This window comes from Artemia franciscana, chromosome 2 (genome assembly GCF_032884065.1).
Source record: "Artemia franciscana chromosome 2, ASM3288406v1, whole genome shotgun sequence".
Classification (NCBI taxonomy): Eukaryota; Metazoa; Arthropoda; class Branchiopoda; order Anostraca; family Artemiidae; genus Artemia; species Artemia franciscana.
The window spans coordinates 11,156,923-11,229,011 of NC_088864.1; the positions used below are offsets into that span (position 1 = coordinate 11,156,923).

At 35.3% G+C, this 72,089-nt stretch overlaps 1 protein-coding gene and 1 long non-coding RNA gene across 2 annotated transcripts; one reads left to right on the forward strand and one right to left on the reverse strand.

The window, feature by feature from the left end:
- The first annotated feature begins 11,430 nt into the window (after positions 1-11,430).
- On the forward strand, positions 11,431-40,830 carry LOC136034210 (uncharacterized). The gene is made up of 3 exons (XR_010619145.1): positions 11,431-11,478; positions 35,612-35,914; positions 40,279-40,830. It is a non-coding gene; the product is annotated as an uncharacterized LOC136034210 (long non-coding RNA).
- Positions 40,831-47,576: 6,746 nt separating this feature from the next.
- LOC136034392 (uncharacterized) lies at positions 47,577-48,197 on the reverse strand. The gene has a single exon (XM_065715543.1). The coding sequence runs from the start codon at positions 48,195-48,197 to the stop codon at positions 47,577-47,579; it is 621 nt and encodes a 206-aa protein (XP_065571615.1).
- Positions 48,198-72,089: the final 23,892 nt, after the last annotated feature.

The following is a 72,089-nucleotide window of genomic DNA, read 5'->3' on the forward strand; positions in this document are numbered from 1 at the left end:
GAGAGCCAAAATCAAAACCTGCATTAATTCAAAAACGTTCAGAAATTAAAAAAAAAGTTTTTTTAACTGAAAGTAAGGAGCAATATTAAAACTTAAAACGAACAAAAATTACTCCGTATATGAAAGGGGTTGTTCCCTCCTCAACGCCCCGCTCTTTACGCTAAAGATTTTAACTGTTTAAAAAGTAGAGTTTAGAGAAATTCGAACTTTAGCGTAAAGAGCGGGGGGCTTAGGAGGGAATAGCCCCTTTCATATACGGAGTAATTTCTGTCCGTTTTGTTTTAATGTCACTCATTACTTTAAGTTAAAAAACTTGTTTTTTTTTTTAATTAATTCAATATACGGAAACACGAGTTGAAACAAGAGAGACGCAATGCAAGAATAGCTGGAAAATATATAAATTGGGCTATATATTTGCACATTCGGGGGGGGGGGTAAAGTATTGAGGATATGCATGGAAATGTGTTAGCTACAATTATTCCACATATTAGGAAGCAAGAATTGTTTCATTAGCATTAACATAACTTCACCTCTTGGGTGCAGTGGCTGTAAGACAGAAGTACCAAATCTAATAGGCAGGGTTCTCTCCTTGCAATTGACGCCACTGAGAAGCGGAAACCCCCTTCTGGGTCAAAATAATTTGTTTTCGTCGTTAATGACACTCCACTTGCATTTATATTGAAAAACTTGGAATTACTGAGAATTCATTCAAGGTCTGAGACCTATCTACCACGGCTGGGTGATAAAACGACATTAATCATTATGTGCTTAAGAAGCTGATTTGTTTATACTATGTCGCAGTGTCTCATAAACCGTCTAAAAGCTTTCCGTTTATTTTGACAGCAATCAACCCTAGGCAAAAATAGCCCTGATGTTTGTCAAGCATGAATAATCGATTGCAGAGGACCGGCAGGGGGTTGTGAAAACCAGGGTGAACGGGGTCTGTTAATGGAAAGGCTGAAACAGGATGATGGCTTGTCAAAGGGGCTTTATTACTGGCCAGAACTCTTTTGAACTTGAATAAGAAATAATAACACAAACGGTCAGGATGAAGGTTTTATTTGTGACTAAAATTACTATGCAAACACCAAACACTTTGCAGCTGTTAATTCTAAACTATGAAGCTTTTAGTTTGTCTCTCCTAGTCCCTTGTTCCGGTTTTGTGTTTTATCCTGGGCGTGTTCAAAATCTGTTTTATGCTGGCTTAGCATAGATGTGACACTGTTTAAAGATTCCAATTTGATTCATTATTACCTCCAATAGTACTTTTTTGTCACTTTTTTAGTTAAAGTAGCCAAACTATTAGTATTTATTTTTATTTTTCGTTTCAAGAAAGTGTATTGTCTGTATTTGTTCGCGTTTATTATCATCATGATTATTTCTAATAGATTATTATCAGACAACTCAATTATGACAACCTCAGACAACCTCAATTATCAGACAACCTCAATCATCAGACAACTAAAAGCAAAGACTGTCACACCATCAACTTAAAAAAAAAACAAAAACAAAGTGAAATCTTTTGTGGGGGTTGGCTAAAATTGCCCCCCCCCCCCACACACACACGTAAGCACAAATTTGACATACTTTTTAGCTAGTAGTAAATGAATGAATGACACCTTTATAAGATTAATATAAGAAAAAATAACAAATGCAGAAGTTTTTCAAAAAAAGTAAACAGCCATATTAAAACCTAAAGACATCAGAAATACAGCCATGTAATTGATTTTACCATAAAAGTAAAAACAAACTTACTATGAATGAATAAATGAAACCCAAAACAAACAAAATTTACAGTAAATAAATAAAGTGGCCATTAAAATTAATATTTTACTGATACGGAGATTTAGCTAGCGCCAATTTGAGCCGATCAGATTTTTCCTGTAACTTCTTTTCCAATCAGAAAATTTTATGCAAAATCTGCCTGGCTCAAATTGATGCTTGTTAAGTCTTGACATTAGAAAAATCTGATTGCACATAGGGTCTAAATGAAATCAGAAAGGAACAGAAACTAGAATCAACAACCATATCGAACATAAACATGAAATTTGCTGCAATGGATGATCAGACGAATTCTAAAAACGAAATTAAAGTGAAAAAGAAATTCAAGCTTTAAATTAACAGAGCTTACCAGAAAAAGGAATGGATTATAACCCCTCTAACTTCTCTAAGGACTGGAACCATTTTTCCTTGCTGAAATTAATATACATTGGTCTATTGCTTTTATTTTTCTAAATATCGAGAGCAAAAAAAGAATACCGCAATACCAAGATTATAGCAATGAGAATAAATTCTTAGAATAATTCTATTCATTTTTTTTTTACTTCAAAAGGACGCTTTTTTCGAAAAAAATTCCCTTGTTCTCTTTCATTCAAAATTATGAAAATTAATGTCTAATTAAAACTTGAAATTAACATTGATAATTTTTGAAGCGATCTGTTTGTTTATTAATGCAGTGCTATGAATTGACGAATTAAAAAATGAATTAGCAATCGATTTTCTATACATTTGAAAAAAAATGTTATCTATTACAAAAATAGTATGGATGCAATTTGCTGTGTAACATGCTCTTGCCATTAGATCGATTCTATAAAATATTAAGTAAAAAACTAAGTTTATTCTAATCAAACAGTTCGTGGTAACGAACTGTAGTAAGGAGCGACCCGGCTCAATAGTAACCAAAACTCTAAAAAATGGAATTTTGATACCAATAGCTACATCAAAAGAATCGCATTTTAATGCTGGTTTTAAATATATAAGTTTCATCAAGTTTAGTCTTACCCATCAAAAGTTACGAGCCTGAGAAAATTTGCGTTATCTTAGAAAATAGGGGGAAACGCCCCCTAAAAGTCATAGAATCTTAACGAAAATCACACCATCAGATTCAGCGTATCAGAGAACCCTACTGTAGAAGTTTCGAGCTCCTATCTACAAAAATGTGGAATTTTGCATTTTTTGCCAGAAGGCAGATCACGGATGCGTGTTTATTTGTTTTTTTGTTTTTTTGTTTTTTTTTTTTTTTTTTTTCCCAGGGGTGATCGTATCGACCCAGTTGTCCTAGAATGTTGCAAGAGGGCTCATTCTAACGGAAATGAAAAGTTCTAGTGCCCTTTTTAAGTGACCAAAAAAATTGGAGGGCACCTAGGCCCCCTCCCACGCTAATTATTTTCCCAAAGTCAACGGATCAAAATTCTGAGATACCCATTTTATTCAGCGTATTCGAAAAACCTTATAACTATGTCTTTGGGGACGACTTACTCCCCCACAGTCCCCGTGGGAGGGGCAACAAGTTACAAACTTTGACCTGTGCTTACATATAGTAATGGTTATTGGGAAGTATACAGGCGTTTTCAGGAGGATTTTTTTGGTTTGGGGGAGGGGTTGAGAAGAGGGGGATATGCTGGGGGAACTTTCCTTCGAGAATTTGTAATGGGAGAAGAAAATTTCCATGAAGGGAGAGCAGGATTTACTAGCATTATTTAAAAAAAAACAATTAAAAAATAAAAGTGAAAAAGCTTTTTCAGCTGGAAGTAAGGAACAGCAATAAAACTTAAAACAAACAGAAATTATTACCCATATGAGGGGCTCACCTCCTTCTAATACCTCGCTCTTTACGCTAAAGTATTTTCGGTAATTTCAACTACTTATTCTACGGCTTTTGTGATTCAGGGGGTCATTCTTAATGAATTGGGATAAAATTTAAGCTTTAGTGTAAAGAGCGAGGTACTGACAATGGGGCGAATCCCCTCATATATGTAATAAAAACATGAGAATACAAAAGTTCTTTACGTAAGCTAATTTATAAGTTACGTAAATCTTTTACCAATAAAAAGATTCGTACAAAATTAAAAGTTCTAGTTGCCTTTTTAATTAACCAAAAAATCGGGGGGCAACTAGGCTTCGTCCCCCGCTCTTTTTTTCTCAAAATCATTCGATCAAAATTATGAGAAAGCCATTGAGCCAAAAAAAAAAAATATGCAAATTTCGTTTTGATTATTCCTCTGCGGAGAGCCAAAATCAAAACATGCATTGATTCAAAAACGTTCAGAAATTAAATAAAAAAAACAAGTTTTTTCAACTGAAAGTAAGGAGTGACATCAAAACTTAAAACGCACAGAAATTACTTCGTATATGAAAGAGGCTGCTTCCTCATCAGCGCCCCGCTCTTTACGCTAAAGTTTTTTACTGTTTTAGAAAGAAGAATTGAGAGAAAGAGTCAAACTTTAGCGTAAAGAGCGGGGCGTTGATGAGGAAGCAGCCTCTTTCATATACGAAGTAATTTCTGTGCGTTTTAAGTTTTGATGTCACTCCTTACTTTCAGTTGAAAAAACTTGTTTTTTTTATTTATGAAAGTAAGGAGCAGCAGTAATACATAAAACCAACAAGAATTATTCCCTAAATAAGGTGGGATGCCAGGTACTAAATACCTCAATCTTCACGCTTGTGTTTTTTAGTACTTTCAAACAGTTCGTGGTAACGAACTGTAGTAAGGAGTGACCCGGCTCAATAGTAACCAAAACTCTAAAAAATGGAATTTTTATACCAATAGCTACATCAAAAAATTGAATTTTAATGCTGATTTTAAATATGTAAGTTTCATCAAGTTTAGTCTTACCCATCGAAAGTTACGAGCCTGAGAGAATTTGCCTTATTTTAGATAATAGGGGGAAACACCCCCTAAAAGTCATAGAATCTTAATAAAAATTACACCATCTGATTCAGCGTATCAGAAAACCCTATTGTAGAAGTTTCAAGCTGTTATCTACAAAAACGTGGAATTTTGTATTTTGTGCCAGAAGGCAGATCACGGATGCGTGTTATTTTTTTTTTTTTTTTTTTTTTTTTTTACCAGGGGTGATCGTATCAACCCTCTTGTCCTAGAATGTTGCAAGTGGGCTCATTCTAACGGAAATGAAAAGTTCTAGTGGTCTTTTTAAGTGACCAAAAAATTGGAGGGCACCTAGGCCCGCTCCCACGCTAATTATTTTTCCAAAGTCAACGAATAAAAATTCTGAGATAGCCATTTTATTCAGCGTAGTCGAAAAATCTTATAACTATGTCTTTGGGGACGACTTACTCCCCCACAGTCCCCGTGGGAGGGACCACAAGTTACAAACTTTGACCAGTGCTTACATATAGTAATGGTTATTGGGAAGTGTACAGACGTTTTCAGGGGGAGTTTTCGATTGGAGGGGGGAGAAGAGGGGGACAAAAGGTAGGCACATTAGCGTAAAGAGCATGGCGTTGGGGAGGGATCAGTTCCCTCATATAGGGATAAATACAGAAGAGAGAATAATGAGGACTTTTTTTTCCCAAGACAGTGAATGCCAAGACTGAACTTTTCGTTAAGAAGTAATGATGCCTAGGCTATTTTTAAAAAAAAGAGTTTTAGCCAAAAACTTTTATTGTAAGTTTGTTATTTTTTATCATTTTATTTTCTGAAGACGGCCCTTAGATATAGCGCCGAAATATTCAAATAAGTTTTGTTCATACACTTTCTTGGGAAAAAATAAGTCCTCATTATTCTCTGTTCTGTATTTGCATCATGGAAAGGCAGTGTGGTCTACGTCATTAATCATATAGGGAATAGCTTCTGTTTGTTCTGAGTTTTAATGCTGCTCCTTGCTTTCATTAGAAAAATTTAGTTTTTAATTTCTAATAATTTTGCAAATAATCCAGGAAATCCACTTCCCTTTCTATGGAAAATTCCTCCTACGAAAATTTATCTCTGGAATGTTCTTCCCACGTGAAACCTTCCCCCCGAGAAATTGCCCTCGGACGATGCCATCTCTGCTGCAAATTCACATAAGAAAGTGTCTTGCGGACAATCCTGCAGGAAAAAAAAAATACTCCTTGGCATACTTTCATAAGAAAAAAAAAATTATTCTCTGTTTGATTTCTAATCGTTTTTTAGGTCATTGCGGAATCTTCCCTATATAGAAAATTTTTTCCGGGAGAGCTCTCCCCATTGGACAGTTTTTCTCTTAGATAATCTCCCCACAGACATCTCTCCTAGGGATAATTCCCCATGGAGACTTTTTGGAAGTCCCCCAGGCTAAAATCACCCAGACAATTTCAACTCCACTGAAAACTTAATCATTCTTATATATTTAGAATCTCCATGAAACGCAATTTTTTTATGTATCTATTGTTATTAAAATTTTATATTTCAGAGTTCCGGTTATTATTGGGCAGAACAGCTCCCTACATGCTGTTTGTTACAATTAAATGTTTGATTATGTTACCAATTCCAGGAAGTCTCGGCATTTTCCGATGTTTGATATTACATAATATGTTGAAAATGCAATTTGATTTGACAACAATGCAAATGACGCTATGGTCTTCAGAGGGGCTAGGAGGGGGGGCGTAACTCTACTCTTATGTGTGGTAGTTTCTATTATTTTAAAGTTTGACTCATTCTACGACTTTATTTTTGCAAGTTTTAGGATAAATATGGCTCTTTAGTTCTTTTAAAATCAAATAAAAAAACTTTTTTTTTCAGCTTAAAGTAAGGAGAAGCATTAAAACATAAAGCGAATAAAAATTAATACGTATATGAAAGGGATTCTCCTCCACACCTTGCTCTGTACACTTAAGTTTTTTTTAGTACTTTAAAACGCTTCTTATTGTTCTAATGAAACACCTATTGTGTTTCAGGAGATGTTCTTAAGGAATTTGGACAAAATTTAAACTTTAGCGCGAAGAGCGAGGTGATGAGGAGGGGGCAATCGCTTTTATATGCGTAATAATTTCTGTTCGTTTTAAGTTCTAATGTTACTCCTTACTTTCAGTTGAAAAAAAACTTGTTTTCTTAATTTAGTTTCTGACCGTTTTTTAAATTAATGCTAGGAAATTTCGCCCCACATCTACCAATAAATCGCCCTCTCCACTATAGCATCCTCTCGACAATTCACTCCAGACGAAAATTTAGCCCTGATATTTACCCTTAACAACTCCATGTGGAAAATTGAGACGGAAAAGAGAAAGCAAGACATAAATATACATGTATATATATATATATATATATATATATATATATATATATATATATATATATATATATATATATATATATATATAAATATATATATATATATATATATGGATATATATATATGGATATATATATATATATATATATATATATATATATATATATATATATATATATATATATATATATATATATATATATATATATATGTATATATATAACGTTTAGGAATTCTGGAAAATTCACCCAGCTTATAATTTCCTCTGATGAGTTCACCCCTTCCAAACTCTCCCCATGGAAAATTCCCGCTTGGAAAACCCCCAGCAGAAAATTCGTCCCCCCATGCGAAAAATGTATACATGCTTCCCAATAACAAATACTATACGTAAACAAAGGGAAAATTTTTTAACCTGAAGACCTTTCTCCTATGGCCTTGGGGGGGGGAGGCATGTCATATGCAGAGCCGTATTTTTTGGGCCTTTCAATTAAGATACACAAAATTGATATCTAAAAATTTTGATCAGACAATTTTGGGAAAACATGGCGGGGGAGGGGGCCTAGTTGCCCTTCAAAATTCTTGGTCACTTAAAAAAGGCACTAGAGCTTTTAATTTCGGTTCGAGAGAGCCCTCTCACGATATTCTAGGGCCACTGGGTCAATATAATCACCCATAGGAAAAAAAACTAAAAAAATAGCAAAAAACCGGCATCCGTGTTCTTTCTTCTGGCGGAAAAGACAAAATTCCACATTTTTGCTGGTAGGAGCTTGAAACCTCTACAGTAGGATTTCCTAATACGCTGAATCTGATGGTATGATTTCCATTAAGATTCTATGACTTTTAGAGGTCTTTTCTCCTTTTTTCGAAAACCAGACAAATTTTCCAAAGCTCGTAGTATTTAATGGGTAAGACTAAGCTTAATGAAACTTGCATATTTGAAATCAGCATAATAGGCCGATTCCTTTCTATATATCTATTAATACCGAAATTCCGGTTTTTAGAGTTCCAGTTAGTATTGAGTCGGGTCATTCCTTACTCACAGTTCGTTACCACAAACTGTTTGAAAGACTTTGCTAGGAAACGTTTTTGGATAAATTTCTGTTTTTATTTGATATTAATCTATTATTGGCTTTACAAATATATTTAAAGATCTTTTAGTTTTCGGCTTAAAAACTAAATTTTTGTAAAGTGATTCAACCTCCCGACAAAAGCGTGTTCTGAAAATGTTTAATCAGCTGCGATTTTTTGGAATATTCTTTTAACATTGGTCCTCAGTTTTATAGATTACGAGCAAGCATTCAATTCTGTTGATAGAAGAACTAGTGAAGGACTTATCCTTGTATGGTATACCATACAAATATGTTAAAATAATTAGTGCTATGTACGAGAATAACACTGCTGCGATCAAGGCTGGGAAATGAGGATAGCAGCTGGTTTCCTTTTAAATCAGGAGTTAAGCAGGGTTGTGTTCTATCCCCTTTTATATGGATCATTTTAATGGAACTTGTCTTAAGGGCACAGGAAAGGCAATTGGAGACCACGGAATCAAAGGGGGGAGGGGCAATCTCCTGGACTTAGATTATGCTGATGATTTAAGCATATTAGGTGAAAATGTGAGCAAAAGAAGTTTTGCGAATTCAGGGTGCTACAATAGGTTTGAAAATTAATGTTAAGAAGACTAAGTCACTAAGGCTAGATACAAGTGAAGACGATAAAAGTAGAATACCCAAGGCTCAGGGTGTTTTTTCACAGTTAAAAAAAAGTTTCGAATAATAGGAAGATAAGTCAGAAAACTAAGATTAGAATATCAGAAGCTACAGTGATGACAGTGGTCAAATATGGTTCTGAAGCAGGGACACTCCGAAAAACGAAAGAAGATTTTCTAGATGTTTTCCAGTGAAATTGCCTACAGAATATTCTGGGTAACTGGCTAACTGACCGTATTTCAAACAGAAGGCTGTAGTAAAAGTGGGGTTCAATCCCACTTTCTGGGACTATAATGAGAGAAAGGTTGAGATGGCTAAGGCACGTTCTGCGGATGAAAGATGATAGATCACTGAAGATTTTTCTTTTTGGCCAACCGTCTAGGGCTAAACGGAAAGCAGGTCATCCGCGGTTGGGGTGGGAGGATGTCATAAAGAAAGATTTCAAGGAAATGGGAACTTCCTGGGAGGGAGTAAAGAAGGGGGCTTTGAATAGATTGGGATGGAGGAGGAGCGTGCATTTCTGTGTTGGCCCCAGGCAGCTCGGCTCCGCGGTGCGTTGTTGTTAGTAGTAGTAGTAGTTTTTACTACAAAACTTGCCGTGAAGATATGCTATTTTAAATACCTAGATTCATATTATTTGTTTTTATGCAATGATTCCTCCTCCCCCAAAGTCAAAACTTAAGGTCCATTTTGTATCGTAACATTCCCTGACAATCCAAAACTACCCCGAAGTCTTTCCTGACACATTGTTAAAATGTATTCTTATAATCTGGGCACATACAGTGTCTTTGACTTAAGATACTGCTTCGTCGTGAATTGACTCCAAGTTTCTTTGGAGCTAATAGTACAAAAAATTAGTTTGATCGATACACACATTTTTTGGCTAGATTACCCTATTCACTCCTCCTAAAAACAAAATTTAAAGTCCCTTTGGCCCCTCCTTTGAACAGTCCGAAAATTTCAACTCAATCTCCCGAATATCATTTCAATAATATGGATACGAGCATTTTCCTTCACTTTACCTCCGAGCCCTCCTCCGAGTCAAGAATCAAGATCCACTTGGCCCCTACACCCCCCAAAGTCTCAAATTGGTAATCCGAGCTATAGCTGAAATAGTGCCGATAGCCTATTATTTCGAGAACTTTGGTAGGCAAAGCGTCATTATTATTTTTTTTTTTTTATTGCTCGGGAATAGATTCCTGTCATAATAGGGCATACTTTATCGAAAGTTTTAGATGGAGTTGGGAAAAATATCATCATCACACCCCACTTCCCTCTTCCTCAAGCTAGAACCCAAAATTTTCTTCCCTCCCACCTCCTGCAACCATCTCTGAAAGTTTTAACTTGATTCCCCGTGCTGGTTCCAAGAAAATAAAGATATGTTGTTTTGATAACATAGTAACACACGCTATATTTCGAGTTACTTCGTTAATTAACTAAGAATAGATTCTTATCCCCATAGGGGTTCGTTGTGCAGATTTTTTAAGGTGGATTAGGGGTAAAAATTTGTTAGCCCCCTTCCTCCTAATTACACTTGAGGTACACTCGTCCGGCCCTTTAGCACCCCCGGGAGTTTCAACTTAACCCCTCAAGCCGTTCCGAAGATCGTGCAGACACACCACTTTGATAACCTGACAACACAGTGTTGTCACTTTTGATTTTCCTTTGATTTTCTTTTTGATTTTCCTTTGATTTTCTTTTTGATTTTCCTTTGATTTTCCTTTTTATTTTCTTTTGATTTTCCTTGTTAATGAGATGTGAATATATTTTTTTACATTTAACATTTAAAATGTTTGCTAAAAGTCTTTAAATAATGCTTGGTGTTTTTAAGCATTCACTCTATTGCTTTTTAATTATTGTATTTGATTTTTTATTCACTGTATTAAGCATTCAAAAAAAAAGGAAAAAATAAACAAGCCAATGAACATGCATCCGTGATCTTTCATCTGGCAAAAACTGCAAATGAGATGTGAATAGATTCAAAGTCCAAAGGGGGCTTACGTTGCAAAACTAAGGTAGACTAGAGATTTTCTTAGAGAGGATATTTTTCTATTGAAAGGGTATCTGGATTTTTTTACATTTAACATCTAAGATTTTTGCCCAAAGTCTTTGAATAATGCTTGCTGTGTTTAAGCATTTACTCAAGTGTTTTTTTATTATTTGATTTGATTTTTCATTCACTCCATTAAGCATTCACAAAAAAAGAAAAAACAAATAAACACACAGTCGTGATCTTTCTTCTGGCAAAAACCACAAAATTCCATATTCTTACAAAAAGGAGCTTGAAACCTTTGCAGAACGGTTTTCTGACCTACTGAATCTGATAGTCTGATTTTCATTAAGATCACTTGATGTTTTGGGGGCGTTTCCTCCTTTTTCAAAAATCGGACAAAATTTCTCAGGCTCTGAACTTTTGATGGGTAACATTAAACTTGATAGATTTTGTGTTTTTTGAAAAAGCATCGAAATTTAATTTTTTGGATGAATTTATTGTTATCGAGACTGTTTCTTAGAGTTTCGGTTACTATTGAGCCAAATTGCTCCTTACTTGCAATTCGTTACCACAAACTGTTAGATTTACGCAACAGACTATGTCATATGGTAGACTATAAAAGGGATAGAGGAAAAATAACACCTGCTTCCTGACGTCACAAATTGATGATTTATTTCCAGAATTTTTGTGTTTACAGTAAGATCTTTCGACCTGTGTGAATTTATCTACAAAGGCGACTGGAAAAACTGTTTAACGGTGTTTTACTAAATCTTTTCTAAGAAAAAAGGTTTTTAGTCTTTTTTTATCCCATTTGGTCAGACTTTTTATATTTTCTCCTTTTTTCTATTTTTCAAACGCCAATCCTTGAATATTTCCAGTCAATAAAAAAAAATCGTTGAACCCTTTAGGGAACCTGTCCACCAACTAAAATCAGATTTCGGCCCTTTTTGGGTGCCATTTTGGGGAAGCAAAATCAATCTTTTCACTTTTTTGTACATTGGGGTCTCAATGGCCTAAGGACTTAAAACTATGACTTTCAAGTGCATTGAAAAAATATTTTGGCCCTTTTTGGTGCCCCATCTTTAGGAAGCTCGACAGCCCGTGTCTTAAAACTAGATTAGTTTAAATATTCGAGTATCTTTGTCCCGTAGACTCACCGTTTTAAATTTCAAGCTTTTAAGGAAAGAATAAGTTTTGGACATTTTCTGGTCCTCTATTTCCCTCTTCCTCTCAACAAAATGTCTGCCTTTTGTGGCCTAGGAAAATTCTCCGAAATTTACGAGCAGATCAAACCCCCAAGATCTAATATGCTCCTCTTTTTCCACTATAAAACCTATTGGTAAACAACTAGCACTTTGCGTCCCATGTCCCAGGGGTCATGGGGATCTCGTCACTATTGTAGGTACATTTGTTGGACCTTTTGACTTCTTTGAACAAAATAACTATCTCAAAATGTTGATCTGATGTCAAATTAGGAAAGATTCGAGGAAAGAAGGAAAGACAAAAAGAAGAAGACAAGATGAGGTTCCAGTTTGACTCATTATTCCCCCAAGACTAAAAAAGCTTATTTCATTGCTTACTCAGTTTCAAGTGTCCAGACTCAAATTTATTTCTTTTGGTTATCCTTTTCCAGTAGGTTCATTGTGTGTTGCTGCCTGTGTTTATTTATTTTCCATTACCTTAGTTATACAACATATTTTACAGTTTTGAAACAGGAACCTTTCAAAATAGATGGACATTGAATTTGCAGAGTTGCATAGGCTATATTCTCTATTTCTCGAGTTCCCAGATTTAAACCTTTGAAAAATAAAAAAGATATGTTTTGCATGTGTCTTTTAAACGTGTGTCACAAGAAAAGGTGACAACGATGACACGATGAAAGACGACGAGATTGCACTGCTCAAAAGATAACAAGAAAAGATCCAACACTATACTTTTGTCATTTATAGCCAAGGCATACGTTTAGAATAAACTCAGGTACGAAACAGACTATGAAAGGTTAAAATTTAAGAAGGTACCATTATTTTAGATATCCAAGATCTGGCTATGCCAAGAAAGGTAAAATTTTGGTTGTTAGCATAAGGGTTAGCAGGGGGGGGGGATACGCTGACACCATATCAACAGTAATTTTCTCACTTCAGAAATCTTCATTTTTGGAATATGTTTTTAAAATAGTTAAGTACTGAAGGAGCTTTGATTCCCTAGCCTTCTTCTAAACGGCACTTCTGGTTACCAAGAGGTCAAAATCCTTCAAACAGTTAAAAAATGTTTAATATTCTACTTTCATATTACCTAGTGCATGGTGATATCCTTACTCTCCAAAATACTATACTTTTCATACCTCAGGCACGAAGACTCCTTGATGATTTTAGTTTGTTTTTTTTCCTTTTGCTTTAGAACAGACTAAGATCTAAACTTCTGTTTTCTGTCTTATTCAAGCAGTAATATTGTGGCACTTGAGCATTTTTAATTGAAATAGGCTCAAACAAAAAGTAATCTTACACCTAGATTTTGGCTGATTTCCAACTTAATCCTTAGGAAAGACATTTAAATAGTCCAAAACTTTCTACACTGTCGAGTTTTCTTTTCTATTTCGTTGGTTACTGGTCATTTGCCGAGGTCGTTGCAGAGGTTTCTACATTGTCTTTCCATATTAATCTTGAACCCCTTTAAAACCTTTGCCCTTGTAAGTATGGCTAACCCTAAGGATAGAACAAGTAATAGCTAAAGTAATAAATACTACAAAAGGTGAATTGCTCTAGAAAAAATATCGCATCAAATTTCCTTTAGTAGGGGATTGAAAAAGCTATTTCCTTCCGCCAGAACTCTACTAAGGAGAAACAATACTTATGCAATCCACTAATAAGGACCCATGATTGAACATAAAATCAATTGATAGACAAAGGGGTAGGAACAAAAGATATATGGAAAAGACATTCCCAATGTAGATGCATAGAGGGAATGTATATTAGAATGGTAATTTACGAGAATGACAAAGGGCGACAAAGAATGAGTACGATGGTTCCTTTTTATTGGTCCTTAGTGACTTTTCTACAATATGGGATTAAATAATTAAATTGGGGTGACTATTATGTACATTACAAAGAGGTCGATTAGCATAAAACTATCATTTTATATTAGTAATATATTAATATTTAGTAAATATAAGCAAACACATGGAATGGCTAGAATAAAGAGACAATATCTGGAAAAACCCGTATAAGAAAAATTTAAATATATGCAAAAATCAAGATGAAACACAATACATTTGCAGAAAGAATAAGATTTTGGTGAAAAAAGAAAATGCTGCTGCTTCCCTCAAATGGCTTGAATTTGTGAGTCTTACTGACTTAATTGTTGACTTTGGTCATCTACTGTCAGACCCAGAATAATAGTCATTTATTTAAATAATATTGTATATTTAAATATTTAGACGTGAATGAATATTTAAAGATATTTAAATGTTGACAGAGACGTCTTATACGTCTCTATAAACAAGGGATAAGGGATCTTTGATGCGTCGACAAGTTCGAAAAGGTAACGAGAGGCTAGTCTGAAACAATGGAAACACAGCCTCAAATTACACTAATTATTCAGCAAATCACTTTGTAATCAATGTACGTATATCATAAATAATGTACATCCTGTGTCTACAAAGATTTCAATCAAGGCAGTTAACATACCACGGAACTTCCAGAGCTGACAAATTATTTGATGAAACTTTGAGCTAATGTTTAATATTTTCCGACCAGATATACTAGAAAAATTTTAGGTGCTCCCCTTTCCTGAACTAAAAAACAAAACAAAACAATCTGCTCTCTTCAATAAAAATAACAAAATTTACACATCGATAAATAATAGCTTAGTGACAACAATGCAAATATTTGAAAATATTTAATTGTTTAAATACTGTTAAATATTTAAATATTTAGACGTGAACGGGATCCAAAAATACCAATACCGATTGCTTTGTGGAGGGGAAGAGGAATTGAGCATTGAAGAGTGATGGAGATTGGATTTGTTATTATTATTCTTTTTTATATTTTTATTTATCAATAATTTTTTTTAATTCAGTTACTTGTTTATTTATCTACTTTTTCATATATATATATATTATATATATATAATATATATATATATATATATATATATATATATATATATATATATTATATATATATATATATATATATATATATATATATATATATATATATATATATATATATATATATATAGGTTACGGTTTATTTATTTTTGGCTTATTTAAAATAATTTTAATTTTATTATTTTGTAAATAATAATTTAGTGGCAGCAATGAAAATATTTGATTGTCTAAATATTATTAAATATTATTAGATATTTAATGTGAATGGGACCCAGAAATACCGATGCCAGTTCCTTCGTGTTATTTTGAAAATTCATCCTATTCAAATAAGGAATAAATTGGGTTTCTTCCGGATCTTTGGATCCTTTTTTTCCTTCCGACTTCGAACAAAAGCTAAATCTTGTCACTGCGGATAACCAGCTTAGTTTGGCTCAGCGAGCTGTGAGTAACACCAATTTGCTTCTATGTCAACCTAGCCTGTCCAAAAAGCAGTTTTTCACTTCAGTAGTTTGATTTTGTCTATTATAGAATTACAATAGAACTTACCTGTGAGTTTAGCGTCTGTTGTGAGCTATTTTCTGCCGAGATTTAAAGTTTAAGAAGTAAGCCAAATTCCATTCAGAGCTTAGTTTTGTAATGTCTGTTTTGACAGAAAGCCGGTATACAGAAATTTTAATTCAGTTCTGTTTATCTACTCAGGAATACCAGTTGCCAAATTCCTTTGTAACTTATGGGTTATCGTATTCTTATAATATAGGATGACCATACAATTTTTTTGAACCAACTAGTGGAAACAGCAAAGGAATTTAAAGTTTCAAGAAAAGTTTTTCAGTTTTCAGCTGCACCGTAAATATAAATTTTACACAGAAGATTTTATGGCCTTAGACATTTTATGAGGGGCTAGACAAGGATGGTTCTGGCTACAGCAGTTGCTGCAACCTAGTAAAGAGCAAACCACAGCCCATACTATTCAATAGTTGAAAAAAAACATGTTTTGAACAAAAAATTGCCGAATGAGAGAAATTGTCATATAACACTTACTCAGGAATGGTAACTGTTATTTCGGTTAGTCCTACAGGTAAACGGAAATAAATCTACGGTGATTTCGAAAAAAAGCCTGAAACCCCTGAAAAATAACGTCAGATCAAAATTAAAATTGCACCATTAGAATCATCATGGTTGAAAACTTTGATTAGGAGGGAAAAAATGGCCAATGAGCGAAATTGTCATATAACACTGATTCAGGAATGGTAACTGTTATTTCGGTTAGTCCTAAAGGTAAACGGAAATAAATCTACGGCGATTTCGAAAAAAGCCTGAAACCCCTGAAAAATAAAGTCAGATCAAAATTAAAATTGTACCATTAGAATCATCATGGTTGAGAACTTTGATTAGGAGGGAAAAAATGGCCAATGAGCGAAATTGTCATATAACACTAATTCAGGAATGGTAACTGTTATTTCGGTTAGTCCTAAAAGTAAACGGAAATAAATCTAAGGTGATTTCGAAAAAAAGCCTGAAACCCCTGAAAAATAACGTCAGATCAAAATTAAAATTGCACCATTAGAATCATCATGGTTGAAAACTTTGATTAGGAGGGAAAAAATGGCCAATGAGCGAAATTGTCATATAACACTGATTCAGGAATGGTAACTGTTATTTCGGTTAGTCCCAAAGGTAAACGGAAATAAATCTACGGCGATTTCGAAAAAAGCCTGAAACCCCTGAAAAATAAAGTCAGATCAAAATTAAAATTGCACCATTACAATCATCATGGTTGAGAACTTTGATTAGGAGGGAAAAAATGGCCAATGAGCGAAATTGTCATATAACACTAATTCAGGAATGGTAACTGTTATTTCGGTTAGTCCTAAAAGTAAACGGAAATAAATCTAAGGTGATTTCGAAAAAAAGCCTGAAACCCCTGAAAAATAACGTCAGATCAAAATTAAAATTGCACCATTAGAATCATCATGGTTGAAAACTTTGATTAGGAGGGAAAAAATGGCCAATGAGCGAAATTGTCATATAACACTGATTCAGGAATGGTAACTGTTATTTCGGTTAGTCCCAAAGGTAAACGGAAATAAATCTACGGCGATTTCGAAAAAAGCCTGAAACCCCTGAAAAATAAAGTCAGATCAAAATTAAAATTGCACCATTACAATCATCATGGTTGAGAACTTTGATTAGGAGGGAAAAAATGGCCAATGAGCGAAATTGTCATATAACACTAATTCAGGAATGGTAACTGTTATTTCGGTTAGTCCTAAAGGTAAACGGAAATAAATCTAAGGTGATTTCGAAAAAAGCCTGAAACCCCTGAAAAATAACGTCAGATCAAAATTAAAATTGCACCATTATAATCATCATGGTTGAAAACTTTGATTAGGAGGGAAAAAATGGCCAATGAGCGAAATTGTCATATAACACTGATTCAGGAATGGTAACTGTTATTTCGGTTAGTCCTAAAGGTAAACGGAAATAAATCTACGGTGATTTCAAAAAAAGCCTGAAACCCCCCTAAAAATGGCGTCAGATCAAAATTAAAATTGTACCATTAGAATCATCATGGTTGAAAACTTTGATGAGGAAAACTGCAGTCCTTCAACTTGAACAACAAGGAAAATCCCTTTTTTGCATGGGTAGCGCAGACGTGTCTCCTTTTTAATACCAGGGTTAGTGGGTTACCAGAATATCATTGAGGGATGTTTAATGTCTCATTTAAAAGCTATTGATCATATGTATGTGCTATTATAAATTCCACCATCTGCAAGTGCCAAATGACGCTAAAAAGGGCACTTTTGGTATCCTTTCTCAAGTGGTGGTGCTATTGGGCCGCCAGGACATTGTAGAGAGATGCTTCACAGCTCATATAAAAGCTATTGCTCATATCAACAGGCTTTCTAAAAATTCTGCCATTTGTAAATGCCAAATGACACTAAAAAGTGTACTTTTGGTACCATGTCTAAATTGGCAAAACTGGGATTAGTGGGCTACCAGAACTTTATACAGAGATGCTTAATGGCGCGTTTAAAAGCTAATGCTAATATTTATGTGATTTGTATCAATTCTACCATCAGTAATTGCCACATGGCACAAAGAATGGCACTTGCGGTGCTATTTATAATGTGCAAAAGCTTGGAATTATAAAACGGGTACCATCATAATATTAATGGTCCAAACCCTTCACTGGAGGTTTAGAGTCATCCCTCCCATATGGCTCCCTCCCCATTCTCTTAGTAAGCTTCATAAATAATATGGTTATCAGCAGGCTATTGCAACATTAGTATGACAAACAGGCTAGCACACCATCGTAGAGAAATGTGTAATAGCTCAATTAAAAGCTATTGCTTATGCTTACGCGCTTTTTCCAAGTTCCACCATCTGCAAGTGCCAATTGGCATTACAATTAGAACTGTTGGTGCCATTTTTCAAGTTGTAGGACTAGTGGGCTCCCAGAATATTGTAGAGAGATGATTAATAGCTCATATAAAAGCTGTTGTTCATATCTTTGTACTTTTTATAAATTAAATAAAAAACGAAGTTTTTTATAACTACAAGTAAGGAGCGACATTAAAACTTGAAACGAACAGAAATTGTTCCATGTATGAGAGAGGTTGTCCCCTCCATAACGCCTCGCTCTTTACGCTAAAGTTTGACTCTTTGTCACAATTCTACGTTATAAAACAATAAAAAACTTTAACGTAAAGAGTGAAGCGTTGAGGAGGGGACAACCCCTTTCATATACGGAACAATTTCTGTTTGTTTTAAATTTTAATATCGCTCCTTACTTGCAGTTAAAAAAACTTGTTGTTTTTTAAATTTAATTTCTGAACGTTTTTGAATTAATACATGTTTTGATTTTGCCTCACCGCACCTGAATATCAAAACGAAATTTGCATATTTTGGCTAATAACGTTTCTCACAGTTTTGATCGAAAGATTTGATAGAACAAAGGGGTGGGGGAGGAGGCCTAGTTGTCCTCCAATTTTTGGTTACTTAAAAATAAAACTAGAATTTTTTTTTTTACGAACATTTTTGTTAGTAATAAATATGCGTAACTTACGAATTAACTTACATAATGAACTTCTATATATGTGTATTTTTATTAAGTACTAGCTGTTGGGGTGGCGCTTCGCGCCACCCCAACACCTAGTTGGTGGGGGCGCTTCACGCCCCCCAGCCCCCCGCGGGCGTAAGTCGTTACGCGCCATATTAGTTACGCGCCATTGTAGTTGTGTCCCTGTGTCCCACCTGTGAATATATATATATATGTATATATATATATATATATATATATATATATATATATATATATATATATATATATATATATATATATATATATTATATATATATATATATATATATATATATATATATATATATAATATATATATATATATATATATATATATATATATATATATATATATATATATATATATATATATATATATATATATATGTTTTTAACTACGTAAAACTTGCGAATATACAACATTCTTCGCTGTCCCATTGTCTGTGCATATAAATAGATTGTCAGGTTTATCGACTCTTGAACATGCAACATATAATTATTGTCCATGGGAAAAACAATCCGAATTCAGATCTATACCTCATTATTCTAATGATTGCCCTTGAGCTTTGTTGATGGTGATTGCTAATCAAACATTCCCTGTGTCCCCGTCGTCATTTATATATCCCCCCTGTGCCCCCCGGCGTCCCCGTGGTAGTTGTGTCCCTGTGTCCCGGTCGTCATTTCTATTCCCTGTGTCCCGGTCGTCATTTGTGTCCCGGTGTCCCAGTCTGTAATTTCTCTTTGAGTGTCCCGGTCGTCATTTATATTCCCTGTGTCCCGGTCATCATTTGTGAACCGGTCTGTAATTTCTCTTTGAGTGTCCCGGTCGTCATTTATATTACCTGTGTCCCGGTTGTCCATGGGAAAAATAATCCGTATTCAGATCAATACCTCATTATTCTAATGATTGCCCTTGAGCTTTGTTGATGGTGATTGCTAATCGAACATTCCCTATGTCCCGGTCGTCATTTATATAACCCCATTTGCCCCCAGGCATCCCCATTGTAGTTGTGTCCCTGTGTCCCGGTCTTCATTTATATTCCCTGTATCCCGGTTGTTATTTGTGTCCTGGTGTCCCCGTCTGTAATTTCTCTTTGAGTGTCCCGGTCGTCATTTATATTCCCTGTGTCCCTGTGTCCCGGTCGTCATTTGTGTCCTGGTGTCTCAGTCTATAATTTCTCTTTGAGTGTCCCGGTCGTCATTTATATTCCCTGTATCCCGATCGTCATTTGTGGCTTGGTGTCCCGGTCTGTAATTTCTTTTTGAGTGTTCCGGTCGTCATTTGTGTCCCGGTTGTCCATGGGAAAAACAATCCGTATTCAGATCTATACCTCATTATTCTAATGATTGCCCTTGAGCTTTGTTGATGGTGATTGCTAATCGAACATTCCCTGTGTCCCGGTCGTCATTTATATATCCCCCTGTTCCCCCAGGCGTCCCCGTTGTAGTTGCGTCCCTGTGTCCCGGTCGTCATTTATATTCCCTGTGTCCCGGTTGTTATTTGTGTCCCTGTGTCCCAGACTGTAATTTCTCTTTGAGTGTCCCAGTCGTCATTTATAGTCCCTGTGTCCCGGTCGTCATTTGTGTTCCGGTGTCCCGGTCTGTAATTTCGTCAGTAGACAAACATGACGTCAGTCGACAAACAACTTCATGACGGCATAATGCTCAATCCTTACAATGACGTCAGTCGACACACAAACAAGACGTCAGTCAACAGACACACAAACAAACAACTTATTTTTATATATATATAGATATAAGGGGATTTGCCCCTCATCAATTTACGGTAAACCTCGCTCTTTACGGTAAAGCTTGAACTTTGTCCCAATTCTTTAAGAATGACCCCTGAATCACAAAGGTCGTAGAATACATAGTTGAAATTACTAAATATACTTTAGCGTAAAGAGCAAGGTATTGTGGAGGAGAAGAACCTCCTTATATACGTCAATATTTTTTGTTCGTTCTAAGTTTTAATGCTGCTCATTACTTCCAGTTGAAAAAAAATTATTTATTTTCTCATTGTTTTTTTTTCAAATAATCCTGCCAAAGGGCAGAAATTATCTTCCCTCATGATATATTCCTCTATGAAAAGATCCTCCCATGTAACCCCCTTCCCCCTGACCCGCCCCCACCCCAAAAGGAAAAAGTCCCCCAGAAAACTTCTGTACGCTTCATAATAACCATTACTGCATGTAAACAATGGTCAAAGTTTGTAACTTGCAGCCCCTCCCTTGGGGACTGTGGGAGATAAAGTCATGCCCAAAGACATAGTTATTAGGTTTTCGACTATGTTGAACAGAACGGCAATCTCAAAATTTTGGTTCAGTGACTTTGGAGAAAAAATGTGTGAGGGAGGGAACCTGGGAGCCCTCCAATATTTTTGGTCACTTAAAAAGGCCAATATAACTTTTAATTTCCGTTATAATGAGCCCTCTTGCGACATTCTTGGACCACTGGGTCGATAAGATCCCCCCAGGAAAAAAAAAAACAAAAAAAAAAACAAATAAACACGCATCAGTGGTCTGTCTTCTGGCAAAAAATACAAAATTTTACATTTTAGTAGATACGACCTTAAAACTTCTACTCTGATAGGGTTCTCTGTTAGTTTGAATCTTATGGTGTTATTTTCGTGTGAGTTTCGTGATATTTCATGACCTTTAGGGAGTGTTTCTCCCTATTTTCCAAATAAGGCAAATGTTCTCAGGCTCGTAACTTTTGATGGGTAAGACTAAACTTAGTGAAATTTATATATTTAAAATCTGCATTAAAATGCAATTCATTTACAGTTCGTTACCACGAACTGTTTGATTCCAACATCTGCAAATACAATATGGCACAAAAATTGGGACTTGGTGCCCTATCTAATTTAGAAAAGCTGGAGCTAGTGCATCATGGGACTACCAGAGCATCATAGAGAGTAAAAACAAAACATTAATGGTCAGTTTAATATTAATATACTGATATTTATTCCTTAAAACTTTAATAATTTCTTATTTATCAAGGTAAAAAAAGTGAAAACATTTAGAATGCATGTTGTTTTCAGTTAAGTGCCAATTATGTTCTGGTCTTGAGAAGGCAGAGGGGTTGTCAGCCCTACACATGTTAATTTTGCTTATTTCGATATTGACACGGTTATTTATTGTAATTACTGTCCGTTTTGATTTTCATTTATTTATTCATGGTGATTAATGGTAGTTTTACGCTTAGAATCTTATTTGACTTTATATCTTCTCATCTTTGGCTTAGTCGAGATCTTTACCTTTCTTTGAAAATCTCGATTTCACCTAGTTTCTGTTTGCTTTTCTCTTGACATAGTCATTTTTATCGAAAAATGATATTTATATCTTTTCGGTTTTTTTTCTATAAGAATTCGTAGTTTGGTTTGCTATTGGTCTGTTGGAGAAACTTCAGTAATTTTTAATCCTGACAAAAATAGAATTCCTTGATTTAAGTTTGTACCTCCTCAAGTTGACCTGAAAAATGCAACTTAATATCATTCCGAAAAATTTACCTATGCTCTTTGACAATCTGGATATACTTAAACTCTTTTGATTTAGTCCCGATCTTTTGATAGTCCCGATAGTTTCACATTAATACCTCCAGTCGTTATCGATATTACTGAGGTCTCTTATCTGCAACCATACACAGAGTGTCTTTTGATTTAATTTTAAACCAACATTCAGGTTTAAAGCATAATGGACCAATTGCATGATTGTTTCGGGTTGACATATCCAATATCCCTAAAAACAAAGCTGCTGGACTGGTCTGCTATGCTGAACAAAATTTATGTCTCAAAATTTTGATTGGATGTTTTTGGGAAATGAAGGGCTTGGGAGGACGGATGCTTGCCTTTCAATTTCTTTTTACCCTTAGAAAGGACACTAGAACTTTTAGTTTTAAAGCGAGTTAGCTCCTTTAAAAGTTCAAATGATATCTATATATATAAAAATAAGTTGTATGTTTGTTTGTACGCATATGACGTCATTATAAGTATATAAGGCTTTGTATATGACGTCATTATAAGTATATAAGAGGGCGATTCAAAGAGAATATTTAGTATAAATCCTACAATGGCAGAAGAAACAGCCGAGGAAGCTGCTCAGAGAGTTAATTAAAAGAGAAATTTTAGTATAAATCCTACAATGGCAGAAGAAACAGCCGAGGAAGCTACTCAAAGAGTTAATGCCAAAAGGCTTGCGGCTAATAGAGAAAGTAAGGAAAAAAAGCGTGCCGAGGAATCGCAAGAACAGCGTGAAAACAGGCTTGTGTCTCAAAGAGAAATTACCAAAAAAATCGTGCCGAGGAATCACAAGAACAACGTTAAAACAGGCTTGCGGCTCAAAGAGATAACGCCCAAAGAAAGCGTGCCGAGGAATCAGGTACAGCCAAGTCGATGATTATAGCTTGAGTAGGTGTGTTGCGCCTCAGGAAAAGTTATACTTCCTTAACTGGCTCCACCAGCAGAGCCATTGAAAACTTTGCTTACTGGAACTACGTCGGAATCTAAGCGTTTTTTTTATTAAACATCAGAAAATATAACTCATGTTTCCAAATGACGTCGTTTGGTGCCCAAACCGAAAATCAAGATCAATACACCGGGACACAGGGAATATAAATAACGACCGGGACACTCAAAGAGAAATTACAGACTGGGACACCGGGACACAAATGACGACCGGGACATCAGGACACAGGGAATATAAATGACGATCGGGACACAGGGACACAATTACAACAGGGACGCCGGGAGAAGGACAAAGGGGGGATATATAAATGACGACAGGGACACAGGGAATATTCGATTAGCAATCACCATCAACAAAGCTCAAGGGCAATCATTAGAAAAATGCAGTATAGATCTGAGTAAGGATTGTTTTTCCCATGGACATGTTCAAGAGTCGGTAAACCTGACATTGTATTTATGCACACAGACAATGGGACAGCGAAGAATGTTGTATATTTGCAAGTTTTACGTAGTTAAAAACATATATATAAACATAAATATATATATATATATATATATATATATATATATTATATATATATATTCACAAGTGGGACACGGGGACACAACTACAATGGCGTGTAACGACATACGCGCGTGGGGGGGCTTGGGGGGCGTGAAGCGCCACACCAACAGCTATTATGCAATAAGTTATGTTCGTTTTAAGTTTTAATGTTCCTTCTTACTTTCAGTACAAAAAACTTGTTTCTTTTTAATATTTAATCTCTGATCGTTTTTTAAATAATGCCAGAAAATATAGCCCAACCCACAGGGAGAAATCCCCCTCACCGCATAAACATCCTCTAGACAATTAAATCCCGGTGAAGATTTGCCCTGGAGTATTGCTCCACGCGTAGAATTGAGACGGAGAAGATAAAGCAAGATATATAAAAGGAATTTTGTATAGGAATTCTGAAAAATTCCCCAGAGTATAATTTCCCCTGACAAGTTCACCCCTGAAAAATTCCCTCGCCATGGAAAATTTCCCCGTGGGAAACCCCCAGAAAAAACTTCCAACTAACAAATACTGTATGTAAACAATGGACAAATTTTATAACTTAAAGACCTTTGCCTTGGGGATGTGGAGGATCATGTTAATATTCTAAGGTATAGTTATTAGGTGTTTCAACTATTATGAACAAAAGGCCTATCTCAAAATTTTTATCAGACGATTTTTGAAAAAAGGGGCAGGGGAGAAGGCCTAGTTACCCTCCAATCTTTTTGGTCACTTAAAAAGGACACTAGAACATTTAATTGTGTTGCAAAAGCAACACTTTGGTTTTGTCCCGTTTTTTTCCTTCTACCGCCGATCTCGGCTTATTCCTGGAAATTGCTAAGGGTCTAACCTGTGCGGTTTAAACGGAAAGTGTGGACCTCAGGCCGGACTGATAAATATGACATTATATTTTGGAAAGCTCCGCAGAACTCTTCCCTGGGGCCAAAATGGGTGGTTTGTGCTTGTCCACGAGCCAGAGCCTATGGTGTGCGAAGTGAAGCGGAGTTATATAGCCTATGTCAGAGAGGAGTATTTAAAGTTGTGCAGCCAAGCTTTGGTTTCATCAAACCATGTTTCTGCTTTCGAGTGGAAAGCTCCGTTCTAGCAGGCAAGCAGGCAGGCACCACTTTCAAATTGAAGATGGACTAAAATCTATAAGTGTTAAATATATGCGGCAGTTACCTGGCCCCACAGCCAATATATCTTCTTTGAGTGATAAATAGAAAAATTTACAGAAGCAAAAAAGCGGCATTTTCTCACGAGTTCGAAAGTGCTGCCGTGATTTCGGCTGGGTTTTTCATTTGTTTTTTCAGATTTGGGATTGAGGTAGAGAAATATTATCAGATGTACCTCTTAAACTTTAAAAGTTCTGTCATTGCTAAAGAAATTGGAGCTTATCCTTTGCTCCTTTCTAAGTGGTGACGTTAAAAGTTGGCCTAAGGCAAAAAAAAAATGAATCAACTTTTGAACTAAGACAGATAGAATTTTTTCGACGGCAATCGATAGCTCTTGATGAGCTGATCAAAGTAAATGTCATCCATTTTTTGGTACAAAAATTCCTTCATGAGATATACTAGTTTGAAAGTTTCAAGGGGTTGACAACTTCAATAGTAGGGTACACACTGAAACCAAAAATAAGCCAATACCAATTGTGAGACAAGTAGAGGACTTGTAAGCAATAGTCGGCTGTTAGACCATAATGGTCTTCGGCAATAAAGGGTTTGCAACTTTCGCTAGTATTTGATGGTAAGATCAATTTGGTTCCAGTGGTAAGACATGCAGGGGACTTGTAAGTAATACTCGTCTATTAGGCCACAATCATCTTCAGGGAAGAGGGGTTTGTAATTTTTGCTTGTTGGTGTAGCCTACCCATACTCACTGTAACCTATAATTAAGTGTTTACACAGGGGGTACAAACGATAACGTAAAACAATGAGGTACTTTCGTAATAATTAGTGTCACCTATGGTATTTTAATCCTGAAAAGTTACAGATAGCTTTATAATACCAACTAGATTATATAAGATATTGTTCCAAGTTATCATCCGTCACGATGTCTACAATTGAAAAAGATTAAGTTCAACTGGCTGCAAAGTCAATTTAGTCCCTTCTTTCGATATTCTTTTGTTATTGTTGTTTTTTCAACGCTAAGGAATAGCCTTTGATCATGTGCTTACTGATAGCGTTCTTCTTTGAACATAAAATTTTAAAAGCTTCGATAGGCTGACAACATCAGCGTTTAACCGATAGTAAAGAAACAAAACCAAAGTGTTGCGAGAGCAACACTTTATTCGGCGAAGGTCTAATTTCCGTTCGGATGAGCCCTCTCACGATATACTCGAACTACTAGGTGGATACGATCACCCCTGAAAAAAAAACAAAACAAAAAACAAATAAACACGTAATCGTAATCTTTCTTCTGACAAAAAAAAAACAAAAAAAACAACAACTAAAGTCCACATTAAGAAGGTAGCAGCTTGAAACCTCTAATGTAAGTTTTTCTGATACGCTAAATCTGATGGTGTAATTTTCATTAAGATTCTTTGACTTCTAGAGGACGTTTCCCCCTTTTTTGAAAAAAAAGAGAATTCCCTAAGGCTTGTAGCCTTTAATGGGTTAGACTAAACATAATGAAACTTATACATATATGAAATCAGCATAATAAACCGATTATTTGTATCAAAATTCCGTTTTTTAGAGATTCGATTACTATTGACCCGGATGGTTCCTTACTTACTGTTCCTTACCACGAACTGTTTGATTTAAAAACTGCTGATACATATTGGCAATTTCTAATTCCACAGTTTTGTAAGCATTTACAGGAGTTACAGGATTATAGCGTATATTGTCTCGAATTTTACAGGGGGGTGAGAATACGGGGTAATTTGTGGACCCCAAATTCACCATATCAAAAATTACATGACCGAGTACTATTTTCATCAAATAAAAAACAAGTATTTCCAACTGAAAGTAAGGAGCAACAATGAAACTTAAAACTAACAGGAATTATTTCGTATAATGGTGGGGCTGTTCCCACCTAAAAACCCATTCTTTACACTAAAGTTGGACTTTTCGTCCCGATCCTTTTAGGATTAAATAAAAAAAAAAGTTTTTTTAACTGAAAGTAAGGAGCGACATTAAAACTTAAAACGAACAGAAATTACTTCGTATATGAAAGGGGCTTTTTCCTCATCAACGCCCCGCTCTTTACGCTAAAGTTAGACTCTTTCAACTCTACTTTTTAAAACAGTAAAAACCCCCAGGCCCCCCACGCGCGTAAGTCATTACGTGCCATATTAGTTACGCGCCATTGTAATTGTGTCCCTATGTCCCACCTGTGAATATAGATAGATATGAATGTGTTTTTAACTATGTCAAACTTGCGAATATACATCATTCTTTGCTATCCCATTGTCTGTGCATATAAAAGGTTGTCAGGGTTACCGACTCTTGAACATGCAACATATATTTGTCCATGGGAAACACAATCCGTATTCAGATCTATACCTCATTTTCCTAATGATTGCCCTTGAGCTCTGTTGATGGTGATTGCTAATCGAATATTCCCTGTGCCCCCATTGTCATTTATATATCCCCCTGTGCCCCCAGGTGTCCCCGTTGTAATTGTGTCCCTGTGTCTCAGTCGTCATTTATATTCCCTCTGTCCCGGTATCCCGGTCGTTATTTGTGTCCCGGTGTCCCGGTCTGTAATTTCTCTTTGAGTGTCCCGGTCGTCATTTATATTCTCTGTGTCCTGGTGTATTGATCTTGATTTTCGGTTTGGGCACCAAACGAAGTTATTTGGAAACATGAGTTATATTTTCTGATGTTTAATAAAAACGCTTAGATTCTGACGTAGTTCCAGTAAGCAAAGTCTTCAATGGCTCCCGATTTGAACACATCTACTCAAGCTATAATCATCGACTGGGCTGTACCTGAATACCAGGTGATAATTTTAACGTTGCTCTGGTGATTCCTCGGCGCGCTTTATTTTGGCATCATCTCTGTGAGCCACAAGCCTGTTTTCACGTTGTTCTTGTGATTCCTCAGCACGCTTTCTTTTGGCATTATCTCTTTGAGCCGCAAGCCTGTTTTGACGTTGTTCTTTTGATTTCTCGGCACGCCTTCTTTTGGTAATTTCTCTTTGAGCCGCAAGCCTGTTTTCACATTGCTCTTGTGATTCCTCGGCACGATTTTTTTGATAATTTCTCTTTGAGCCTCATTTATATATATATATATATATATATATATATATATATATATATATATATATATATATATATATATATATATATATATATATATATATATATATATATATATATATATATATATATATATATATATATATACAAATAAATAGTCTGTATGCAAATATGACATCATTATAATTATATGAGGCTTTGTATATGAAGTCATTATAAGTTGACGTCATTATAACTATATAATCTATATATACATATATATATATATATATATATATATATATATATATATATATATATATATATATATATATATATATATATATATATATATATATATATATATATATATATATATATATATATATATATATATATATATATATATATATACTAGCTGTTGGATGGCGCTTCGCGCCACCCCAACACCTAGTTGGTGGGGGCGCTTCGCTCCCCCCCCCAAGCCCCCCCGCGCGCGTAAGTCGTTACGTGCCATATGAGTTACGCGCCATTGTAGTTGTGTCCCTATGTCCCACCTGTGAATATATATATATATATTATATATATATATATATATATATATATATATATATATATATATATATATATATATATATATATATATATATATATATATATATATACTAGCTGTTGGGGTGGCGCTTCGCGCCACCCCAACACCTAGTTGGTGGGGGCGCTTTGCGCCCCCCCAAGCCCCCCCGCGCGCGTAAGTCGTTACGCGCCATATTAGTTACGCGTCATTGTAGTTGTGTCCCTATGTCCCACCTGTGAATATAGATATATATATATATATATATATATATATATATATATATATATATATATATATATATATATATATATATATATATATATATATATATATATATATATATATATATATATATATATATATATATATATATATGTTTTTAACTACGTAAAACTTGCGAATATACAACATTCTTTGCTGTCCCATTGTCTGTGCATATAAATAGATTTTCAGGTTTACCGACTCTTGAACATGCAACATATAATGGTCCATGGGAAAACAATCCGTATTCAGATCTATACCTCATGATTCTAATGATTGCCCTTGAGCTTTGTTGATGGTGATTGCTAATCGACCATTCCCTGAGTCGCCATCGTCATTTATATATCCCCCTGTGCACCCCGGCGTCCCCTTTGTAGTTATGTCCCTGTGTCCCGGTCGTCATTTATATTACCTGTGTCCCGGTCGTCATTTGTGTCCCGGTGTTCCAGTCTGTGATTTCTCTTTGAGTGTCCCGGGCGTCATTTATATTCCTTGTGTCCCGGTCGTCATTTATATCCCCCTGTGCCCCCCGGCGTCCCCATTGAAGTTGTGTCCCTGTGTCCCGGTCGTCATTTATATTCCCTGTGTCCCGGTCGTCATTTGTATCCCGGTGTCCCGGTCTGTATATACATTCGTTTTTTAGTTTTGTTTTTCTCCTTTATTTTTTTCCTTTTTTGTTTTTTTTTCTTTTTTAGTTTATTTAGATTTTTAGATTTTTTAGTTTTTTTATTAGTTTTTAGTTTTTTTGTAGTTTTTACCATTTTTTTTAGTTTTTCTATTTTTTTTTTTTACTTATGTCCTGGTCGTCATTTATACTCCCTGTGTCCCGGTCGTCATTTGTGTCTCGGTGCTTTGTTGATTGCTAATTTATATTATATTTATATTTATATTTTTTATATTTATTAATATTTTTTTAGTTTTCTTTTTCTCTTATTTTTCAGTTTTTTCCTTTTTTTTAGTTTTTTCTTTTTTAGTTTTTAGTTTTTTTTTGTTTTTTACCTTTTTTTAGTTTTTTTAGTTTTTTTAGTTTTTTAGCTTTTTTAGTTTTTTTATTAGTTTTTAGTTTTTTTATTAGTTTTTAGTTTTTTTTTTTAGTTTTTGCCTTTTTTTAGTTTTTTCAGTTTTTTTTTAGTTTTTAGTTTTTTACCTTTTTTTAGTTTTTTTTAGTTTTTTAGCTTTTTTAGTTTTTTTTCTTTTTAGTTTTTTTTGTAGTTTTTACCTTTTTTAGTTTTTTTTCTTCTTTTGTTTTTCGTCACTCGACAGACAGACAGACAGACATAACCCACAAACAACTTATTTTTATATATATTTATTCATATTTTCTTAGTTTTCTTTTTCTCTTTTATTTTTCAGTTTTTTCCTTTTTTTTAGTTTTTTTTTTTAGTTTTTAGTTTTTTTTATTTTTTTACCTTTTTTTAGTTTTTTTTAGTTTTTTTATTTTTTTAGCTTTTTTAGCTTTTTTAGTTTTTTTATTAGTTTTTATTTTTTTTGTAGTTTTTGCCTTTTTTTATTTTTTTCAGTTTTTTTTTAGTTATTAGATTTTTACCTTTTTTTAGTTTTTTTTAGTTTTTTAGCTTTTTTAGTTTTTTTTTCTTTTTAGTTTTTTTTGTAGTTTTTACCTTTTTTAGTTTTTTTCTTCTTTTGTATTAGTGTGAAATAATTCAGACAAAATATTTTAAAATATTTATGCAATTCCCAGTTTTTACATTTTTAGTTTCAGTTTTCTTTTTCTTCTTTATTTTTCAGACGTAAATACACATCGCCGAACCTTTGTTTTTTTAAGTAAAATCTGGTAGGCATTGATAACCTTATCCAAGTCAAAATCCCAAACCCAATCATCATCGCTATCATTTTCAGTTTTGATACGTTTTGACTCTCGCTGTCCAGGTTGATCTTCTTCTAATTGAGCGGTTTTGCGTTCTTTAGCCGCAAGCCTTTTGGCATTAACTCTCTGAGCAGGTTCCTCGGCTGTTTCTTCTGTTGTAGGATTTGGTAACATTCTATCTTTTTCAATGTTTTTCAATTTGTCAGTGTTCATTCTAACATTGACTGTTAGAAAAAATTTTACGTGCCAAGCATGCTAACACTCAACAATTTATAATAAACCTCAAAATTATAAATATCTGTTATAAGGTTTTCGAATTAATTTAATCTATTGTCAAAATATATAGAAATATTTATGCAATTCCCAGTTTTTACATTTTTAGTTTCAGTTTGCTTTTCAGTTCAGTTTCATTTTTATATATAGATAAGATATAATCTGGCGTAACGGACAGACAACTTATTTTTATATATATAGATATATATATATATATATATATATATATATATATATATATATATATATATATATATATATATATATATATATATATATATATGTTTTTAACTACGTAAAACTTGCGAATATACAACATTCTTTGCTGTCCCATTGTCTGTGCATATAAATAGATTGTCAGGTTTACCGACTCTTGAACATGCAACATATAATGGTCCATGGGAAAACAATCCGTATTCAGATCTATACCTCATGATTCTAATGATTGCCCTTGAACTTTGTTGATGGTGATTGCTAATCGACCATTCCCTGAGTCGCCATCGTCATTTATATATCCCCCTGTGCACCCCGGCGTCCCCTTTGTAGTTATGTCCCTGTGTCCCGGTCGTCATTTATATTCCCTGTGTCCCGGTCGTCATTTGTGTCCCGGTGTTCCAGTCTGTGATTTCTCTTTGAGTGTCCCGGGCGTCATTTATATTCCTTGTGTCCCGGTGTCCCGGTCGTCATTTATATCCCCCTGTGCCCCCCGGCGTCCCCATTGTAGTTGTGTCCCTGTGTCCCTGTCGTCATTTATATTCCCTGTGTCCCGGTCGTCATTTGTATCCCGGTGTCCCGGTCTGTATATACATTCGTTTTTTAGTTTTGTTTTTCTCCTTTATTTTTTTCCTTTTTTCTTTTTTTTCTTTTTTAGTTTATTTAGATTTTTAGATTTTTTTTTTATATTTATTAATATTTTTTTAGTTTTCTTTTTCTCTTATTTTTCAGTTTTTTCCTTTTTTTTAGTTTTTTCTTTTTTAGTTTTTAGTTTTTTTTTTGTTTTTTACCTTTTTTTAGTTTTTTTAGTTTTTTAGCTTTTTTAGTTTTTTTTATTAGTTTTTAGTTTTTTTTTAGTTTTTGCCTTTTTTTAGTTTTTTCAGTTTTTTTTAGTTTTTAGTTTTTTACCTTTTTTTAGTTTTTTTAGTTTTTTAGCTTTTTTAGCTTTTTTTTCTTTTTAGTTTTTTTTGTAGTTTTTACCTTTTTTAGTTTTTTTTCTTCTTTTGTATTAGTGTGAAATAATTCAGACGTCATATGCGGACAAACCCGACGTCACTCGACAGACAGACAGACAGACATAACCCACAAACAACTTATTTATATATATATTTATTCATATTTTTTTAGTTTTCTTTTTCTCTTTTATTTTTCAGTTTTTTCTTTTTTTTAGTTTTTTTCTTTTTTAGTTTTTTCTTTTTTTTAGTTTTTTAGCTTTTTTTAGTTTTTTTTTTTAGTTTTTTATCTTTTTTATTTTTTACGTTTTTTCTTTTTAGGTTTTTCTTTTTTTAATTTTTTTAATTTTTAATTTTTTAGTTTTTTTCTTTTTAGTTTCTTTTCAGTTTTTTACATTTTTCTTTTTTGAATTACTTTAATCAATTATCAAAATATTTCGAAATATTTATGCTATTTCCAGTTTTTACATTTTAGTTTGTTTTCTTTTATATATATAGAAGATATAATCTGGCGTAACGAACAGACAACTTATTTTTATATATATATATATATATATATATATATATATATATATATATATATATATATATATATATATATATATATATATATATATATATATATATATATATATATATATATATATATATATATATATATATATATATGTTTTTAACTACGTAAAACTTGCGAATATACAACATTCTTTGCTGTCCCATTGTCTGTGCATATAAATAGATTGTCAGGTTTACCGACTCTTGAACATGCAACATATAATGGTCCATGGGAAAACAATCCGTATTCAGATCTATACCTCATGATTCTAATGATTGCCCTTGAGCTTTGTTGATGGTGATTGCTAATCGACCATTCCCTGAGTCGCCATCGTCATTTATATATCCCCCTGTGCACCCCGGCGTCCCCTTTGTAGTTATGTCCCTGTGTCCCGGTCGTCGTCATTTATACTCCCTGTGCCCCGGTGCTTTGTTGATTGCTAATCGAACATTCCTTTTGTCCCGGTCGCTTTCTCTTTGAGTGTCGTCATTTATTTAGATTGTCAGGTTTACCGACTCTTGAACATGCAACATATAATTGTCCATGGGAAAAACAATCCATATTCAGATCTATACCTCATGATTCTAATGATTGCCCTTGAGCTTTGTTGATGGTGATTGCTAATTGAACATTCCCTGTGTCCCGGTCGTCATTTATATTCCCAGTATCCCGGTCGTCATTTGTGTCCCAGTGTTCCCCTTTTAGTTTTTTTTATTGGTTTTGACCTTTTTTTAGGTTTTGTAGTTTTTTTCTTTTTTCTTTTTAGTTTTTTTTGAAGTTTGTATCTTTTTAGTTTTTTTATTTTTATTTATATTTTTTAGTTTTCTTTTTCTCCTTTATTTTTCAGTTTTCTTCCTTTTTTTAGTTTTTTTCTTTTTTTAGTTCTTTTAGTTTTTACCTTTTTTAGTTTTTTTTAGTTTTTTAGATGAAAATTTTTTTTAGTTTTTTTCTTTTTAGTTTTTTATTGGTTTTTACCTTTTTTTTTTAGCTTTTTTAGTTTTTTTTTCGTTTTTTCTTTTTACTTTTTTTTTAGTTTTTATCTTTTTTATTTTTTTTTATTTTTATTCTTAATTTTATTAGTTTTCTTTTTCTCTTCTATTTTTCAGTTTTTCCCTTTTTTTAAAGTTTTTTTTTAGTTTTTAGTTTTTTTAGTTTTTTAGTTTTTTCAGTTTTTTTTTTTAGTTTTTAGTTTTTTACCTTTTTTAGCCTAACCAGGATTTGGACCTGGGACCTTCATTCTCCGTTCTGACACCCTCTCTCACCGAGTGACTACTCCAGCATGTTCATTTTGGTGTTTTAAATGGTATATTATTAACCAAATTAATGTGTTTTACAATATACTAAGCATCGTCAAAGCAAAAATGACGACAACTAATTTCATGACGTCAGCCGACACAGAAACATGACGTCACCTGATCCACAGATCCACAGACAGACAACTTATTTTATATATATATATATATATATATATATATAAATATATATATATATATATATATATATATATATATATATATATATATATGTATGTATATATATATATATATATATATATATATATATATATATATATATATATATATATATATATATATATATATATATATATATATATATATATATATATATATATACATATATATATGAGGGAATTCACCCTTCGCCAGTACCTCGCACTTTACACTAAAGCTTAGATTTTGTCCCAATTCCTTAAGAATGACCCCTGAATTACAATAGCCGTAGAATAAATAGTTGAAATTACTAAAAATTCTGTAGCGTAAAGTGCGGGGTATTAAGAGGAGGTGAGCCCATCATAAGCGTAATAATTTCTGTTCGTTTTAAGTTTTAATGCTTCTCCTTACTTTCAGTTGAAAAAACTTTTTCATATTTATTTTTTCATTGTTTTTTTTTTAAATAATGCTATAAAACCCTGCGCTCACTTCATGAAAATTTTCTTCCCCCACGGCAGATTCCTCCAAGGAAAATTTCCCCTACATATCTCCTTCTTCTCAATCCCCCCACCCTAAAACCCCCCGTGAAAACGTCTGTACACTTCCAAATAACCATTAATATATGCAAGCACTGGTCAAAGTTTGTAACTTGTAGCCCCTCCCATGGGGACTCTGGGGGAGTAAGTCGCCCTCAAAGACATAGTTATAAGGTTTTTTGACTATGGTGAATAAATGGCCATCTCAGAATTTTGATCCGGTGACTTTGGGAAAATAATTGGCGTGGGAGGGGGCCTAGGTGCCCTCCAATTTTTTTGGTCACTTTAAAAGGGCACTATAATTTTTTATTTCCGCTAGAATGAGCCCTCTCGCAAGATTCTAGGACCACTGGGTCGATACGATCACCCCTGGGAAGAAAAACAACAACAAAAAACAAACAGATAAACACGCATCCGTGATCTGTATTCTGGCAAAAAATGCGAAATTCCATATTTTTATTTATAGGAGCTTGAAACTTCTACAATAAGGTTCTCTAATATGCTGAATCTGATGGTGTGACTTAAGATTGTAAGACCTTTAGTGGATGTTTCATCCTATTTTCGAAAATGAGGCAAATTTTCTCAGGCTCGTAACTTTTTATGGGTAAAACTAACCTTGATGAAACTTATATATTTGAATTCAGTATTAAAATGCAATTCTTTTGAGGTTACTATTGGTATCAAAATTCCATTTTTTATAGTTTTGTTTACTATTGAGCCGGATCGCTCCTTACTACAGTTCGTTACCACGAACTTTTTGATGACTCCTGAAACACAACGGTCTTTTAAATGGAATAAGAGGCTTTTTTAAAGCACTAAAAGCTTTGAAAATAGGTTTTACTATTTAAAAATAAGTTTACCTAGTACTTGATTAATTTTAATTTCTTTTTCTCGTTCTTTTAGGCACAGTTGGCCCAGCTGAAGGAAAAACGACAAAGTCTGTCCATCGGATTCCCTCAATTCACCGGAGCTACATATACTGAAACGTATTGAGACGGTGTTGGACAGCTATAATTGCAGGCCTAGTCTCAGCTCCATATAGCAGGATTTTAAAAACGGAGGCTCAAAGGATCTTCATTTTGGAAGCTCGTTTGATCATTGGCTTCTTCAAAATATGGCTCAGACTACCGAAGACCGCAGAGGCCTTGGACTTAGACTCAACATAGCGCTCTTGATGCAACTGTTCAAAAATATGGTCTAGCCAAGGTAAGTGAAATGATCGACCACTTCGATTTGGTTCCTGGTAATTGAGTAATTTGATTTTTAACTTTAGAATTTGGCTGCACTACCATGATTCTTGTCTTCTTCTAATTCATTGATAGTCTAGTCCTGGCAGGTCCTTCATGAAGAGTGTTCAGAGCCATGAGTAGCTGTGAATTGGAGTTGGCGGCCAGTTGTACATCATCACCAAAGTCAAAATCAGTGACAACTCTGTCCCCGTACTTTAGTCCAAAACTCAGCTTCTAGGTCGTGCAAGTCATAGCATTGTCTGTCGCTGATCAGCCAAGCATTTGATCAGCCTGCTCTACTCTGTACTTTCGACAGAAATGTGAAAAGCATCATTGCAAGAACACCATATAAAAGAGATTGCCTGATGCTGAGAGGAGTGTTATCCCTCCAAAACTAGAGTACTCCTTCTTGGAATCTTTTCTTTTCCAAAGTGGTATGATCACTCCTTTATACCATTCTTTTGGTAAAATCGTCGAGTCTCATATTACAGTGGATATCATTTGGAGCCACAACAACATAGTGCCTCTGCGTCTCTTGGGGAGCTCCGAGGAATTTAGTATACCAGGAGCTTTGTGTTTTTGTTTTTTTTCTTCGCTGTTTATCGAATTTCTACCAAGTATAACGGTTCAATGTGAAATTAATTAGGTTTATATGCATCACAGGCTGGAGGTCAGTAGGAGTTGGTCTAGATGGAGAGAGTTACGTTCAGCAGAGACGAGAAGTGTTCAATTCACCTATAAAGGTTGGATATTATGTCTTCGAGGAGCACCCCGTCCACAGATAATACATATTTTATTCGCTGTGCATACCAGCCAATGAGGTCACGCAAGGGTTTTTACGCTGCTATAACGTTCTTCCGCATGGCAGCTTTATGTAGATCATCAGATCTGGTGTCAACAAACGATTTGGTATTTCTGTGTATCAGTTTATTCCTGACACCTTTGAAATGTGGATTGTTCTCCGCCCAGTTTATCCAGCCTTCGGGGTTTGATGACTTCCATAGCCTGCTGTGACAGCCATGACTTTTTAATCTGAACTTGTAAGCCATGAGCTTTTCTTTGTACATGGGTAACTTTAGCTTTAAACGAGTGCCACATGACTTTCAAAACGGTACGTTATCTCAAATATGTGCAGTTGTTTAACCGCAGGAGCATCAATCGCTCTGATCAGCCTTCTGGGATTTCAACTTGAGACAAAGTTTCGTAGCTACAGATCGGTGAACAGTAATACCCAAGTTAGAACCACAAAAGGAGCGGCAATTAGAAACCAAAGAACTCCGCTTCAGAGATTTAAAGATATAATCAATCATGATTTTTCGAGTCGCCGTCGCTACAATACCAGGTATACTGGGGAATTTAAGGTCTTTCGAAAATTGTGTTGGACAGAAAAAGATGGTGATCAGTACAAAACTGGAGCGGACAGTTTCTATTCTCATTAAATACTTCCAGAGAAACATGTCCTATGACGTCTCTCCAGATGCATGTTGGATCACTAACGGTAGCCTTGAAGTCTCCAAGAAGAAGCAGTATATCATGGGGAGACAGATGATATGAGTTGCGCAAGGTCTTTGTAGAGCCGGTCCTTAGCATCAGGGACAGCCTCATATTTTGGCACTTATTATACAACTACAGAGAGTCTTCCATGAAAGTGCAAGGCGGGCTGAGAGGAGGCACTTAGATGGCGTTATAAGATATAAGTGCCCTTCTAGCTCTCTTATAGAAAACCAGTCTAACTACAACTCTTGTAATGTTGCAAGTCCCCGACCAAATAAGACTATTGTGGTCGCTGATGAATTTCACATCGTTTTCTAGCAAAAGTAATTCATTAACGCCAGCAATAGCCAAAGAATATTGCTTGGGTTCTATTACGAGAAGCAGTTCAGTACTCGGGTAATTCCAAATCAGAGTATTCCAAGTTGCAATTTTCAGACCACTCTTTTGTAGGAATCTCAATCTTCGACTGGTTTGACCTGCGTCATTAGGAGATGTGAGGATGTGCTTGGGTCTACATCGTAAGTGGGAAGATGTATTCAAGGCTTGATTGATGTAATTCGTTGCAAAATATCTCTCCTTGCCGAAAAAAGTCTAGGGGACAGGATGCAAGCCCGTCACCCAACCCTCCTCACTTTATCTTGACTTGGGACCGGCAGTTGTGACCAGATGGTACACAGCAGGTGGTGCAAACAGTATGTACTTTTGCATTGAAGGAGTGCGACTGAGACGGCTGTGCTTTGAACACTTCATTTAAGCTCATTTAATAAAAGTTTTTTTTTAATTGCACTCGTGGCTGGTTTTTGCTCCAAAAATGCAGCCATGGGTCAGGCATGTGTGCATGGGGGAGTGTCTTTGGGTCAAGGTTCTCCCTCCCCCAGAGATTCAAAAGTTTTCCCAATTGAATGGTACTTTTCATTCAAAATTATAAAATAATATTATTACCCCCAAAGAAAAACCAGAAAAGAGTAGTTGCCTCCCCTAATGAATTTTCGCTCTTATGATCGTGTTACCTCCTTCAGGCCTTTTTAAAGCCTGATATGAAACGTCACAGCTCTAGGATTTTTAAGCTGCTAATTACTGAGAGACAGATACACACTTCAATGGATATATTAGTAAGCTAATGATTGATATATTAGTGAGATATATCAGAGCAAAATTTTGATAGAGAGCAAAATTATTTAAGGAATAAACGAGGAATCTTTAAATGGTTTGAATATCTGATTTATCATTTCTAGAGCTCGAACAGAGTCCAAATCATAGAGTCACTTAGGAAAACATATATATTATTTGATCTGGGTTTCATTCAAATCAGTAATCATGAACTAAAAGACTGTGTAACAGTAAATACATCATTATAAAAATGGTGATTCAATTAAGCAATTTATAATTCGTTTATCCTTTTATATTGCCTTCTTATTCAAAAAAAAAAAAAAAAAAAAAATCGCATCGTACTTTAATAAGTTCCCCCAAATGAATGCACTTCGATTGAAAGTGTCAGTTTTGTGCCACTTGAAAGTGTTTATCTATTTCCTTTTGTTTGTTTGTCTTCTTTCCTTTTTATTGTTAGCCTTAATGAAAATTATTTTCCGACGTATTAATATTAATATATAGTATATGCATATAAATACTTTAACACGGGGGGGGGGTACCAAGAGATTGAGCCAAAGACCCATAGAAAAATGACGGTCTAGAACTGTATTTGTTTAACCCCTACCCTGGATCTGACCCTGTGAGTAATTATATATGCTTTAACGAATGCAGACTTCTAAGCCAATGCATATGCATATTCTGTCTCAAATTCTATTGTATTCTCTAGTTTTGATGGAGATCTCGGCAAACAAATATAAAATACCACTGAAAGCAGCTTATACATTTTAAAAATGTAGATGCATACTTTTAAGATGTGATGTCGCGTGAACTGAAAATGATGAGAATGTTGAAAATATAAATGCCACTGAAAGCAGCTTATACATTTTAAAAATGTAGATGTATACTTTTAAGATATGATGTCGCGTGAACTGAAAACTATGAAAATGATGAAAATATAAAATACCACTGAAAGCAGCTTATAAATTTGAAAAATGTAGATGCATACTTTTAAGATGTGATGTCGCATGAACTGAAAATGATGAAAATATATAATACCAATGAAAGCAGCTTATACATTTTAAAAATGTAGATGCATGTTTTTAAGATGTGATGTCGCGTGAACTTAAAATGATGAAAATATAAAATACCATTTAAAGCAGCTTATACATTTTAAAAATGTAGATGCGTACTTTTAAGCTGTGATGTCACGTGAACGTTCCCTTATTCACTCTTCACTAGTGTCAGGAAAAGTTTGGACCCTTGAAAACCCTAGATTAAGGACAATAATATAAAATAACTTAATATAAAAGTTTGTTATATAGAATACATATTTTAAAGGATATTTTTACTTAAAAATAAAAAATGGACTGAAGCTTTTGTCAAATTACAACTACGTCAATTTTTCATTAGTATAGAAACTCAAAATTTTCGATCAGACTTTGACTTGAGGAATATTTTTTATATATTTTGCTTAATAAATCATGTATGAAAGTGGAACTGAATTCTTTTTTTATAGTTAATGACGGAATTATAAAATTGTATTATAAAATTCTAGAAGTAAAACAAAATGATATAAAGCCATGTCCATAAATACTGGGTACTGTTTATGATTTTGCTCTTGCGAAGTAAACACTTTCAATTTGTTATCGAACAACCAAGAGCATGTTTCATCGGATGAATAGTTCTGAAAGCAATTATAGTGTACCATACGCTCAATATAATCAATCTTTGAAATTAATCCTTTAATTTATTGAACAGAATTGCTTCAACTGACCGAACACTCGATTCCAAAGAAAAATAATTGATTACACCTGCATGGATTATCTTAGCGTGCGAGTCCATATGTGATAAATAAATGACGGTATTGCTGATGGGATTCGCCAAATTAAGCAGCCTTAAGTGGAATGGACTCGCTCATTATGATGAAAAAGTGTTAACACCGAAGATGGTCTTAGTGCTCCCAAATAGAGAATAATTATCGTTATTTTTTGTTTACTTTGGTTATGATTTAAATACTGTGTTAATTATAGTTGTACAGAGTTGAGAAGTTGGCTTGATGTTATTAAGTTTGTTTGCTCTCTCAAATCAAACCAACCGTCTGCAATTCTTCATGGCTTTCTGAAGGATTTTTAGGTCTTTAAATAGTGAGAAACTTCGAGTAGTGACAGTTGTTTTCTGTTACATAGTTGTAGTTTTTTTTCCAACGATTCTTTAAAAATTCCCACGTGAAAATATTCTGTGTGGTCACAAGACCCAAATTAACTTCTCTTACATTGTCTATCAACAAAAAAACAACAGTTTTTTCAAGAAAAATTACAGAGCACCCTTAAAAGTCGCAAAAGACAAAAATGATCCTGTATATGAGAAGCGATGCCAATCTCGCCCCTCCCCCTCTTTACCCTGAAGATAAAATATTGCTAAAGTGAAAACATTTTAAAGTGCCAAAAACATAACCAGTAAGTAATTGTAAGTATTCGTGTTCTTCTCCCTGTTTTCTTTTACCCACGGATGATGGTATCCAACCGGTGGTCACAGTATATTGGAAGACAGCTAATTTTATAGGAGAGGTCAGATTTATAGTGCAGATTCTTAAGTTCGGATTTTAAGTAGTAAAAGAGACCACACCAGAGCGAAGTGGCTTTTTCTTCCGGTTTGTGCCATGACATACAAAAATTATTACCCAATTTCTGTGCTGAATTTCTTATGAAAATGCGGGCAAATGTTAATTCTAAGGTAACCAATCAATTTATCATGGTCTAAAACCCTTAACAGGACGATTTGAGTATCCCATCTTGAAAAACAAGGAAAAGGGGAAAACTAGGTAACCATGAATGCTACAGTGAGTTAAGTTTTTGCTCGAAAATTGCCTGCTGACTTTAAGGAATAGCAGGTAACAGCAACATTGCAGAGAAACGTTTAATGCTCTTGTCAAAGCTCTTGATGAATTTTGAGTGTTTTTTTTCTATTTCTTCATGATAACGCCATAGTAAAATGCCGTTTGGTACTGAACATGCCATATCCATGATAACATCCATGATCGTAAACTTTTAACTAGAGGTTCACAGCTCCCTCCCTTGTTTACTCCCATCAGCCCCCTTAGTAAATAAGAACTACAAAGTGAGTTTTGAAAAAAAATTACTGTCTAATAACAAAGGATTTAAATTTGATTCTTGCATAAGGGTAGTTATTTTTTTTATCGAACAATGAACATTAATTACGAAAACAACTCTTTGGAAAACTTAAAAAGAGCTTGAAACGCTGTTGTCCGTTTTTTATATTTTTTTTTCCTCAGCACCAGCAAGGCATGAAACATCGTAGAAATATGTCGAAGAGCTCATTCGAAATCTAAGGCAAACATCTGTATCCCTAGTACAAAGAGGCTTCAAAGCCCCATCGTAGATGGGCGTAAAGTAAAAAAAAAATTGGGTTCCTTCCAGAGTGAATACGGCTGGAGGCATACAAGTTTGTCTAATTTTCTCTCTCTAGTACTTGCAAGTCAATAGGATACTGCAGGAACGATAAAATGAGTAACCAAGTGAAGTTTTCTTAATGGGGTTCTTCTTTCCTGACTGTGTCAAGGCACCCGTGAATCGGTCACTGATCTTGGCAAAACACACATAACCGTCATTTAGGGGCTAGATAAAGCAGGGGCGGATCCGGGTTTTTATTTGGGGGGGGGGGTAGATAATAGGTTACTTCGATAAACTTGTGAACAAAGAAATACCTGCAATTTAAAGGTAATCTCGACAATTATGTGTTGTAGGTAGGTAGGGCAAATGGTTGGAAATTTAATATAAAATCTGATGAAGGTTAAAGTACTAATAAATCGGTTGAAATTAAAATGATATAAAACTATTGATGCAAGAATAGTCAGTTATAAAGACCATCCCGCCATAAAAATAAAAAAAAAACATCTTTTGTGGTCACACACTCTTTGTGACCATTTGTATATGTCAAACCATTTAGCAGTTTCTTACTCTTTTAAAAAGTAAAATTAAGAGAAAGAGTCAAACTTTAGCGTAAAGAGCGGGGCGTTGATGAGGAAGCAGCCCCTTTCATATACGAAGTAATTTCTCTTCGCTTTAAGTTTTAATCTCGATCCTTACTTTCTGCTAAAAAAAAACCTGTTTTTTTATTTAATGTTTGCATAAAGTAACGGGGATTGGGAAGTGTACAGACACTTTCAGGGGATGTTTTGGTTTGGGGAAGGGTTGAGAAGAGGGGGATATGTTGGGGGAATTTTCCATGGAGGAATTTGTTATAGGGGAAGAAAATTTCCATGAAGAGAGCGTAGGATTTTCTAGCATTATTTGAAAAAAAAAGAAAACATAAATTTGAAAAAGTTTTTTTCAACTGAAAGTAAGGAGCAACATTATAACTTAAAATGAACAGAAATTATTAAGCATATGAGGGGTTCACCTCCTCCGAAAACTTCGCTCTTTGCGCTAAAGCATTTTTAGAAATTTCAACTATTTATTCTACGGCCTTTGTGATTCAGAGGTCATCCTTAAGGAATTGGGATAAAATTTAAGCTTTAATGTGAAGAGTGAGGTACTGACGAGGGGGTGAACCCCCTCATATATGTAATAAAAATATGCGAATGCAGAAGTTCGTTACGTAAGCTAATTTGTAATTTACGTATATCTGTGACTAATAAAAACGTTCGTAAAAAATTAAGAGTCCTTGTAGCCTTTTTAAGTAACCAAAAACTTGGAGGGCAACTAGGCCTCCTCCCCTGCTCCTTTTTCTCAATATCATTCGATCAAAACTATGAGGAAGCCGTTTAGCCAAAAAAAAAATTAATAAATATGCAAATTTCGTTTTAATTATTCATGTGCGGAGAGCCAAAATCAAAACATGCATTAATTCAAAACGTTCAGAAGTTAAATAAAAAAAATGTTTTTATTAACTGAAAGTAAGGAGGGACATTAAAACTTAAAACGAACAGAAATTACTTCGTATATGAAAGAGGCTGCTTTCTCATCAAGCCCCACTTTTTACGCTAATGTTTTTTCCTATTTTAAAAAGTGGAGTTTTAGAAAGAGTCAAACTTTAGCGTAAAGAGCGGGGCGTTGATGAGGGAACAGCCCCTTTCATATACGGAGTAATTTCTGTTCGCTTTAAGTTTTAATGTCGCTCCTTACTTTCAGTTAAAAAACAGTTTTTTCTATTTATTTAAAATTAAAAATTAAAACAAGCCTTTTCAAAGGAGAGTAAAGTGAAACGTTTAAGCTTAAAAGGCTTAGTGATGGGTTTTTTAGGGTTTGTCATAATATTTTGTTTATTGTGACCGTATTTTATTGTACTCTCACACATAAATACTTTTTACCTTGCAAAACTGCAAAACTTTTGGCAAATAAGTAATGACAAAATTATTAAGCTTTTGGAAAAAAAAAATTCTCGACAGACAGCATCGTCTTTAAAGTAGTTTACATTAACTAATCCCAAAAACACAAAGTAAAATGATGAAACAAAATTACAAGAACAATATGAAGTTAATAAAAAATGTCTGTACTACAAAAATATAACCAGTTGTAAGAGATCAAATATAAAATTACAAAATTAAATATAAACATTAAATGAATACTTAGAGTTCTAAATAATTCTTAATAACCCGTCAGAATCATCCTCTAAAACGAGTGTAAGCTAAGTTATGAAAATTTTGGTAAATTTAGCAAAAAAGGGGGTAAAAATTTCTCCTTTAAACCGGCCCGCTGTCCCCCAAGGAAAAGACTTTGGTTTTACCTAAAATTGTGGTCATTTCAGACTAACAAAAGAGATATTAGTTATAAGGAGACAAACAGCAGAAGGAAATTCGATAATAGACATAATGACGTTTGCTACCGATTTACCACATGGCAGTGTCTTCTCTGTTGTACTGGTCCAGGGGTGGTGATTTGGAGAGAGGCAGGGGTATAATTGCACCCTAGTTTTTGAAAATTATTTCTTATGTATCTTCATTAAAATTTGGAAAATATCCCCCGTAATTTTTGAAGATTGACGTCCCTTAGATATTTTATGCTGTCGAGAATTGTAACTATAGCTGCAACATTGATGCAAAAAAAAAAATAATTTGCTTCCTTAGTACTTCTTTTTATTTTTTTTTTCTTTAACGATTAATTTCACCGGAACTGTTATTACATGTTGGAAATGACACAACAAATAAAAGTTGGTTTCAGAAGTAAACAGTTTACTCTTCAAACGACAAATCTCTTTGTAACGATCTCGCAAAAAGTAAGCAAACAGAAAAATTCATTACGACCCAAAGCATTAAGTTTTACGATAATTTAAAGTGTGCCGAAATTATATGCAAACATCAGACAGAAATCAGACAAACTTTGCTTTAGCATCAGAATTTCATCCTGGATCCTAATATGACACTCGTTTCAGAGGCAAATTCAGTTTTAAGCCCTTTACAGACCATCAAAGATGATATTTTCTTCTCTTATCAAATAGTTCACGGTAACGAACTGTAGTAAGGAGCGACCTGGCTAAACGTAATAGAATCTTAACGAAAATCACACCGTCTGATTCAGCATATCAGAGAACCTTAGAGTAGAAGTTTCAAGCTCCTATCTACAAAAATGTGGAATTTTGTGTTTTTTGCCAGAAGATAAATCACGGATGCGTGTTTATTTGTTTGTTTGTTTGGTTTTTTCCCCCAGGGATAATATTACCGACCCAGTGATCCTAGAATGTCGTGAGAGGACTCATTCTAACGAAAATTAAAAGTTGTAGTGCCCTTTTTAAGTGACCAAAAAAATCGGAGGGCACCTAGGACCCCCTCCCACGCACGTTTTCCCCCGAAGTTACTGGACCAAAGTTTTGAGATAGCCACTCTGGTCAATTTAGTCGAAACCTAATAACTATGTGTTAGGGGACAACTTAATCCCCCGCAGCCCTTGCGGAGGGGCTACAAGTTACGAGCTTTGACCATTGTTTACATATAGTAATGGTTATTATGAAATGTTTTGAAACCTTTTCAGAGGAACTTCTTCACGTTGGTGCGGGGGTGGGTACTGGGGAGGAGGTTACGTGGGCAGATCATTCTATGGAGGAATTTATCATGAGGAAAGAGAAGTTCCATGAAGGGGGTGCAAGATTTTCTAGCATTATTAAAAAAAATGAGAAAATACATAGATTTTTTTTTCACCTAATCTAATGAGCAGCATTAAAAATTAAAACGAACATAAAATATTACCTATACAAGGATTTCCGTCTCCTCCACAATACCTTGCTCTTTACGCTAACTTATTAGTGATTTCAACTATTTATTCTACGGCCTTTGTGATTCAGCGGTCATCCTTTTCCCCTTCTCAACGCCTCGCTCTTCACGCTAAAGTTTTTTAATTGTTTTAAAAAGTAGAGTTGTGACAAAGAGTGGAACTGGAGTGTAAAGAGCGAGGTGCTGAGGAGGGGACAATCCCTTTCATATACGGAATAAGTTCTGTTCATTTTGAGTTTTAATGTCGCTCCTTACTCGCAGTTAAAAAAATGTTTTTTTTTATTTAACTTTAGATAAGGATTAGGTTATATACATGTGTTAGCGCCAATCTTGTTGAAACCGGTTTATCCGTCAGTTGAATCGAAGGCGACTAAATCAAGAATCAATAAATGCACTGGAAATCAACAGTTCGTGGTAACGAACAGTAGTAAGGAGCGACCCGGCTCCCTAGTAACTGAAACTCTAAACAAGAGCTAAGAGCTCAAATAGAACTTGGCATAAGGCCGGAAGAGCCATGAGCTCATATGGTATGAGCTCTTGAAAAATTCTAAGAATCAATGCTTGACTTACTTGACTTAATGCTCCAACCGAAATGCTTCCGGCGTCGAGAGTGATGCTACATGGTGCCTCTATTTGCTGAATATCCTGGTGAATATTTCAGCATGAGGACATCCTGCTGAATATTTGCCATGACTAAGAAGGCACGTATCGTGTCCTTCCATCTGGCTGGGGGACAGCCTCTTGGGCGTTTCCCGCCGTGCAGCACAGTATCAAAGTCAAAAATCGTTCGTACGGGAGTGCCAGGGTGCATGCGAAGGAGATGTCCGTACCAGCGTAGTGTTCGTTGGGTAAGTTGGACTGAGAAGGGCGTTTGAGCAGTTAACGCCAGGAGGTTCTCGTTGCTAACAAAATTGTGCCAGCGTAGTCCTTCAATGCGGCGAAGATGTTTTGTTTGGGCTATATTTACGGTGCTAAGCACAGAATGAGTGGCCGGCCAAGTTTTGGCTGCGTAAAGAATCACGGATCCCACCGAAGCATTGTATGTGCGAATCTTGGTCCTACGGCTGATAGAAGGTTTCCTCCAAAGGGCACTTAGTCTGCCCACTACTGCTGAGGCTTTGGCAATTCGGTGCATTAGATCTTTAAGGATTGATCCGTCATTTGACAGGATAGAGCCAAGGTATGTAAATTCCTCGACAATCTCAGCTGGTTTGTCACCGACCATTAGGACTGGCGGGGGACGCCGCGAGTTACGGGGTTCAACAAACACCACTTTTGTCTTCTGCCAATTAATGGACAGCCCTATCTTTAAGGCTTCATCAGCAAGGATTTGTAGGGCTTCTGTGAGCTTTGATAGTGAATCAAAGACAAGAGCAAGGTCATCGGCATAGTCAGCATCTGAAAGTACTCTATCACCGCAATGCAACCCAAACTGGAGACGGTTTTTGGTCCGAGTCATAATGTAGTCGATGACACAATTAAATAGTTCTGGGGCAGCAGCACAACCATGACGGACTCCAGTATTGATGAGAGAGAGAGAGAGAGAGAGAGAGAGAGAGAGAGAGAGAGAGAGAGGGATAGAGAGAGAGAGAGAGAGAGAGAGAGAGAGAGAGAGAGAGAGAGAGAGAGAGAGATGAGCTGCGTCTTCCATTGACTTGCACGCAGCTCTCAGTCCCTTCGTGGAGCCGCTCAAAAAGGTTGCAGTGCTTCGCTGGTAGTCCCGTCGGTTTCAGTATGAGCCAGAGTGATTGCCGGTCGACATAATCGAAAGAAGCGTTGAAATCCACAAAGGTAACATATGCTTTTTGTTGAAATTCTCGAGTCCTTTCTATCAGCTGCCACATTGTGAATATCTGCTCCGCGATGACCTTCCTGGCATGAAGCCAGCCTGTTGGATTCTTCGTTTGCTTCTGAGAAAAGTGGTCCAGCGGTCCAGCAGGGTCATAACGAAGAGCTTCCCGGGCACAGAGAGGAGTGTAATGCCACGATAGTTGGAGCAGATTCTGCGACTGCCTTTCTGTTTCCAGAGAAGCAGAATGATGCCCGCTCGCCAGTCTTTTCGAATCCATTCTGTACGAAATACTATGGAAAACAGTACTTGGAGCCAGAGAAGGGTCGCTGCCACACCATATTTCAGCAGTTCTGCAGGGATATCACAGACTCCTGGGGCTCGGTTGTTTTTCATCCGTTTCAGAGAATTCAAGATTTCTGTAGAGGTGAAAGGGTGGTGCACACTTGCACAAGGGGCCTCAGGGGTGTTGGATGCAACTTGAAGAAAGTCAGGGTTGGATTGGCTTACACAGTCCTGGGTTAGAAGTGAAGAGAAGTGATACTTCCAGGCGGACAGTTGAGCGTTCTCGTCAGTGATAATATTTCTATCATTATATATGATAAGGCCTAGGGATGATGGCTTTCCATCTGTAAGATCCGAAGGTGTTTGTATAGAGCGCATGTGTCACCCTTTCTGGTGACCTCGAGATCAGCAGCCTTTTTCTCGGTGAATAGCTTTCTGTCTCTGTGGAGGAATTTATTTCTTACGCCGTTTAGATGTCTGTATATAACCACGTCCTTCGCTTGGCGTGCTTTACGACGCTGTTCAATAACATCTAGAGTTTCCTACGATATCCAGGACTTTTTTCTGGGCTTCAGACGACCGATAGTACTTCCGGCCGGAAGCACTACACCGTCCTTGAATAGTTGCCATGCTCCTTCAGATCCCGAAACTTGACCAAGACAGTCGAAACGGTTTGAGACGGAGACAGCATAGACCTGGCGCGTGTTGGAGTTTGCGAGATTGTTCAGGTCTAATTTGGGAGGACGGTGGTCACTTTTCTGGGTTTTCAGGCGTAATCTAAGGTTAGAGATGACAAGCCTGTGGTTGGTGTTTCCTACTTCTGTACTTCTGTAAGTTATGCAATTATTTATAGAGGAACGCCAGCGTCGGGACACGATTATATAGTCTAAAATCTTTTTTGTTCGTCCGTCATCAAAATTCTATGAATCAATAGATTGATTTCATAGATTGAAATTCGTCCATCAATAGATTGATTTAAAAGGAAAATCAGAGGCTTAGTGCCGGTTGGGATTTAAAATAAGAACTTTGAGTCACGGGGTCCTTCTAAATACTAAAATTCATTAAGATCCGATCACCCACTCGAAAGTTATTTTTTCATAATTTCACCTTTCCTTTCAGCCCCCTAGATGGTCGAATCGGGGAAAAAGACTTTATCAAGTCACTTTGTGCAACTCCTTGACATGCCCACCAATTTGCATCGTCCTAGCACGTCCAAAAACACCAAACTCGCCAAAGCACTGAACCCTACCCCCTAACCCGCAAAGAGAATGGATCTAGTACGGTTACCTCAATTACGTATCTACGACATTTGCTTATTCTACCCACTAAGTTTCATCCCGGTTTCTCTACTCTAAGTGTTTTCCAAGATTTCCGGTTTCCCCCGCCAACTTCCCCCAATTTAAACAGATCTAGTTGGGATTTCAAATAAGACCTCTGAGGCATAATTTCCTTCTAAATATCAAATTCCATTAAAATCCGGTCAACCATTTTTTAGTTAAAAATACCTCAATTTTTCTAGTTTTTCCAGATTAACACACCCCAGCTCCCCCAAAGAGAAAGGATCCGTTCCAATAATATCAATCACGTATCTATAACTTGCTCTTATTCTTCCTATCATGTTTCTTGCTGATCTCTCCATCTTAGCGTTTTCCGAGATTTTACGGTTTCCAAGATTTTTGTATCCCCCTCCAACCCCCCTTGTCCCTGGATCGGATTCAAATTGAAAATGGAGCATCTGAGACACAATATCCGTCTATTTATCAAGTTTCATTAAGATCCAATCACCCGTAAGAAAAAGATGCCTCAGTTTTTATGTTTTCCAAGAATTCTGGTTTTCCCCCTCCAACTCCCCCAAATAATACCAGATCTATTCAGGGTTTGAAATAAGAGCTCTAAAGCACAAGATCCTTCTAAATATTAAATTTCATTAAAATTTGATCACCTGTTCGTAAGTTAAAAATACCTCATTTTTTTCTAATTTTCCGTATTACCCCCCTCCCCCAACTCCAGCAAAGAGAGCGGATCCCGTCCGATTATGTCAGTTACGTATCTTGAACTTTTGCTTATTCTTCTAGCCATGTTTCATCCTGATCTCTCCGCTTTGAGCTTTTCCAAGATTTCTGCCCCCCCCCAAGATTTTCACCCCCCCCCCCCAATAATACCGGATCCGGTCATTTTAAAATAAGAGATCTGAGTTACGAGGTTCTTCTAAATATGAAACTTCATTAAGATCCGATCACTCCTTCGTAAGTTAAAAATAACTCATTTTTTCTAATTTTTCAGAATTAACCACCACCCCCCAATACCCCAAAGAGAGTAGATTCGTTCTGGTTATGCTAATCACGTATCTAGGACTTGTGTTCATTTTCCCACCAAGTTTCATCCGGATCCCTCAGCTCTAAGTGTTTTCCAAGATTTTAGGTCCCCGCCCCCCAACTCCCTCCAATGTCACCGGACCTGGTCGAGATTTGAAATAAGAGCTCTGAGACACGATGTCCTTCCAAATGTCAAATTTCATTAAGATCCGATCACTCCTTCGTAAGTTAAAAATACCTCATTTTTTCTAATTTTCTCTAATTTTCTCCACAACTCCTCCAAAGAGAGCAAATCCGTTCCGGTCTTTTCAATCACGTATACAAGACTTGTGCTTATTTTCCCCACCACCATATGTCCCGATCGCTCCACTCTAAGCGTTTTCCAAGATTTTAGGTCCCCCTCAACTCCCCCAATGTCACCAGATCCGGTCAGAATTTATAATAAGAGCTCTGAGACACGATATACTTCCAAACATCATATTTCATTAAGATTGGATTACCCGTTTGTAAGTTAAAAATACCTATTTTTTTAATTTTTCCGATTGAACCGTCCCCCACACCCCTCCAGATGGTCAAATCGGGGAAGCGACAATTTCCAATTTAATTTTGTCTGGTTCCTGATACGCCTGCCGAATTTCATCGTCTTAGTTTACCTGGAAGTGCCTAAAGTAGCAAATCCGGGACAGACAGACAGACAGACAGACAGACAGACCGACAGAAAGACCGATCGACAGAATTTGCGATCGCTATATGTCACTTGGTAGATACAAAGTGCCATAAAAACGGAATTTTGATGCCAATAGTTACATCAAAAGAATCGCATTTTAAAGTTGATTTTAAATATTTAAGTTTCATCAAGTTCATCACTGTGGAAGTTTCAGGCTCCTATCTACAAAATTGTAGAATTTTGTATTTTTTCCACGATACAGATCACGGATGCGTGCTCATTTGATTTTTTTTTCAGGGGTGATCGTATCGACCCAGTGGTCCTAGAATGTCGCGAGAGGGCTCATTCTAACGGAAAATAAAAGTTCTAGTGCCCTTTTTAAGAGACTGAAAAAATTGAAGGGCACCTAGGCCCCCTCCCATGCTCATTTTTTCCCAAAGTCACCGGATCAAAATTCCGAGATTGCCATTTTATTCAGCATAGTCAAAAAACCTAAAAACTATGTCTTTGCAGACGACTTACTCCCCTAAAGTCTCTCTGGGAGGGGCTGCGAGTGACAAACTTTGACCAGTGTCAAACAGTTCGTGGTAACGAACTGTAGTAAGGAGTGAACCGGCTCAATAGTAACCAAACTCTAAAAAATGGAATTTTGATACCAATTGTTACATCAAAAGAATTGCATTTTAATACTGATTTTAAATATATAAGTTTCGTCAAAATTAGTCTTACCCATCAAAAATTTCGAGCCTGAGAAAATTTGTCTTATTTTAGAAAATAGGGGGAAACACCCTTTTTTTTTCCAGGGATGATCGTATCGACCGAGTGGTCCTAAAATGTCGCGAGAGGGCTCATTCTAACGGAAATTAAAATTTCTAGTGCCCTTTTTCAAGTGACCAGAATATTGGAGGGCACCTAGGCCCCCTCCAACGCTCATTTTTTCCCAAAAGTTACTGGATAAAAATTCTGTGATAGCTATTTTATTCACCATAGTCAAAAAACCTATCAACTATTTCTGAAAATGTTGCATCGTGCAATAGTGCACGATAGAATCGTGCTGTCCCCATCCGTTACTATGCTATCACAACAGGGCCAGCCAAGCTACGTGACGGAGATTCCTTTTCCCAAAGGCGGAGCTATGCTTCCGGTTTCGGGGCCTGCAATCAGCAGATTCATCGTGCAACGCGTAATAGTGCATCGTGCATTGCAATCTTGTGCAATAGTGCATCTTCTAGTGCAAATAATTTATCTGGTATAACATACAATGATAGACCCTTCTTTAGACCTAGCCTGAAACACTTAACCTACACATGTACAAGTTAGCCATTTGAATTGCTTTTCTTGGCTTCTAAAACTGAATTTAGCTTATTCTTGTACATATGTTGTTTTAGCATTACTTATTAGTTTTTGCTAGTTTGGCTACAATGAACTGATTCTGTGTGAACATTTTTTTTTGTGGTTTTATTGCATCTTTGTGAACCATGGGTGAAGAAAGTAAGCCGTCTATCTGTGGCCGAACGAAAAGCAGGTCGTCATCGAAATGGATGGGAATGGGTCATAAGCAGGGTTGTCATCCCTAGTAATTTATCACTATTTCTAGTGATTTTTTATATTGCCTAAGCAAAAAAACAATAAATCAGCACATAAGTCACTAGATTATTGAACAAAAATCTCTAAATCAACCAACAAATCCCTAAAATGTAATGATTTTTTAATCTCAACGGGAGGCAACCCTGGTCACAAGGAAGGATTTTCAATAAATTGGAGTCTCAAAGACAGGGTAAAGAGTGAATCTTTGAATAGATTAGGATGAAGGAGGGGCATCAGCTAGTGCATCAGCTTCAGGTGACTTGGGGCTGTAGTGAACCTGTTAGCAGTAGTAGCAGTAGTAATAGTGGTAGGTCCGCTAAAAACCCTCAGTTTAGAATATATTATGCGAAGTCATTCAAAAACAAAATCTCAAAGCAACATAAAATAAGGGAGAATTTTCCAAATTCAATTACAAATGGCACCCGATCAAAAATTTAAGAAAACAACTAAGATTTTCCATACCTTTTGAATAAAAATTATTGCTATTAAGTATGGTATTATCACTTTTATTACTAGAATACCTTCTTTTTTCACGGGAATTTTAAGTTCGTCAAATCTAGTTTTCTTGTTATTATGCTTCTCACCTGCTACAAACATTAAATTTGAATAAATATTTGAACATGTTTGGCATATAATTTTGGCACATTTTAAGTTCTCGTGAAACTTAATGCTTTGGGTCGTTATGAGTTTTTCTATTTGTTTACTTTTTGCGGGATCATTACAATGAAATTTGCCGTTTGAAGTGTACTATTTAATTTTGAAACCAAATTTACTTGTTGTGTAACTTACAACATGCAATTACAGTTTTGTATTTAACAATCCGTTTGCTACTGATGAAATTAACCGTTAAAGGAAAAAAAAAATAAAACGAAGCACTAATGAAGCAAATAAAAATATTTTTTTTTGCATCAATGTTGCAGCTGTTGTTACAACTCTCGACAGCATAAAATATGTAAGGGACGATTACCTCCAAAAATAAGGGGAGGGGGCAAGGATATTTTCCAAATTTTTAATAAAAATAAATGAAAAATGTTTTTCAAAATCTATAGGGCAACTATCCCCCCTGCCCCTCTCCTAATCACGACCCCTGGACCAGTACAACAGAGAAGAGACTGTCATGTGGTATATCGGTAGTAAACTTCGTTATGTCTGTTATCGAATTTTCTTCTGCCGTTTGTCTCTTTATATCTATTATCTTTTTTGTTAGTCTGAAATGACCCCAATTTTAGGCAAAACCAAAGGCTTTCCTTTGGGAGACAGCCGGCCAGATTAAGGGAAATAGATTTACCCCCTTCCTTGCTAAATTTACCATTTTTTTCATAGTTTAGCTTTACACTCGATTTAGAGGATGATTCTGACTGGTTATTAAGAATTATTTAGAACTCTAGGTATCAATTTAATGATTAAGTTTAATTTTATAATTTTATATTTGATCTCGTATAACTAGTTATTTTTCTAAAGTATGTACATTTCTTTTCTTTTGTTGTTAACTTTATATTCTTTTTGTGATTTTGTTTCATCATTTTACTTTGTGTTTTTGTGGGTTTTGGGATTAACTAATGTAAACTACTTTAACGACGATGCTTTTCATTGAGAGAAAATTAAAAAGTTTAATTAATCTATTAAGTTTATTAAATTTAATAAATTTGTATTTAACAATAAAATTTAGCTTATTAAATTTAATAAATTTATTAATTTTAATACATTTAAAAAGCTTAAACCCAAAGGCTTAATAAATTTGTTATTACTTATATACCAAAAGTTTGGTAGTTTATATATAGAGTATTTATGCGTGAGAGTACACTAAAATGCGGTCACAATGAACAAAATATTATGGAAAAACCCAAAAAACCCTTCGGCATGCCTTTTAAGCCTGAACGTTTCACTTTACTCTCCTTTGAAAAGACTCGTTTTTGTTTCTAATTTTAATGCCTTTATAGAAACGACTTAGAATCTATCGCTATTGCCTTGAATGAGATAAAGGAGGAGAAGCCACTGGGTTATAAGCCTCCGTGGGTTTGACGCTACAAGTAGCCTTAGTAGCGACGGAGAAACGAAATACATGGAGGCAAAATCAAACTAAAGGCACGAATATAAAGCCAAAACCTGGTTTTGTTCCCCCGTGGAATACTAGAAGTGCTCTCTCGAAAAGGTAGTGCGAGTTCTACGATGTAGGATTGAAAAGTCAAAATAGTTCTTCTAATGAAAAAAAAAAACAGGCCTTTTGAAAGATGTGGGTTTGGAAGCAAAAGTTCTAATTTCTATTGCTTTGCCAGGAGTTCTACGGCTAGACAAGGGATGCCTATTTGATGGCTATGCCCCCATTTTAGAGAGTGGTATCAATTATACGATTACTACCGTTTCTGACTTCCTAGAGAACAATTATTAAAACCTCAGGTTTTTGAATAACCAAGTTTCATGCTACGCCAAATTGCCCAACAATAAATATCCCATTTTTCAAATTCATATATGGAATCTTGTTTTTAATTCATTACCGCATATTAAGAATGGGCTGACATTGACAATTTCAGTTAGACAGAAACTTGTTCAATACCCCATCAATACTGCTTTCAACTCTGATCATCCGTCAAAAGTGAAAAAAGAATGTGACAATCGAGACAACAATACCGAATTTTTATGAAATGTCACCGGCGAACCATGAATTCCCATTAGTGTCAGGTTTTGTCATTTTTTAAACCTTAACGTCTAATCAAAGACAGACAAAGGACATTGAATATCTTCAATGACAAAAAAAAGGTAGGCTTGTCTGTTGTTGCACTAACCTACTGCGGGACTTAAGCTTGGTAATAGGCCACCTATGGCTGCTTTATTTGGACGATATCACCTGCGTTTTAGTCCATTGAAACCTTGTTAATACACAAAAGCGGCCCCTAGGGTGGTCGTAAAGCAAGTTGTACACCCACCCTTTTCATGCGTTTTAACAGAGGGTAGGAATTCCGCAAACTTCTTTCCGTTTGAGCAATTATCTTAAGCCCATAAAGTTCCGGCTTTTGTAGTGAAAAGCTGCTAGTCAAATCCTTATTTACTAATTGTTGTGATACTACCCTTGCTCTGGTAGCTAAATAAGTAATTTTTTGGTTGACAACCAATTCCGAAGATTTTTATAACAACACTTCATAAGTTCTTTTTTCATAGGAACCATTTTGATGTACTTTAATTGTGTTGCGGAGCAACACTACTGCTTTCGTAGTTTTTTTTTTTGTTTGTTTTTTTTTTTTTTCACCGTGATCAGCGACCTGTAGCTCCGAAGTGGTAAGAGTTAAAAATTTGAGATTTTTCAGAGGGAAGGGAAACGTGAAACAGAGTAAAAAAGTTCCAGAGAAGTTCCTAAAATTTCTAACAGTTTTCCATAAAAAAAAATAAAACGGTTTTTTTCTTAGAAACTGTGCGTTCGATGTTTGGCGTCAAGTTAAGACGACCGTTAAGCTTCGGAAATAAACTTGTTAGAAATACAGTTATGCTGAACTCATGTAGAACTTTCATTTGTCTCTTCGAGAACCGGAGCACAAAATTCCATAGCTCTTACAGATTTCCCGGAAATAATTCCGGAAAAGTCCATCTCGTTCCGATTTTTTTTGGAATTTCCTCAAATTTTCGATTTTGATGTTTCTTATATTTTTATCGAGTAGTGCTATGAAAAGTATGCAAGAAGAAGTGAAGTGTTCTATATACCAAGTTGCTTCGTTCTCTAAGAAATAATTTCCGAAGTTTCGACGTTCTAGAGGTAACTTCTGTTCTGGACCAGCTAGAATTTTTTTTCCAACGCGGTTCGACAGGTCTCGATCTCCTAACAACTGGAGCTTACAATAGTTTCTCCGAAATAAAATTCCTTCTTTTGGTTTTTCTATTTGGAAGTTTTGTCATGCCCTCGGGGCAATTTAAATTTTTTGGTGAATTTGGTTTGTTTTATATTTTCCTAGTTTAGACCATCAAAAGTTAAGCAGAAAACTATAAGACGTTATTTCCGTATCTCTTTCAGATTTCCCGGAAATAGCAACTGTGTCCCGTAGGGCACAGTTGCACGTGTTGCTCCGCAACTGTGCCCTAAGGAACAGGGCACAGTTGCTGCAACACTTCCCGTTGCACAGGCAACGGAGGTCTAGTTTAACTCACATGCTGCTTGTTTTACTTGAAACTTTAGTTGTTTTGCTAAGAAATAAAAAAAAAAAACTTAACTGAAGATAAGGAACAAAATAAAAGCTTAGAACGAACATAAATGATTCCTTATATTGGGGGGATTATCCTTTCCTCAACCCTAAAGTCTTAAAGTTCTTTAAAAATCACTTTTAATTCAAATTCAACTGTCCTTGTGTTTGAACAGTCTTTCTTAAAGAACTGCGACAAAAAGTCAAACTTTAGCGTAAAGAGTGATGTGTTAGGATGGAGGAGCCCTCCTAATATACAATATAATTTGTGCTCGTTTCAAGTTATAATGTTACTCCTTACTTTCGGCTGTAAAAACTTGTGTTTTCTTAATTAATTTCTGACCATTTATTTATATCATGCCCAGAAATCCTCTTCCACCTTGAAATTTCCCCCCCTAAGGACAGTCCCTAAAGAAAATCCCCAAAAAATCCCGTAGGCTACATTTTGTAATCACTGGCGTAATTTTATCAAAATTCTGGTGGGATTGTGCAAAGTTGGAGCCAATTTCCTTAAACAAATAATCTGGTTTTGTGGATGCTAGAATTACGTTGCCCTATCTTAGTTTTGAAAAGATTTTTGAAGACGCTAAATTTTAGCTGGGAGGGACTGGGATCTGAGAGGGGGTACTTGCCCCTCTGCCCCATTGAAAATTAGGCCTACACCCATGTTGCCAAGCCATTAGCAAATGCTATATGTGAACAATGGGACAAATCGTATAAATTGCAGCCCTCCTCAGGGCCTGTGTGGGGTCTTGTTATCCGAAATGTGAAGTCGAATGGTTATTTTAAAGTATTGATGGGATGTCTTTTGGGGAAAAAGGGGTGTAGGAAGGTTCTCAGATAAGCCAAATCTGATGGTGTGATTTCCATCAAAATTACTTAATTTTTAGGGGTGTTTCACCCTTTTTCAAAAAATATGGCAAATTTTCCCATATTAGTAGCTTTTGATTTGTAACATTAAACTTGAAAAACTGTATATATTTGAAATCAGCATAAAAAACCCATTCTTTCAATGTTTTAATTTCTATCCAAGTTCCGTTTTTTGAAATTTTCGATTGCTAGTGTACCGAGTCGCTCCTTACCTAGAGTTTGCTAACACAAATATCCACGAGCTGTTTGATTGTTTCTCGGCTATCCAATCTAGTAAACATCTATTTGGAAGGTTTGGAACTTGCTACTTCAGCGAGTTCCCCTTTACTTAGCTCCCTTCATCTAAAGAATCACAGGGAACCGAGAATGATGAGCAGATGAATAGGAATAATGTTTCGTTAACAAAATACCCTTAACGTACAATTGTTATTAGTTAAGACGTTTCCAAACGGTAGCTTTACGAACAAATTAGGTCATGCCTTCTAAATGGTTCAATAAACGCTTGATGTTATTATGAGTAACAAGAAACATCCCTACGAAATCCTACTAAATAACTTGAAGAACGGTAAGACACGCGGTAGGGGCCCTAGTTTAGGGGCGAAGTCATAAAAACACCATGGAATAATCGAAGGTTTTTCAGAAGGTGGTGAAAAGAGGTGACATGGATTTCTGGGGTTTGACACAGATATATCGGTATCGTATCACTACGATACCGATATGATTTGACAATTAATTCTCTTCTCGAAAAAGAACCAAGCCTAAGGTTTTAACCCTGGATTGTCTGCCTCTATTCATACTCATATGTTATTCCCTGGTCTATTACACACCAAAGAACAGCCTCAATAATTCACTGAGGATTCCAAAGAATGCCTTATCTCCTTCGTTTTGGGTTTTCCTTCTCTTCTGTTGTAGTGGCTAATTTTATTTAATCCAGTGTCTGACTCTGTGTGTCGTCGTGTAGCCACGTTTTAGCATTACTCAGTATCTCTTGATTTAGGGATCGGTGCTTATATCTGGGATCCATGACACAAGCAAAAATCACTTCTCCGGTTGACCTCAACATACATTTCGAACATTACTGCACCAGGTGTGCATTGACAAGCATTGGCAACTTCATTTGACTCACCTCTGCTGCTCTCTTCACTATGGTCAGGCTTTGCTGGTGGCTCTGTCCCCAAGGGTGCCATCTTCTGAATATCTGGTGCTGTCTTCTGGATAAGTTGCACATGAAAAAATAAAATCGGCCCTCATCCAATATATTTCCGATATCCGATAATGACACTAACCTCTATATCTGCAAAATAATATTCCTACTTGTTATCCGTTATCGGTCAGAAAATTCTTCACTAAATCGTGTATCAGTTTAAATATTGAAGCTCCGAAACTCTTAATATTCTTTAGATTTAGTTTTTAAATGGTGTCATATCTGTTGGGTATATTTCTTCTTCTCTTTGGCAACTTTTACAATGGCTTTTAGGTTTATTATAGGCTATTGAAAATTAGGGTATATGTGCGTAGCTATGAGGAAAAAGTCATTAGTACCCCTTGCGACGCTTCAAGTTCATTTCGAAAGTTTATTACACCCTGAGGCAAGTATGCAAGAATGAATTCTTGGGGGAGGGGAGACATTTAAAAAAAATATGGGGAGAAAATAATAAAGAAAAATTAATGCGACCATTTGGATAAGAAGTTCACATAAGCTTGGGATTTCGGGTGAAGGGGACAAAAGGCTTTCTGTGCGCATGCCTTTTTACTCCCTCTGGAAAAATGCTTCGAGATGATTGTAAAGTCACGCTCTGACAAAATTTCTCCCCTGCCCCAAGCTGGACCACCACTTCACGAGTAAAATCCATGGCCACTATTGGTTCACTGTGAGCTATCTAAACGTGGCGTTTTGACTATGACATATAACTACTACAATAAACCATAAAAATTGACAAAAAAATGTAGGCTATGCTAAGAATATACAGAAAAGATGCATAGTTACTTCAAAACGGGCGGGGGCTTAGTTTTTCAGTGCTGGAAGTTTCTTTCAGTCACTAAAAGCAGAAGCCACGGCACGAAAAAAACCTTTTGAAAACTTACTGATCTCTCCACTCCAGGTATTTTTTACAGGCTCTCTTCTTTTAAAGAATTAGTCGGATGGAACTGCTCTTCTTTGTCCCTTCCTGGATAATTTCTAAAACGAAAAAGAGCAATTGCTTGAAGATTCGAATTCCCCCTCTCAGGACACTGTATTATATGAAGTTTTGCCTGCTATTATATATTTCACCGCATTTTGATTATACAATATTATATGAAATATTATATATGCTATAACTCTGTCAAGCTATTATTGGGTACTTGTCGGTTATTGAAAACACATTCAAGAATTGCGCTTAGGTTACGTCTCAGAAAACCGGTTTCATAGCTGCAAAACAAGTGATGGATGATACAAATCATTGGACTTGTATAATTTGAGCTATATATTTTCACATTAGGGGTGGGGATGGGGCTTAGGGTAGGTTATGTTAAAATGGGTTAGGTTTCCATAATTTTGCTTCTAAAATATTATTTATCATCATGTTTTGTTTTTTCATTAGGATTAACCAAACTTCACTTTTTCGGTGCGTTTATCGCCTATAATTGTTTGACACCTATTTCCTTTGAGACATTTTGTACAAAAAAGAGAGAGACTCTTTTGTGACCCATTAAAACAAATGACCCATTCAATGGGTCATTGGGGGACCCATTTTAATGACCCATTAAAACAAAACGACATGTCTTAGTTCTGTTTCAATAGACTACAGAAAATTTGAATAATTAGATTTGAATATATTTAAGTTCATACAAAATTTGTCCCATAATAGAGGCCTCTGGTGGATCCAGGGGCCGGCAGGGACCCCGGGCCCCCAAGATTTTTCCTGTCATCCTCCTCCCCTGTTTTTTTTATTTTTTCAATCTTGCTTTAGAATAATTTTTTCCATTTGGTAAATTATTAGCACCTTTGTCACATTGCCCCCCCCAAAGATTTTTATCATTGGTGCCCTTGTCACACTGGACCTCCCTCAAGATTTTGATCTAGATCCAACCCAGATAGAGGCTTAAGAATATAATTTTTTTTATTAGAAGATACATGTTATCCATTATTAGAGGATTTTGATTGTCACTCATTTGTATGTTTCACTCACCCCTCTGGGTACTTCTGATTTTGCACACTTTCGTTTCTTTTATCCCCCCCCCTTTCTTACCTCTTGTAGATTCTTATAAAATGTCCTATAAGGAACGGGGGACATCCCCAGAGTGCTTAGCCAGTAGTAAGCAGACCAGTCAAAGAAAATACCTATCAGAAATCTATCTTGATTTCGATGTTGGTCGATAAATCTACTGAATGAATATAATAAAGCATTATATTAAAAAATCTGTTGGAATCCCCTCCCTCAAATTTCTTGGCTAGTCTCACCAACAGTTCTTGCTTCTTTTTATCTTGAGTGTGTTTATTGAGTGTGTTTATTAACCAAGAGAATGGTTTATTTTTGAAATTAATAATGAGGCTCAGGTGATTTGACATATTGTGGTACCTGTCACTTCTTAAGAAACACTTAAAAATGACTTATTATAAAATTTGTTACGTCATGCACTTCTTAAACAGACATGAGAATGAACAGCTTGTCCATCGAGAAGCGAATATATTTCCGCACCAGCCTTTCCCACAGTTGAGAGGGAAATACATAATCCAATTCTCCTTTACTCAGTATAGGCTCTTCAAATAGCACTTAAATCAATCACAAATTCTTCTCATAATGCACATACTCTCGTCTTCAGCGTAAAACACTTATCTCACTAGAACAAAAAAAAAAATCATAGAATTAGGAACTTTTTCAAGCCAGTGAAAAGGATTTAGACTTTTGCAGTTACGGGAGGGGTAAGGGGGCAGTAGCCAAACTCTTGTTTGTTGTGATTTTATTTTTATTTTAACTTGAATATTCCTTTAATCTTTATTCGTTTCAATATTTGTTTCTTCATTTATATTAGTACCTGTTATCTGTAATTTTTCTCACCCCTGGAGGCATATTTATCTGACCTTTTGACTATTTTGAACAAGATGACTATTCCAAAATTTTGGTCAAATGTCTTTAGGGGGATTGCAGCTAAAAAGGGTATGGGAGGAGGACTGGTTGCCCTCCGGCTATTTTCTAACTTCCTTTTCAACACATCCTGAAAACTTAAACTTAATAGCCTCAGCTGTTCTCGAAGTATTGCAGATATGCCTTTTTGATAATCTTGATGTACTAAGCGTCTTTTGATTTAGCTTGACATACCCCTCATCCTCCCCTGAAGTTTTACTTTAATACCCTTAGCCTTTTTGAACAGACTACTACTACTACTACTACTACTACTACTACTACTACTACTAATAATAATAACTCACTGTAGCACCAAGCCACCTGAGCCCAACACTCCTTCGCACGCCCCTCCTCCAGCCTAATCTATTCAAAGCCTCCCTCTTTACACCCTCCCAGGAAGTTCCATTTCCTTTAAATCTTTATTTATGACATCCTCCCAACCCAGACGAGGACGACCTGCTTTCAGTGTAGCCCCAGACGGCTGGCTAAAAGGGACAATCTTCGGCAATCTGTCATCCTTCATTCACAGAGCGTGGCCTAGCCATATCAACCTTTCTTTCATTATAGCCCTAGAAAGCGGGATTGAACCACATTTTTCGTACAACCTACTCTTTGAAATACGGTCAGTCAGCCGGGTACCCAGAACAATCCTTAGGCAATTTTTCTGGAAAACATCTTGTAAATCTTCATCCACTTTTTGGAGCGCCCATGCTTCAGAGCCATATTTGACCAATGTCATCACTGTAGCTTCCAATATTCTAATCATGGCTTGCAGACTTATCTTTCTATTCCTCCAAACTTTTTTTAACTGTGAAAAAACACCCCGAGCCTTAGCTATTCTACTTTTAACATCTTCACTGCTCCCACCTTCTTTACTAATAATGCTATCAAGGTAAATGAAGCTGCCAACCTGATGAATCTTTTTGTTACCCAACGTCACCTTTTCATCTTCACTAATTCCTAGCCTTAGTGACTTAGTCTTCTTCATTTTAATAACAAACCTAGAATCATATATCAACCATTTTCTAAGCATAAATCTTGCATTTAAAAAATTACTAATTCCATAGTTTATAATCCTTACCCTGGGGGTTGTGGCAATTGTCTTCCCTGAGGCACAGTTACTATACCTTACCCTTCCTTTTCTTAAAAGATACATAAACAGTATGACAGAGTGCCACAAAAGAAACTTGTCAGGACCAGGACCTTGTACCCTTAGTTGTTTCCTTTTCTTTTTTATTTAGTAAGGCCCTCTGGAATTTTTTATTAGTAAAAATAAATAGGTCATTTCTATACTAAGAAAAAAAACAAATGTGAAGGAATTTTTCCTTTTTGCCCTAAATCTCATTAAATGAGTCGATACACAAAATTTAGTAGCATTTCATTCTTTTTAACAAGATAAACATCAGCAGATTTAGAAATTGTCATTTTATGTCACAAGTTAATGGACTTTCCAGTTCAGTTCATGTCACAAAAAAAGCTTATAAGAAAATAAATCATTCTAGATACACCGTAAACTAAAAAATTGGCCAAGTCAAATAGCAAGTAAAGTAAGGAATTATTAAGTTGTTTGTGAATATAACTTTTCTCAAATGAAAGTAAATTGTGACATTCAAAATTAAAGCGACCAGTAATTACCGCGTATATCAGTTATGTACAGCTTTATATCAGAATTATTATGCCTGTCTAAAGATTAAGATGGCTAAGACCCCTTCTGCAGATGACGGATTGTCAAAGATAGTTCTTGTCAGTCAACCATTTAGGGCCAAAAGGAAATAATGCAAACTTTGTGTTTTATTGTCTTCAGTATCCCTCTCTAAGTTTTTTTTTGAGAGGGGGGCTTCGTCTTCCTCATAGGCACTGTTGCTTGAGCTATTGACTGTTCTGAACAAGATGTCCATTTCAAAGTTTTGATCAAATATTTCTGGAGGGAGGGTAAATAAAAGGGCATGCGAGGGGGCTGGCTACCTTCCAAAAACGTTTCAAAGTTCTTCTAAACATTTCCTTAATGTTCCAACTTAATACCCTCAGCCTTTTTTCAAATGTTAAATATCTTTCTTTTTAATAAAATTGATGTACATAGTGCCTTTTGATTTAGCATAACATTGCCCTCAACATCCTCCAAAGTTTCACCTTAATACCCTTAGCCTTTGCGGTTACACCCTGAATCAAGTGTTTCTTCTATTCCTTATGATACATTTTAGGGGAGGGCTGGTTGCCCTCCGATCTTTGTTGACTCTTAAAAAAGCACTAAGACTTTTGGTTTAAAACTGAATAAACATCTTCCGAAGTCTATACAGCCAGCCCTCCAGTAAAAACCTTATATGTTAAAAGGGCAAATTGCATAATTCACAGCCCTTGTCCCGAGGTTTGTGAGGGGTTTTACCAAACCCAGAGTAACAGTTATTTTCTCTTTGAACTAGTTTAGACAGCTATCTCGAAATTTTGATCGGATGCATTTCTAAAAAAGGGTGTGGGTGGGAAGGGCTCGTTCACCTCCATAATAACTATTGATTCTATAAGGAATTAAAACTTTTATTTCCAATCGAATGAGCTCCCTCCAAAGTACAAAGTACACACAACCACCCTTTCCATAAGAATCTTACATGTTAAAAGACCAACTTGCTTACCTTACACCCCTTGCCGTAGGGACTAGGGGGGTGTCAAATCTGGAAGTATAGTTATTTGTCATTTAGGCTATTTTGAAAAAAATAGCAATTTCAAAATTAGGATCAGAAACAAGAGGAAAAAAAGACAGAGGTGTGGTTGCCCTCCGATCAATTTTGACTCTTAAAAAGGGAAATGCAACTTTTGCTTTCAAATCGAATGAGCCTTTTCCGAAGTTTTTACAGCCAATCCTTCAATTAAATCCGTAAATGTTAATAATGGGCAACTTTCTTTGCTTACAACCTTTGCTCCAGGGCAGTTGGAGGGGTGGTGTTAACCTTGGAAGCATATTTATATGACTTTTGGATTATTCTAAACAAAATTGTTATCACAAATTTTTATTCAGATGCCTTTGGTGAAAGAAGGGCTTGGGGGCTATTTGTATTTCAATCACTTTGGATTCTTAAAAAGGGCACTAGAACTTCCGATTTTCAATCGGGTGAGCACTCTCCAAGATTCATACGACGACTTCTAGTTTCCCATTGTTTGCATAGAACGTTTTTCTAGAGAGGGAATGTCGTAAGTACATTAGAGATTCTCATTCAATTGGAAATCGACAGTTTCTGTTTCTTTCTCAAGAGTCCAATGTGATCAAAGGGCATCCAGCCCTCTCTCCCAACCTTTTTTATTCCCAAAATCTTCTGATCACCATTTTCAGATGACAATTTGTTGAAAAAAGTCCAAAGGCCAATCAATTTAAAACCTCCCTCCCCAGTCCCCGGGGCACGGGTTGCAAATTATACAAGTTGTCTATTGTTAATATAAAGTTTGTTACAGAAGGGGGGAGGGGTCGCATAAGCTTTGATTAGAAATCAACTAAAAAAAAATTACCAAAAGAGAAGTTTTTCAAAGAAAAGTAAAAACCATATTAAACTAAAGATCAGCAGAAATGAACATTTATATTCAAACTCAAAATTCAAACTCAAAACAATCTAAAATTACTATTAAAGGATAAATGCTTAAAGCTCTTAATAATAGAGAATAAAGCTTAAAACGAAATATTAAGATTAAGAATAACAAAGCATTAAACGAGAAAGAGATCATTTACTATTAAAAAAGAAATAAAAACCAAACGAGCACGAATTAAATAAAAAATCATAGCAAACAAACATACAACAGGTATTAATATAAACGAGTAAATAACTCTTAAGACGATTAAGAATTAAATTGAATGTTCAAATCATGCTTTAAACGAACAAAATAACTGCAAACAAGAGTTTAGCTACTGCCCCCTTCTCTAACTGTAAAAGTCTAATACCCATTGCGTCATTGCCACTTTACTGAAAACAAATTATTTTTCAAATTTTTTCTTTTGTACTTAGCACAACATTGAAAATAAAAATAGAAAATTGTAAAGAAATAAAATCGAGCTTTCAGAAACTATACCATTACTTATCAAAGATTCAGTTTAATTTTATTAGTTCTGTCTAAGAATGTTCAAGAAAAATATAGTTATCTATAAAGTGCCAATGAAATAGTAGGTTTTAGAGTTTTACTTTTAGGGAAGGAGGCAGTAGTCAAAGTCTTGTTTGTAGTTATTTTTGTTAATTTTGAGCTTTATTTACATTTCCAATTTAAGTTCAACTCGTATTCATTCATATTAGTTCCTGTTGTATGTTTCTTTGCTTTGATTGTTCAGTTAATTTCTGTTAGTTTTTGGTTTCATTTATACTTTAACAGTGATTTTTGACCATTTTGAGTTTGAATTATTATTGGTTTTTATTTCCACTTTTCTCAAGTTTAATGTTGCTTCAATTTTTCTGTGAAAAAATTCTTTTTGGAATTTTTTTCAAAAATTTGTTTCTGTTCGTTTTTGATTGCTAAGTTTCAAGTTTTTGAACATCTACTATTTCGAAATCAATTTCTTATCAACATCAAAGTTTCATCAAAGTATCAAAACTTGTGTCGCAAAAGTAAAAAAGTATCAAATTAAACAAATTATTAAAGTAACAGTAAGCAACTTGCATATCTTACAGTCCTTGCTCTGTAAATCAAATTTGCTCCATAAAACAGTAGAGAAAAGTAACAAAATGTAAAAGTAATAATAAGCCAAATAAACAATTCACGGTCCTTACCCCGGAAGATGGAGGTTTAAACCCCAAAAGCATAGTTTTTATCCTCTGAAGTATTTTGAACAAAATGTCTACCTTAAAATTTTGACCGAAGTAGTAGAGCATTAGGCACTATCGAAGGAATGCCTGAGCCTCTAAAGATTATAGCCTAAGCCTCAATGCATATCCCTTTAGCCTCATTAATGCATTGCAAACAATACATATAAGCCATACTCCAACAGGAACATAATTTATATTCAGGTCCTACTACTTAACAGGAATGAGCGCGAAGAATTTTGAAATACTTGTTCTTTGACATCATTTTTTTAAAAATAAAGGCCCATGAGGACGAGAGAAAATTATAAGTATTCATTCAGCGATTGAGTTATAATGAATAAGCGAACTTATTATAAGCCTTTACATGTAAGTAAATTCAAATTCATAATCTATTAGATTTATAATGCCTTACCTTTAGTTTTATCCTTTAAGAAATCCATTTTTTTTCATTGCACGAATTTTATAAATCCTATTTCACTATTCAACAACTAGTTTCAAATTAACCCCTGTTTGAATTTACTTCTGAGAGCTTAGCTCTTATCGGGCATTTTATCTGAGGGGTTTTAATTTTCTGCCCTAGGAATGACGCATGGACGGAAAAAAGGCAGACTTATCTATTAAAAAATGAACTTACATCATTTTTATTCAATCCCACTAATATAGGGGTTAAAGCCAGATTTGCCTCTCACTCAATCAGACGGCTTTTTCTACAATTAGCCATGGCCTGAAGCCAACAACTCTTCAATTTTAATCCATAATTAACGGACTCGATCAAGACCTTCGGCCTCGTTATATAGGTTGCATGAATTGCACGCTTGCACGTTAGGCCAGTTTATGCAGGTTGTTAAATCATTTTATAATTAAATTTGAGTATAAAGAGTTGAGAGAATCCTCCTCAATCTCCTACATATGGAAACATTATTATCTATTTTGAGACTAATTTTGATTGATTCCCGAACCACCTGTTTTATCCCCAAATCATTACTAATGAAAGGAGATTTTTCAAAAAGCATTATGTGAGAGGGACTATTAATATATGGCAAGCTAATCCAGAATCAAAAGAGTTATTAGAACTATTAGAAATTAATGCTTTGCCTATGTCTTCTTTATGCTGATGTAGCCGTTTTTCTAGATTCTGATGGGTCCTGGCCAATATAGTTGTTGCCGAAGTCCCATGCTATTTGATAAACCCCTCTTTGGCAACTGGGGTTTTATCTCTACCGGAGTTTAAGAAATTTGTGATTACAAAACTATTAGTGAAAAGTATATACAGGTTGTCAATAACAAGGAAAACACCTCTTCAAAATTCTGGAACAACAACAACAACACAATCAAAAATGGACTATTCAATTTAGTCGAATGTTTTGTCAAGGGTTGGAGACCATACTCATATTATGAACAAAGTGAAATACTCTTGACATATCTCAAATAAAGTGAATACATTCAAGTTGATTGCTAAGGGAAACGATTTATAATTCAGGAAAAAGTTGTAATCTACTTGATCTAATACATGATATGTTTACAAATCGTGAAGAACATTTATCATTTGAAAATCATCTATACGACTGTTTAATTACATTACACTTTCCAAAAAGTCTTATAACCAATAAACAAATTATAACATTATATAATCTAGTAATCTAATATTAATAGTCTAATATTAAAAGAAGAAGTAGAATATTTTAAATCAATCTTGAAAAATACCAACACAGCTACCACTAGTAGTAGTAGTAGAAACAATGACTTGATGACACCAGTGGTGGTGTCATCAGACAAAAGTGAAGTGATTTAACTTATCTCTAGTATCGCCACCCACTAGTATGCAAAAGGGTAGCAGATACTACACTACGTATTTGCATTCAAAAGGGTCAAAGTTTTGAAATGGGCTTATGAAAACAATGATGTAATAGGACGACTAAGTTCCCCACCACACTTTCTCAAGTTACCGGACTTCAAAAGGGCTAGCGAGGGACTATCTACAAAATGAACAAATTTACAGTATATATCAAGATTACAAGATTCTTGGTAAACGTTATCGATAAACTAAACCCTTTCCCAAAAGTATATAATGCAAGCAGATCTTTTAATTCTCTATGAGATTCAAAGGCGCCTCAATATACCCTACAAATATAGTCTACTTGCAATCAGTGTCTTTAGTCGCTGTGCATATGCTATTCCATTGCGGAGAAAAAGAGTTGTTGAAGTTTCTAATGCTCTAGAAATTATTCTTGATTAAGTATTCATTGTTTTAGAAAAAATCAATGTGCAGTTAATCCAGGAGGTATTATTGAAATAAAACACAAGGTGACAGTTATACACTTGCCAGTTTTCTTAAACAGTATTTCAGTGAGACTATTGTGAAGAAGAAAAAATTCCATCTTGGTGATACAGTTCAAATGTATTGAACTACTAACATTTTTGAAAAGAGAATTTCCTATGTTCCACTGAACTTTTTAAAATGTCAAAAATCCTAGACACACGACTATTAACATATTGTCTACGAGATACTAAAGATGAATACATTCTCGGTGGCACTTTGAATATGAATATCAAAAAGCCAAAGATAATAGAGAGTTCTGTCAAATTGAAAAGGTATTAAAGAGCCGTAAGCACAGGAGTAAGTGACAGTTCTTTGTTCGTTGGCTAGGATATAACTCTGATTTAGATTCTTGGGTTGCAGTTGAAGACATATACAATGCCCAAAGATTTCTATGCGACATTCATTTTCAATGTCTCTGATCCACTCTTGAACGATTTCAATACAACAAGTGATTTTGGAAATAAATTTCTCCCACCATCAAGTCAGGTGGTGAAAAGGAAGCTACTCTTGTCGATAGTATTCTCAAAAATACATATGATACCCTGAGAAAAGATCGTACATATGATATAAGAGTCAGACTAAATGATTGGTCACTTGTTACTAAGGAATGGATAAAATCAATGGGCTCGGGTGAATATCTCTACATTATATTACCATATAAAGAATTTGCTAGTATAAATGATCTGGGTCGTGCTATCACGAGAAAAATCTCTACTTGGAGAAGCATCTCATAGAAAATCAATTTTCTTGCTCGGAGAAAATAATAACTTTTAATTGAACTATTCGATGGATCAAGGCAAAATATACAAGAATACTCCAATTGACAATGAGAAGGTTATTCTCAACGATAATCTGAGATATGTTGTTGCTTTTAAACAAAATATAATCAATGGCAAACTCGCTTGAAGTAACAGTGGTATGGATTGTGTCATTTTCAACGACTATCCACCTGACTTCTCCTCGGACAGCTGAATATTTCTTTATGCTTCATTCTTTGAAAAATCGATAGTTGGCAGTAGCAATCCTCCCCTCCTACGTATTCTTGAATGAAAAACTAATCAAGATTATATTCATTATTACAATTAGAGCATCTTCAATATATTCCAGTAAACATTTCTTAGTTGAAACTCTACCAGATAAAATTAAGATCTGAGTTGGATGATCCTTTAGTAATAACAAAAGCTTAGACCGCGATTACCTGTCATTTTTGACCCATTCAGAAACAAAATGTCTAACAAAGAAATTGCAATCGTTTGTCCTGATATTGTTTACTATGTTGCCACTCTTGGTCCAAGGCAAATGGGTCACGGAACGAACTATTACACAGGTCGTTCATCGATGTCAGGAGATGGTCTCTGCAGTTATTCTGCAAAGTTTTCACTTTGTACTACCCTTGTCTTAAAAATATGTTGTAACGGCTGCCTTAGATTTTGCATCCTCTAAGCTACACGATTGGGGCTCTGGGAAGTGTTTAAAAAAAGTTTATCGGAGAATCTCGGGTCCGGTCCACGATCCCCTGGCGAAATATTGAAATCTCGAAAAAGTGGAGAAGGTTTGAGAAGGTCAGTAACAAAAGACATCACTTTTGGCAAAGAAGAAGAAACCAAGGAAACCAAGGAAGAAAATTGTTAGATCAAAATGTTTGTTCTTTCCTTACACTGAAATAGCAATATCTACCACACAAGGAAGCCCATCCATTAATCACTTAATAATTAAATCTTTTCAATACAAAAAATGTTGATGCGAGTGTAAAACAGGGTTACTATGAACATATCAGCCCAAAACAACCACTCTCCGAAAATATCAATTTAAAAATTATTCTAACGAAGATTATTTCGTGGATTTGTCTTCCACGTTTATATATTTACATGGTGTAGTCAAAACATCCAACAATGAAATGCCAAGTATTACTGATGGAATATTTTATGATAATTGTGTATTTAATTATTTATTTTGACGAATAAGTGTCTACATGAGGGGAATATTGGTGAGCACCAGAAATAATCTCTCAAATTACACGAGCTACATACAGTTTATGTTGTTGACACCAAAGTCGTATAAGGAATTGACAGGTTCAGCCAATGGATATGAATATGAGACAAATAGTGACACTACAATGCACTTAGAGAGATGATAACTAGTGAATTACATTTAGTTGGGAAAATAAAACACGAGGTGTCTAGTATATCCTAATGGCTTCTACTGAATATTAAGGTGGACATAAAATTAACATTTGCTGCATCCAATTTTATTTTGCAAAAGAAACTTACTACAGCAACCGATGTAACACCCTCTCACCTCAACAATACTTCATGTACGAAAGTGACAGGTTATGAGTTCTGTTGCTTTGGTAGTGGGACAACTGAAAGCTAGTGGAAATAATATCAAACTACTTGTACCTCATACAATCACCAATCAGTGACATATTGTCATGGGTTTACGCACCTTCACTGAATTTTCATTTATCAACGGTGCCATTACTTCAAAACTAGCATTGCATTTGTAAAAGTGCAAGTACTATAGGGTCGTGGAAGGGTTTCTAACACAAATTGGATATATTTGGACTTCTCTTTTTTGCACGTAAAGTAAAGGGAAACCCACTCAACAATTTATCAGTTGAAAGATCTGAGAGGACACTGAATGAGTTGACACTGCAGTCCCTATATCGACATTCACCTCTATTTGAAAATAATATAACCGAGACAATATTTGCAAAAACTCATGATATTATTGTAATGGATTTGCATGGCACTCAAGATATGAGTATTGTACCAATAGGAAGTGTACGTTTAGAATGCACCTTTGCTCGACTATTTGCTGAGATTATTGTATTAATCTCAATGAATCAATTTGAAACTTACTGGGAAATCACTCCCTAATGCAGTGTTCTTCCAGACCTCACACCATTAACACAAATCAAATAATCAGCATATTTATAATGGATCCTTGCACGTCCATATACAAATCCTTTTGCATACCTTCTGATTTCCTTGAAAAGTTTTAAAGAGTTAACAATATCTTTATCATTGTTAACACCAGTCCATCGAACGTAAAGATGGGTCATTGGTTATGTACTTTTCAGACCGAGTATTGCATTTATATCGTTGAATCGATTTGAAACTTACTGGGAAATCACTCCCCAAGGTAGTATTCTACAAAACATTGCACCGTGAAAACAAATCAAATAATCAGCAAATTTATAACGGATCCGTACATGTCCAAATACAAATCCTTTTGTGTACCCCTGATTTCCTTGAAATCAGCAGTCAATCAAACGAAAGACGGTTGAATGGCTATGCACGTTCCAAAACACAAAGAATATAGATTTTTTATCATCTTTGCCTACCACACGCTTCATACACTTTGCATATCAACACATTTTTTGTTGAAAGCAGTGGGAAAACTATTATTCAAAATAAGAGAGAGTACAGGACTTAAAGACTAAAAGTTGTGGCTTTCATGAACAA

Excerpts from the sequence above, each read along its gene's own strand:
- LOC136034392 (XM_065715543.1), bottom strand. The coding sequence starts at position 48,197 with ATGCGCTCTATACAAACACCTTCGGATCTTACAGATGGAAAGCCATCA.